Source organism: Chelonia mydas, chromosome 12, assembly GCF_015237465.2.
Source record: "Chelonia mydas isolate rCheMyd1 chromosome 12, rCheMyd1.pri.v2, whole genome shotgun sequence".
Lineage (NCBI taxonomy): Eukaryota > Metazoa > Chordata > Testudines > Cheloniidae > Chelonia > Chelonia mydas.
Genome location: NC_051252.2, coordinates 34040112 through 34112200, shown reverse-complemented (window position 1 = coordinate 34112200; position 72089 = coordinate 34040112). Strand labels below are relative to the sequence as shown.

At 41.2% G+C, this 72089-nt stretch overlaps 1 protein-coding gene across 1 annotated transcript; it reads left to right on the top strand.

Annotated features, from left to right (window-relative positions):
* Positions 1 to 40815: 40815 nt before the first annotated feature.
* On the top strand, positions 40816 to 59295 carry KCNG4 (potassium voltage-gated channel modifier subfamily G member 4). The gene is made up of 2 exons (XM_007059272.3): positions 40816 to 41698; positions 57973 to 59295. Exons 1-2 carry the CDS (start codon positions 40949 to 40951, stop codon positions 58756 to 58758), a joined length of 1536 nt encoding a protein of 511 aa, XP_007059334.2. The 5' UTR covers positions 40816 to 40948; the 3' UTR covers positions 58759 to 59295.
* Positions 59296 to 72089: the final 12794 nt, after the last annotated feature.

Here is a 72089-nt window from a genome sequence, read left to right as displayed (position 1 = left end):
CACCATTTCAGTTCTCAGGAGACTAAACTTTTGTGTCAAATGTGTGAAGCCCCTGCAATGGCAGGGAAGTGGTTAGGTGAAATATGCCCAGGTGATCCTATCAGGCGACCCATGACCCATGCTGCAGAGAAAAGCAAAGACCCCCCAAGGGCCCTGCCAGTGTGACACAGAAGAAAATTCCTTCCAAAGCCCAAATTTGGCCATCAGTTTGACCCTGAGCATGTGAACAAGACACAGCAGCCAGGCACCTAAGAAAGTAGATTCTCTGTACCGCCTCAGAGCACTGGTCCAGCCTGTCCTGTGTCCCATCTCCCGCCAGCGCCCATCTCTGATGCTTCACAGGAGGGTAAGAAATTCCCACAAGATACAACCAATTGTGCATCAGGCAAAAATATTCCTTCCTGTCCCCTGCAGATGCCGGGCTGAAGCCCGGAAGCATGAGACTTGATTACAGTCATTGTTTTAATGCAGAGTGGCGAGTGTTATAAACACATGGAGGACAACGCAGGCCATCCTATTTCCTTATTGATGCGGTAGCCCCAAACTCCAACCACTCAAACTAATCTGCCCCAGCTTTTCCCTTTTCACATCTTCCTCCATCCAGGAAATGAGACCACCAAACATCCTGAGTGCCCGGCTGCTCCAAAGACAACATGAGAACAGTTGATGGCTCCAAGCCAAAAGATGCCCAGAACAATAACAAAATGCATCTCTGCTGTGGTGATGACCCAAGTAGAATCTTTTTTGCTTCCCAATGAGAACTGTACCAAACTGAACTGACAAAATAGAAAACTATCCAATTAAAAAGCACAGCTGGGAGAGAAAAACAAACATAGCTCTAGATCTATTTCTACGCATTCCTGTAGCGAGTGCAAATTGAGAGTCCAGGAACCAAACCTGCTGTATCTGGTATCTGTCATATTAGCCTAAAATCCCATGTGAATCCCCACTAATAAGTCTGCTTCTGATACTAACAGGCTATAGTTCTCAGGGAGGTCATGCCTGCTGATACCTCCATTTTAAAGCAAGATCTTAACAGCTCAGAGCAGAGTGAAACCAAAGGAACCTGAAAATGTGTCACTTTCAAGTCTGACTCTTCAGCCATCTCCTGTTCATGCAGAACTACACAATGATTTGTAGCTACTGCCCTCATGCTGTCTTCTAGCTGAACTACACTAGAGAAGGGACTGCCAAGGGGGAGAGAGAGAAATGAATTTGTGCGCGGTGTATGTGATACAGAAAGGGGAAAAATCACACCACGATGAAAGTCGCAACAAAACCCTGCTGCCATTGTAAATACACCGATCTGTCAGTAGGATAGTAAATGCATGTTAAAAACTTAGAAAGACAAGGTGGGTGAGGTAATATCTTTTATTAGACCAAGTTCTGTTGGTGAAAGAGACAAGCTTACAGAGAAGGTATACATGCAAATGCATGTTATTTGTGGAGCAGCAGCAGCTACAGTATGTCATATAAGTGAAGTTCTGGAATAGCCTTCCAAGGGAAGCAGTGGGGGCAAAAGATCTATCTGGCTTTAAGATTAAACTCGATAAGTTTATGGAGGAGATGGTATGATGGGATAACATGGTTTTGGTAATTAAATATTCATGGTAAATAGGCCTAATGGCCTGTGATGTGATGGGATATTAGATGGGGTGGGATCTGAGTTACACAGGAAAGAATTTTCTGTAGTATCTGGCTGGTGAATCTTGCCCATATGCTCAGGGTTTAGCTGATCGCCATATTTGGGGTTGGGAAGGAATACGTGAGAGGTTTTTCGCAGGAGTGGGTGGGTGAAATTCTGTGGCCTGCGTTGTGCAGGAGGTCAGACTGGATGATCATAATGGTCTCTTCTGACCTTAGTATCTATGAATCTATGAATCTTAGAGCTGTTCACCTTTATCACCCAGTAATAGCGTGGCTAGAGTAGTGACCCTTGTGGACCTCACTGGCATCCTGACGTGGCCATGGGTCTCCCTGGGGGTTGGGAGTGGAGGAAGTCTCTGTCCTCTGTGTCCACTGGGCACTCCTACAGTCTTAACTCCTTTTGGGGTCGGGGGGCTGGAGGGACTTAGACCCCAAATCTTCTCAAGCAAAATGTAAAGTTAACTCACTACTGGGTCAACTGCTGTGCAATAAAATACTATGGACACAATGTAAAATTTTCAAAAGGAACTTTGGGCCAGATTTTCAAAGGTATTTGGGCACCTACAGATAGGTGCCAACTGAGATTTATAACCGGTTACATGCCTAACTCCCACTGATTTTAAATGGGAGTTAGGCAACCATCCTGCTTAGGCACTGCTGAAAATCCCACTAGGTGCCTGTCTATCTGTATCTTTAGGCACCAAAATACTTTTGTAAATCTGACTCTAAATCATTTAGGAATCCCATTGAAAGTCAGGCACTTTTGAAAAATTGACCCAAAGTATAGGGTGACAGAGGAATTGTGATAAGTTTTCTACTAAAGTTTGTTCATTTTTATGCCAAACTCTGTTAGCTTTATTGTTCCCTCTTCCTTCCAACCTACCTGCATCCGGTCTGTCTGTTTCATGCACCTGTTGCATCCTGTTTGTCATTTGATTGTGAGCTCTCTGTCTTTATTTCATGCCTGGGCAGCACCAAGCACCATGAGGCCTGATTCTTTGCTATGGCTTCCAGGCACTACCATAATGCAAATAATAAATAATATAATGATCATGAGACTCGAAAACACAGCAAGTGAAATTCTGGCCCCACTGAAGTCAATGGAGCCAGGATTTCATCCAGCATTTCTGTCACACTTGATTTAATTAATTGTTGATAATGGGACTCTCTTAAAATTCCCCAATTCTGGAGAAAGAGAAATGTGATTAAAGTTTACAGTTATAATTCACAAATTGGATTGATAGAATTATTTTTTTCTATGTATTTTTTTTCCTTGCCAGGAATCTACCACAGATACAGCAGGTCAATAGGAAAGAACAAAAGAAAGCTGCAGTGCTGAGACTATCGAGAGAAACGGCTGTAGTGTGTTGAAACTGAGGCCTGATTTAAGGTTCTCATTTCAGATTAGAAGAAAGTCAAATTACTTCACACATGGTACTTTACCTAAGATTACAAATTAACCACAAGCTTTCCAAAATGAGAAACAAATCAGGAGGAGATTAGTCAAAGGATAAACACTTCTTTCCTTCATTCAGACTAATTTTTGAACACTGACACATTCTCTGCAGTGTCCGCAGCTGAACCAAATACAATGCTGCACAAGGAAAATTAATGCTCCTGAAAGAGATCAGATCTGAAAGCATTAGGAACGGAGGCTCTCTGACCACACTGCAAGTGCAGCAAAGTGATGATGCAAGCCTGACTATACCACTGTTACACCTTAGCCATGGATGAGCTGAGCTGTAGGGGAGAGACTACTTCAGTCATTGGGCCCATTTAATTATGATTTTCTTTACTGAGGCTGCCAGAGTTTATTCTTGTGAGCGGTCCCAACCCCTAGGAATTGCCTGGTCATAAGCAATTCATTTCACTTAGGGCACTGAACTATTGATCAGATGATAATGACTTTTAGTCATTACTGGACTAGATTTGAATGTAACATCTAGATGTGGCCCCGGTTCTGGGTTTGATGTACAAACAAGCTCAGTACAGGACTGTGAACATTCACAGACCTGGGAAGATGTTCCAGTTCCAGCAGACCTCTCAAACTCACTGGGACCTGAGATTCTGAGTTCTAGGAAAACCTCTCGCCCTAACCCTAGCCTTTTCCTTAGAGCTTCTGACAGCATTTCCACATTTGTGCTGCCTCTGTTTGTTGCCATCTCCCCCTGCCCTTCTCTCCATATCTCAAAAGGCTACAGAACCAACACGCCAGGTCCCTGTGACCTCTGCTACCTTGCTGATTACTGCTACCTGCCTCCGATGCTTTCTAACATGGAGATGACTCCAAATCTGCCTCTTCCGCTCCTCCCACTTCGAAAAATAAGCCAATCAGCAGAGAGCAAAGCAACCCCAAAGGAGAAAGCACATTTTACTCTAGTGACGCCAAATGTCAGATCTTGTACCACATTTTTGTTTACAGATGTATCATGCAGCGGATCTCCTGAAGGAATCTTTATTAGCACATCATAGCACACATTCTAAGTGGAATTGCCGGGCCCTCCAAGAAGTCTACTAGGTTTCTCCTAGCACAAGGACCAACTCTATGGGTACCAAATTATTCATTCCTTGCTCAGCAGCATCTGAATGTAGGAACACATAGTAGGTATGCTGGCAGGCAATGCTGCTATTTGAAGGGGGGATATAAGACTATTCACTTTAATAATATTTAGTATTTCACAGCACCTACAGGTGTGCTAGGTACCCCCCTCGGAAAGACACAGTCTCAGTCTCAAAGATAATATACTATAATTCCGGGTATGATGCAGTGAAGGAAGTAAACAAAACAATGGACAGAGGTTATAAGGGTAGTTAAGCTCTGGAATAGGCTTGTAAGGGAGGTTGGGAATACCCATCAATTTACAAACAGGTTGGACAAACGCCTGTCAGGGATGGTCTAGGTTTACTTGGTCCTGCCACAGCGCAGGGGGTTGGAATTGGTGACTTCTCAAGGTCCCGTCCAGCCCTACATTTCTGAGTCATGGAGGAGGAAGGACAGGGGCTACAACAATAAGATTCAGTGGTTATATAGTAAAGGTTTGTGCACACGTAACCCCTGGTCATTGGTGGGTGGGATCAAACCTGGGACTTCTGAAGCTTAGTGGCTGAGCCCCTACTGCATGAGCTAAAAGCCACATGACTCTTAGCTAAAGCTGTAACACACTCATTAATCTCTAATTGGGCAAGGCACCACTAGAGGGGGACAGAGCGCCACACCAAGCAAGCATGGATTACACACATGTAACCCCTTGGGGTTTAGAGAGCATGGCGCTCAAGTTACACATACAGATTACGTGAAAGCAAATTATATATAACTGGGGCTCCTAGGGGCTACTGCAATACAAATGTACACCTAGGAATGTCTTCCTTACCCATTTCCCGTAGGTATCATGGTAGATGTAGTTCCTGAGGAGGGATTTCAATACGGACAGGCTGGCAGCCTCACAAGACCATGTCCAGGAAGTTATTCCATGCATTGGAGGTGGCATGGGGAACTGAAAAACAATGGCTGTGGAAGAAGCAGACAAAATTGCCCTCATTGGCAGAGAAGAGGAGATGGAAAGCGATATAAGAGGAGATTTGGTAAGCAGGTGGGGAGAGAGTTGAGCAGGAGTGTGCTATAATGACACATATTTACAGATTTCCACAGGAGACCGCTTCCTTGCTTTCATGAGCAAAGCACTTTCTTGTACATTTCAAGTCCCCGGATATTCCAGCCCAAGAAAGAGTGAAGTCTGGAAGTCAAACCTACAAATAATATGGCAACATTAAACCAGAAGCAGGGCACTAGTTATCCATGGCTGGAAATGTGGATTTTTAGTTCCAGAGGCCCCAGTGTGTGCAGGCTTCCCGCTTTTCATTAACATTTGGGAGAATTCATGCTGATTCCAACATGATTAGAAGAGGAAACTAGTAAATGTAACTAGGATTATGAGATTATTGTCTGGATTTAGCTGTCCAGAGAATTACTACAACCTTGCATTTTCATGAAATACACAGGCCGGCATTGTGAACTTAGATAACTGAACAGCACAGATGTCACAGCTATAGTATATTGTTCGGGAACATTTTCCCCTAGGTTTGTTTATCATAAAAAACAATATGACTGAGATGATCTAGGGCCCACATGGCCTGGTTCTCGTGAGCTCTGATATGCTTCAATATGGTCATGAGCTTTGTCACTTGCACGTGGTTTTAAGCCCCAAATCCTTGGTGATTTGGAATATAGATGTTTCCGGCTCACAAATCACACTTAACTCATAGAACTGTCTCCAAAAGCCACTGAAGACAGTGCAGTCCTGTTGACTTTGATGCATTTTGTATCACACTCTTAGTCGTTTCATCTTTTCAAACACTAGAAAGCAAATCCAGAAAGGAGAATTTTGCACATACTGTTCCTCTGTGACATAGATCCAATCTTTAATATATTTTATACTGCATTACCATCCCTCCTTTTGCGTGAGTGTGATATGTAAGGGTCTTGTTTCAGTTCTCACCATAGATCAGTCAGTGTCAAGTTCCCAACCTGGTTGCTGTTATTTAAAACCATAATGAACAATTATGACCATACGCTACCTCTTGCTCTCATAATAAGATCAGATGGCTCGCACATATCAGAAATGACACTTGTATAAACACTATATAATTCCTAATTCTAATCCCAGGAAGCACAGTTTCAGCCATACCAAGATGCAACTGCTAATACGAATATCAATTACAGATTCTCCAGGAAGAAACTAGACATCATGAAAAAAAAAAAAAAAAACTTTACGCACATTCTCAGCCATTGCCAGACACCTTTTGTCTTAACTACGTGTTATTAGCACTGGATAACATAGACCACAGAATCTTGATAATAATTAATAATTTGCCCTTTTCTTTTTACAGAGCACTTTACAAATTAGCTCATTAATTAGTAGAGGTAAGAAGTTCATATCTCATTTCTCAACGTAGAGCACAAGGAGTTATGTTCAAACTGTTTCTTAGACAACTGGAATCTTTAGAAAACAAGAAGCATCTTCATTCCATGACACATGACTGAATAACCCTCAGCTAACCCAATCTGGGTTAAATGTGATCAGACTGTATTGCTATATATATCAAACTGGTTACTAGGATTAGCTATTGTGAAGAGAGGATACTGCAAATGGCCTTACCTATTATTTCCTTATACTCATGTAGGGCTTGACTTTGCAAGATGCTGTGTGATTCCCAGATGTGCCTTGCACCCTCTGTCTCCAGGGATTTACCTGAAGGTGTGTCTACACTGCAACTGAAAGTGAGTCTCCCATCCTGGGCAGACAGTCTTGCACTAGCTCAGCTCAAGTTAGCGTGTTGAGGCCCAGGAGACAGCTTGGGCTCTCAAGCCCACCTATCTCCCTGGGTCTGAGCTTGGGTGGCTAGCTTGAGTCGCCACCAGAGCTAAAACGTCCACGCTGCTATTTTTTAGCCCACTAGCCCGGCTCAAGGTAGCATGAGTCTGTCTACTTGGGCTGGGAGCCACACTCCCAGCTGCAGTGTAGACATATGCCACTTTATGCTGCTCACGATGTGGAAATGGACAACTGAGGAGGCTTTCTGTGTACAGGGGGCCTCCCTAGCTAGGGTACAGCTAATATCAGGGATTTTCAGCAGCCCTACTCCCAGCCGCAGTATAGGAGTGTGGTGGGTGTACAAACCCCACACAGGAGAGGACGGGGTTAAGGAGCTGCTCTGGGCCCAAGCAGCTCCACGCCGCAAGACATGCACAGGCTGGAGGAGGAGCTTAACAGGGGTGCAGCATAGTTACTGGAGGGGAGCAGACCAAAGCCCTGCAGAAGGAGCCCTGTGGGAGGCCCAGCTGCCGGGACCCCTGACTATTGCTGGTCTGCCCGACCTGCTGGGGGAACAGGACTCTGGACATCTGCAAGGTTAGAGGCCTCATTTATTTTGTTTACATGTCTTTGCCGTTTCCTCTTGAGTGGGGAGGCTGGTCAGCAGAGATGTAGGGAGGCAGTCGCGTAGCGCTCCAGGGGACAGGACTCCGCTACCTACCTTTGGGCCCTGAATCAGAACCCAGGGGAAACGGTGGGCCTGGGTTCCCCTACTCACCCCCTGTTGGGGCTGGAGGCAAAAAGTCTGATACTAGACACTCAGGACTAGGAAGACCCCATATCTTAGAAAATCCTGACTCTGGGACTTTGGCCAGGTGAAGCCTGAAGCCCCTTGCTGGGCAGCAGAACGTGACATACCCTGGCAGGAGTGGACACAGCTTTTGGCCCAGCTGGAGGGCTGAGCCACAGAAAGGGACAGACCGCTGCAGGACTGGGGCAGCTATCAGCAGGCAAGCGCCTGTCATGCCCTCATCTGACCACTAGGGCGTGCCCATGCGAAGCAGACCCCTTCTCAAGGAGGCAGACAAGGGGCGTGTTGAGGACATGGCCAGGGTACACTGTGGCTAGTCTCTGCTTCTCAATGCCCATGAGGCCTCTGGGAAGCAGAGTGTCATTTACACTGTGCCCTTGTCAGACCCCATAATACAGCAAAGCCAAAGTCACCTTAAAGCCACCTCTGCCTTTCCTTCCATTTCTGCCCCAGGCTGGGCTGCTGAAAATCAGGTGGTATTGGTTTTGCTGAGTGCCTTCAAGGATCAAGGCCTGAGAGCAGTGATTCGTGGGACAAATGTGCCCCTCCAGCTATGCAGCAAGGAGTCTGAAATTCCACTGCTCATTTCTCCCTTCTCCTGAGACTCTTTTGCTCTAGGATAATATATGACCCTTTTTCCGATTTATTTTTCGGCTTTTAATTTCTAAGACAATGAGCTCCTGCTCTCATTGAAGTTGATGGTAAAACTCCCGTTGACTTCCCTGGCATCAGGATCAAGTCTAAAGACCACAAATTCATCCTAAACTGCCCCCCTTCTTAATCTCTAATAAATCCCTTCCATTATGCTGAATTAGATCATGGGAAAGAAAGCATTAATATTCCTGGAGATAAGAAACAAACTTCACTTAGATAAGGCAACTTCTATTCGTTATATCTTCACAAGCAATGATGATGGGTTTATAAGATGCAGGCTTGATTTGTTTTTGCCTATTTACATATTTCAGATAAACTGTGAGAGGCTGGAGATGCAGATTATTAGAGTAATGAGAAAAAGCCTGATGCAACAGAGCCGACGCTGAACATGGACTGAAAAATATTATATAACGATGACACGTTTCCAAAATGCAAGCTCTCTAGATGAAGAGCGGCCTGAATTTGTGCAGATGACCTCACTGCCTGACTTAATTCCCACAGATCCACTGTATTTTATTATTTACAGGGGAAGCACTGAACTAGATTCCTTCCAAATTGCATGCTGAGATAGCGATTAGCTGTAGGAAATGCTGCTGCATGTAAGAGTCTCAATAATTGGGTTTGTGAGCTTTTGTTTGTTTTTTTGTTGGTGACTAGCTGAGATGTGGAACTCATTCTCATCCACCTGCTTCGGGGAATCAAAAAATGTTTAACCTCTGTTTGTCCCGAACTACAGTAATCTGTCACGAGCGAGCACTTGTATAGCAACAGTTCCTTAAATGCTGTTTCCAAATCATAAATACTTACCCTCAAAGTACAGAGAGAAAAGTGCATTTTTGATACTCAAGTATGTGCAGAGATGGTTTGGACAACTGTCAACACGGACTAACAGCCAACCACAGTTAAAGCTGTATCTGTGTAGCTATCCGGTGGCAAACTACCCAGTGCAACAATAATTAAGTCATTGCATGAATCTGCATTTCTAACGTAGTAGGTCTATAGTCAGTCCTAGCATGTGCAGTTAAAGTAATGGTCCATGGGTTCTCTGTATACACGTGGCTGGGCTGCATCTTCACTTTGCCCTTAATTAGAATGGCTCGACAAGAAGTCGGGTATTCTCTCAACCATTAGAATTAGGTAGAAGTGAACAAACAATCTGTAACCATTTCTTTGATTAATGTAACCCTTTTTCCTGTTTGCAAGAACTGATTGCTGCTTTCCTGAATGTGTTTGTTATTCCTAATTGTTTGTCATGTCATTTGTCTGAGTAAATTACAGCCTCTGGATTGTGTGGAAATAAATCACTATGATTATTCATTATGTGAGATTAGTCACATACGACACATGGTATTCTGTTCCCTGACTGAAAATTGTTTCTGTTCCTTGATTGGATGAATAAAACTTCCATTTATCCAGCAACTAGTGAATACCAATGTTCACTCTCAATTATGGGTTTTCCTACAAATAACAGTAGCTCCACAAACAATTGTGCAGAAGAAATGCACGTCTGAATGTGCAGAGATAATGAACAAAGATAAATTAATCCCACCAGTTTGAACCTTGAGTTGGATTTTACAATTATGTTCACCAATACTTTTCTTCCCGTTATTCAGCCAGCTCTTTTACTGAGAGGTTTTCATGTTGAGATCTTTAATTCTGGCCTATGAAATTTAGCCACTGGTTTTACACAGCCCAATTTGCCCAGAAATCTCTGGATAATATGTAGCTCTTTCCTCAGTTACTGTCCCTGGCAGGTAAAAAGACCTACAATCTTTCTATTACTTCTGTAATTTCAATAAACTTTGTAAATCTCTAGACACAAAGGGGAAGAGGCTCAGAGCAAAAGGTAGGAAGATCATATTAATAATTTACATCTGTACCATGTGAGATACATAGAATCATAGAATATCAGGGTTGGAAGGGACCTCAGGAGGTCATCTAGTCCAACCCCCTGCTCAAAGCAGGACCAATCCCCAATTAAATCAAACATAAAATAAATTAAATAAAACATAAATCTCTGAGGGATCAATTCTGTGCCCAGCTATGGCTTAGACATCGCTACACAAAGGAGAAGGATATAAGAGAAGAAGTCATAAATTCAGATGAGAGTAAGCTAGATGGAACATCCCTTTCATCACCACACCCCAATTACTGCTTTTCTCTCCCTTTCAGTGAACTCTGGCCACACAATCAATTTCTGTCTGAACCCTGGAGAAGTCTGAGCATTCCCTGCCTCCCGTGATAAAGGCCTTTTGTGCAGCTGCAGGAGAAAAAAACGGACCAACAGAATGTTGCATGTCTCTAATCTTGCAAATCAGGTCCAATAATCATCTTAGCTGTTCTGCAGATCTATTTTTAATGAATGCTCCCTCTACCCCCACCTGATTTCTGACTCCAGATGTGAAGCTATTGGCTAATACTGTACTTTGCCTAGGATTTTATAATCCAGCTTTAAGTGAGATACTTCTCTTTAGTTCTTACATAACCAAGGGGACCTTCTTTATTTACCCTCTGTGACCAAGTCTTTTCTACGTTCAGGGCATGGAAGCCATATTCAAAACCCATTCACTGTGTATCAACATGTATCCATTGCTAAAATATATTAAATATATATATATATTAAATATATATTAATATATATATTAAATATATATATATAATTACTTTTACTTCCCCTTTTCCTATGGAGTCGATGGTTCAGGCTGTCTGTTGTGTTGAATATTAATATGACTATAGCTGGTCCATCCTCAGGCAGCAATTTCTGAAGGTAACAACACTTTTCCGGAATCATATGCTTTGTGGGAACCAGTTACACAGCTACATCACCATTAAAAGAATCAACATCACAATGAGCTAACAAGAATTCTCTATTCCAAATACAGGGATATAGTACAAAATACAGGATGGGTTAGGGGCCAGAGTTATCTATTTACCTAGGTATATAAATTGTCCCTTCACCATAGTATCTGAGTGCCTCACCCATATTGAAGATTTTATCATCATAATATGCTTCAGAGTTAAGGGAGTACAATTACCTCAGTTTTACAGGTGGAGAACTGAAACATAAAGAGGTTATATGACTTGCCCATGGTCACACGAGATGTTCATATCTGAGCGAGAAACTGAACCAAGATCTCTATGTAAGAGAGATAACCACAACACCATCCTGGGATTAGTTTTTATTAACTTCAAATGATTATTTTTCTAGACTCCATGGTCCTAGCTGGGAGGTTCCTTCCTGTGCTTTATTTGTGTTTTATTTACAATTATTGCATTTTAATTATTGTAAATTACCCAGAAGATACAGCACACACATAGATATGTATATAATACCATAGCCTGGTACTTTCTGATAAATGCTAGCTTCTTAATGGTAACTACAATACAGGCTTTGGTCTTGGCTCAGCTCTAAAATTTGGAGTTTTTTTTTCTTTTAGTCTCCAAGTTGTGGGTTGTTTTTTTTTTTTGGTTGGTTAATTTTGAAAGGTCAATTCAAATGTTATTTGGTTTAATGCCATTGGAACACATGCTGGAACAAACAATAACGAAATGTAGCAGGAGATTATGGATCTGCGATTAGTGTTTGCATATCCTGCCTGGCTCGGGAAGTGCTAAAAGCAGATGCCGTGACACCTCTTGTTATGGTGCTGTCTGAACATGGTCTCACATGCCATCTCCTTTGTCACTGTACAGCAATCCTGAATGGACTGAACCACTACAGTGCTGTAATCTGAATTAAAAAGAGAAATTGTCACAAACATCTGCTGCAGTGCTGTCTTGTTTGTCCTCATCCAATTGCTAGATGGCACTGAGCTCCATCACTCTGCAATGACTTGGAAGTTTCCTCCTCCAGGCCCTTTATAAAGATCCCTAAGAGTAATAATATGTGTAGACTAACTGTGCCTCACAATGGGACTGACACCAGATCATACCAAGGTATTTGAGAATACGGCCCGGGTTACAATAACATGTTCTGAGAGAGAGAGAATCTTAGCAATGGAATCACTCAATAACCAGCACAGCCCCGCTTGTGAAAGAGCACAGAGATGAGAGAGGGTCACACTGGAAGAATAGTGGGGTGTGGCGGTGAGATGAATGATGTTTGGCAGGTGGAACCAGAACAGTTGGGGAGGAAACAGCTCATAAATCTGTGGTATTGTGCAGATGTAAAAGGATGTGTACGTACCTTCTTCAAGCTCTTTATCAAGAAAAAAATGGTAATTTCTAGGATTTTTTAAATGATTATTTAAAGTGAAACTTAACAGAATTAAAGCATATTTTTTCTAGTAAAGAGATACAGTTAACAATACTGTGTCATTGTTTTTATGTAATGTTCATTTTCTAAGGCTGTCTGTCCCAGAGAAGTGTAGAACACTCATCATCAGCATTTTCTGTGTGCTTTGGATTGCATGGTTATAAATGTCACAGATTTGGAGAGGGCATGGTATTTCAAAACTCTGACAGTCACATCGTAACCACTGTTAGAACTCTGAGTTATAGTGTAAATTTGCATTTTAGGGTATAGAAGCTCACAAAAGATCCTTTGTGGTTAGGGGGCAAATGGTTTTGTCCAGGTATGGCTTTAGTAGAGGTGAGTCCAAGCTGAAAAGTTCAAAGCTGGATCTGAATGTCCCCATAGTTTGGGGATATTTGAACACCACCGGGATCAGCTGGTTGCAATACACTAGGCAGTAATTCTTTGGTTGTTTTTGTTGTTTTAAGCAGTTTTCACACACTGTACATTAAACAGAACACATACATACACACGCACAGAGATGTAGGGACATATAATGATTCACTTGCCTTAATGGCCTGGCTTCTGTGTTGATTGTACTGTACGAACCATAATATTAAATCCCATTTGACAAAATTTCAGGTATATAAAGCTAACGACTTTAGGATTTCAACAGATAGTTCTCAGTGTACAATCAGAAGCTTGCTTCTCTCTCAAAAGTTATGTAAGTAACCTGTTAAGTAAAGTTATGTAATTTTAGTGAGATATTGGTCTGCTAGTGTGTAGGAAGAAATAAAATACATGTCAGAAAATCCCAGCATCCATGCAGTTTTACTCACTGAGGAAACCAGTACAATCCTTAGTTTACACAGAGCATGTCAATAAATGTCAGTTATGGACTGACCTATAACAAAGAGCAGTTTGATTGCAATGCCCAGTGCATGCTTGGTTTGTTTGTCTGCTTGGATTTTTGCTTTCTTTCTACCCTCTGTGGACATGGAAGAAGAAAAGGCAGCACACAAAAATAATCTTGAGGATTGATTTAAGGGTGAATGGTCACTGCTCTGCTGAAATAATAAAACAGTAACTGGTTAACCGTGATCAAGAACTGGTTGGGGGCAGGGGGGATTTTTCACGTTAGTTTTTTTAGGGCCAGATTCTCATTTACAGTAAAGCCCCTTTACACCACTCTGGCTGTTACCTTAAGGCCCATTCGCACTGTGAGATCAGTGTAAGAGTGGCTTTGTGTCAATGAGATCCAGGCCTTTCAAACAATAGGAGTTTTCATATCCCAGAACTCAGCTTCCTATTTCACCAGTCTCTCCAAATTCTAACATGCGATGAGGCTTCAGAAGGAAAGGGATAGCATGTAGATATCTAGACAAAGGTACTGGAACAGACTTTTTCTCTACAAAAGTGACTGGCGGTACCCTCGAGACAGGATACCTCTTTCTTCCTTCTGTTATCCAGGAAAGCTACAATGAGGCAGATGTTAGCAGACCTGGGGTGCAACTGACTATTCACTGTAAGGTTCTAGGGTGAAATCTTGGCTCAGTGGCAAAACTCTCATTTACTTAAGTGGGGCTAGGATTTCACCCCAGTGCATTACTTTGCAAGCGTGGAGCTATACCACTTCCCTGTAGACTGTTTGACAGAAAGGTACTATTACCGTTATACAGGATGCAAAATATGGGCCATAAAAGCATGATCCTTCTAAACAAGGAGATAAGAAATTTGGCCATCGTGGTAAAATAGATTGAGTTTATCTGGGTAGGAACTTTTTCTCCTAGTTACATAACAGTCCAGCAAACATTTTGCCACACAGTGTTTCTTAACTACTTACTTGTCACAAGGACTATCGGTCTGTGTCTTTTGTCTTATACTTTGATTGTAAGCTCACTGGAACATGGAACATCTCTTTGTTACTTGTCTGCACAGCGCCAAGCACAAAGGGGTCTTGGTGAATGATCAGGGCTCCTAGGTACAACCTATATATAATACATAATAATAACACTGCAAAGTGATGTGGGGTATGGGGTGAAAAGCACACTGAAGAACAGTCATTGTAAATAAGTGTCAACTATATTGGGAAAAAAAACCCAAGCCATCATCAAATTCAGAGAAAGGATGTGGACATTGACATATTGGGCCCAGTACAATGTCCTGAGAGTCAAAATGGTTGCACAGCAGCTGTTTAGTACTGGACAGGATCAGACCTATCGTTCCTTAAAGAAGCTAAATGAAAATGTTCCCCTCTGGCAACATTTGATATACATGCTCGAACGCACTCTCCTCCCCAAGCCCAGCTCACGTGCTGTTGCACAGTGGTGCAGTTTGGCTGCTCTCTTTCCTCAGTGAACCAGGATGGCCTTAGTAAAATTGCAGCCTTAAGCAAACTTCAGAATGTAGTTGTCTCCCCTGCTCCCTCCGTTTCAGTCAATCTACTTTTTAATGACCTTTTAATTGGGTTATTTTTCATAATGCTATAGCATTATGTTTTCTCTTAGGCAATAACAAATATCTGAACTGGATTTGTCTCCTTTGCACTGGTCCTTCAGCCTCTGTCTTCTCTGATTTCTTCTTCAGTGTTTCTTTCTTTCTACCATATATCTAGGAGGTCTCTTTTCCGCTCGCTTCTGCAATGTCCGTTGCCCCTCATCCTCGTTTCTCTGTCTTTGTCTCTTCCTCCCTCTCAGTCCTTCCCTCTGTTCCTCTCTCTCTTCTGCTGCAGCTAGGAAAGCCTGGCACATATCAGGGACTGGTAGGGTTCTAGATAGAGGAGGAATAAAAGCAGCAGGGGAGTTTGACTGGGGGCTGGCGAGGGCAAGGAGCCAGGAGAAATGAAACATATCTCAAGTAACAGTGCCACTGAGAAACACAACTAAAATTAAGGCTGGGATAATCAAAGGGGCCTATGCGAAGTAAGGGTCCAAATCTCATTGTGATTACATAGGAATTATAAGCCTAACTCCTTTAGACACTTTTGAATTTGGCTCAACGCCTGCAATCCTTGCTCAGGCAAAGGTCCCATTGCTTCCTACTGGGAGTTTTGCTGGTGTGGGCACTGAAGGAAGCATCAGGCTCCATTTCTGCAAATTACAGAAGAATTAATTATGCCAGGCTGATGGATACAGATCAGTTTAGAAAGTAACCCCCAAACTCCTCTTATACCTTCTCTTCTGGTGTGTTTGAAGCAGCTGGCACGGTGCTCGTAGCCACGAGAATAAATGGCGTGGGCCTGACAAAAAGCAGGCGTTTGATTAAATTAAAAAGCAATTTTCCCACTGAGAGAGGTAACAAATTAAATAGGCAGCTGGGATATTAAATAATTAGCCCTTTTATGATGGTATGGCTTGGCATCCCTGGCTTGCTCATTAGGAGCTGAAACCTGCAAGTTACTGAATACTTTAATCCTGATCCAGCAATTGGACCATATTCTGATCTCAGTATGTCCTGAGTAGCTCCCTAGGAGTCACTCCAGATCTACACAATCATGACTGAAACCAGTATTCTGCTCACAGAACGTATAGTCTGAGCTTATTACTTTGCAGCTGTTAATTTTAAACCTGAGGCAATAAAATTACGGTAAATCAGAGAAAAGACTGAACATGAATTTAAAATAAGATGATTTTAGCAATGCCCACAAGAAATTTTCTATTTAAGTGTCATTAAACGTTTCAGGGGGCTATAAACTCTGGGGTAAACATTTGCTTGGAGTAGAAACTTGTTTGAAGAAGCTTTCAGTTCTGGAACAATGTTCTACTTACTACCTTTTCACAAAAATTGATGAGAGACTGTAGAGATGCCCTGCTTCTTCCAAGGGAACCATCTTTGCACGATAAGGCTTCAATTAAAGTTGTTGCTGCTAAAGAAAACCAAAACCAAAGCCCAGAGGCATAAAATTCAACTTGTCTTGCAGAGGAGGGTCTTGGTTACAGCAATTCAGTGTTGTTCAATGGAATTCACTCTTTAGGGCCCTGATTCAACAACATACATGCTTAACTTTAATAGTATTGTCAACCTTTGCAATGTTGGTGCAAGTCTCACGATATTTGGTTCTTTTCTTGACGTTCCAAGTCCTGGAGGCAATTAATTTATGTGAGAATCTCAGTTTTCATTAAAAATAAAAGTGAATTTCTACGCTTTAGGGTTGCAGAGAAAAGCTGAAAACATGACCAGCATGGACCATAAAGGCAAGAAAGAAGCAGGCGAATAAAAGTATTGCCAATTTTTTAAAAAAAAATCTCATGATTTTTAAGTCAATCCCGTGGCTTTGGGTGGTGGTGGTGTTGACTCATATTTTTTAATGTTCCTTGTTGGAAATACTTCTTTAAACACATTTTTAAATCCAAGTGAAGTGAATTGGACTTCAGCATGTGCTTAAAGTGAAGCACATACTTAATTTGCTAAATTAGGGCACAGGGTAGAAAATCTCCATATTGAATTTTAGCGCCCTGGATCTCCAGATCGCTCCATTTTTGTTCTTTCATTGCACCAGAATTCAAAATAGAAAATAACATTTGCAAACCAGAAAGGAATAAAAGCATTAGGTGATTTTTAGTCTTTATTTCAAGCTTTAAAAAGGAGATTGCAAACAACAGGGGATAAAGACTCAATACTACCAAAAATATACATTTTCTCTTTTCATTGGCAGTGTGTTCTACTTACTTAATGGCCATATAAAACCAAGCATTAACCATAAATGTTTTAAGACATTGCAAACATGATGCTGAAAAGCAGTGCCGGGGGTAGCCGTCTTGCCCAGTATATTCATATGGCAGATGTTTAATTTACCAGGAAAACGTGACATACAAGATCAAGGGAGAACCGTGCTAAGTGCTGATGCTGGTTGCTTGCAGTGCCTGTGTATGCTGCCTCAATAATATTTGTGTAGTGAAGCTGCAGACAACAGGGAAAGTGTTATTCATGTTTTAGTAAGAAAGACACTATATAAAAATAGGGAAGGGCTGAATTCTGACACTCTGACATTAGGGTCACATAGATTGGCGCCTCACACTGAGAGAAGTCTCACTGAAATACATCAGAACTACTCACAAAGCAAGGCACTCCTCAGTGTGAGTAAAGGGGGGCAGGATGAGTGCCATACATTCTACTGTGCGCATCGGGTATGGTTCTGAATCGGCATTCTTTTTCCTTCATATTAGACCTGTTTTCCTTCTCCCTTGCTACAAGCTTCTGTAGCTTCCACAGACTCACCACTGATGTATGTTATTATTATTTAACACATAACACATCTCTATTGCTTCTCATCCTCAAGGCACTTTCCAAATATGAATCAATTAATCCGTACAGCCCACCTGTGCTACTATTCTCATTGACCAGATGAAGAACCTGAGGAAAAGTGACAGGGAGTGAATGGCAGGTCCAGACTGAGACTTCTTGGTTCCATACTCAGCCCACTAGATTATGCTGATTTCTCTACACCTGCACCATACTCTTGTCCCAGAGAGTGAGCTGCAAGCTTTGTTCGACTGGCTTTGTCTTGCTCATCTTGTAGGCTTTCTCCCATTGATTTACCTCCAGTAAAATTGGGACATGTGAGAGAGGAATCAGGCCCATAGATTTGTGCATATACAATGAGTTATTTGAACAGGGTTGAATTCTGCTCTTGGTTACACTGATGCATATCCAGAGTAACCACCTTGACTTTGATGGAGTAGCTATAACTTTACACCAGTGTAAATAAGAGCAGAATTTGGCCCACAGCTTTTACCTTTTCACTTGCTTGAAATATAAGAACCAGACTGCCTTGGATGTAGGCTACAAAACGAAACCCCTCTCCTGGATGGATTCAACTGAAAGCTAACATAGAGCTAATGTAATATTTATTACTCTATTAAAGGAGATGGAAGATTCCAGTGAACACTGTAGCACGTGTACATCACACAGCTGATATCAGCATTGTCTTTTTCCTTTTTGTTGACTCCATCTCATTTCTTATTGATGGCCACCCATTCCATATGTTACTGAAATTGGAGTGGCTGAATCTAATACCCCTTACCACAGGCATTGTGTATGTTGAGTAGATGGCCATTCCTATAGCCTTGCATGCACATCTACCTTATGTGCGTGGTGGAAACTGCACTGGAGCGAAAGCTATTGCGATCTTTATCGGGTATCTGATATTTTGCTGGAAGAAGGTCAGGCTACTTCTGGCTGCCATGTGTGCCGCATTTCATCACCTGATATGGGGAGAAAATTGTGAAAAAGAACTTGAAACGGTCACGATCCACCAGACAAGGGAAGGATGAAAGCCACCAGCTTTGACAGGTCAGGCTACAGCTGCATGTTTTGACATATAATAGTTAAGGACATTTCTTTCAGACTTTGGCAGGGAGTGGACTGGGCACATTTTGCTCAGAGCTAGGTTGTATAATTTGCTATGGCAAGAGGAACTGATGTTATAAAAGTTGCAACCAATTAGCAAACAGGAAAAAATACAAAAAAACTTTCTAGCACTCTCTGAACCTAACTGGGTGGGTGAAACATTTGAGCTCCAAGAGCATCTGATGAAATAATATGTGCCAGACAAGGAATCCTCTGCCAGGGTTTTAGTGCATTGGTGCGTATAGTCAAATGCAGGCTTACAGCGAAATTCTGCCCTGACTTTTACCCCATGCCACCCACTGAAATAAAAAGAGAGAAAGACTAGAGGATCAATTCTGTCGTGACTTAGCTTGTCCCCTTCTGCATAGCTAACAGTTTTGAACAGGATAGTTTTGAGGTGTCTGCTCATAGGGCACCTTGCAACTAGGGTTGAATCAGTATATTCTATGACTTCTTACGCATCTCTCCATCTTCATAAGTAATGCTACAAGTACCTCTCCCATACTGCCCAGGACAGTTGCTGGAAGCAGGGGCACTTTCACACATGAGGCAGGGATAATTTCCACACCTGAGGCATTGCATTGTGTATAGAGCTATAAGGACCAGCTAAACTTGCTGCTGCATTGTTTGTGTCTTCTTGTGCATGCTGAGGGAAAAAAACGATTGTAGTCTGCTCTGGTTCTGGCAGACCTGAGCTAATGACCCCACCTCAACTTTTAACCAATAACTTCAGGGTTTAGGAAAGTGGACATACAATCTTCTTACCTGTTTTCTCCTACCACCTGGCCTTTTTAGTCTTAACTTACACCTATTATTATATAGCTCAATAATAGATTGAGTTTCTCCAGCAGATGGTCTTCTATTCTAAATGTTATCCTTTCATTAATATGTACTGTTGGAAGAACCTGATCATTCCAGTGAGAGAGAATCATTTTCTTTACAATCCTCCACAAACATGCTTTCATGGAGCCAGCTCATTCCTTGTTGTGTCAAGAGATTTCATATAGTGTAGTTCTGTGACACAGTAACATTAGAGTGCAATAATATCATCATTTCTATCAGGCACATTAGTCCAGAATCTTTTTAATTAACCTCAAAGGACTATAACATGTGTTCCTAAGTGCTCTGATGTACATCTACACAAATTATTACTCATATTAAACCACGATTTATCATTCCTGCAGGCTTCTACTGTCATTAATTCATAATGACCTTCATTGTGTACATTGTGAACTAGAATCTTTAGCTACATTATAGTTAGAAGTTAACAAATCATTGTATTTCACTTCTAAGCCGGTGGAATCTAAATCTTGCTCTGATGCTCATTTTAAATTATGTTGAATTTTAGTGTTTAAATCTAGAAATCAGCTTTAAATGATTCATTCCTTATGTTGTCTTCCATATAAAATCTTTGGCATTAAATGTCAGTTGGTGTCCGTAAGGCATGGCAGATGAAACTCAAGAGTTCTTTTGTAAATGTTTCCAGAAATATTCATAGCATGCATTCTCAATAGGACCTAAATCAGTAACTTTATAAAGAGCTGAGAGTAATTAGCCATTGGAACAATTCACCAAGGGACCTGGTGGATTCTCCCTCACTGACAATTTTTACATCAAAATTGGATGTTTTTCCAAAAGATCTGCTCTAGGAATTATTTTGGGGAAGTTCTATGGCCTGCACTATGCCGGTGAGACTAGATGATCATGGTAGTCCCTTCTGGCCTTAGAATCAATGAATTATTCACAATCCAGCCTATTTTTGTTTATCACTTTTTGTTACAGAGGTATTGTAGTTATGTCTAGCCTTAATAGCCTTGGTCTATAATACAACCTAGTCCACATAGTACATGCTCAGCATATTATTGGGTTGCTGAAACTGTGTCATAAAGAAACAAAACAAAAAACAAATATAATTCTCCCCTGGGCCTCAATACTGTTCCAAATCAGTGGCAAAACTTCTGTTACTTCAATCATGCAGAATCAGAACCTGGCTGATTATTATTATTTGCATTATTGTAATGCCGAGAAGCCTCAAACAAGCTTGTTGCGTTAGGTGCTGTACAAACACAGGATAAGAGCCAGTTCCTGCGCCAAAGAGTTTGCAATAGAAGATGCCCTGGTATCCTTTAAAATAATAATAAAAAATGTAACGGTGGAGCTGTAAATAATATAATTACACACTACTATTGAATGATTTCCATATTCCCTTTAGGCATAGAGGATTCTGGGAGTGAGCTTTCCCCTCTGGGTAAAAAGCAACCCTATTCCCCTAAGCAAAATCTTGTCAGACAGCGGGGGATGTATAGGATCTACTAAATTAGTGGTATCTGCACCAATGCAGAAATTGATTTAATATGCTGCATTACTTTTTTTAATTTTATTTTTTTAGATAGCTGCTGTCACTCATGTAGATTGTGAGGAATCCACAGGCCTTTGGGACATCCTATGATAAATGAATAGTTACTAGGCCTACCTGCTAGTTATTCCTTTGTGCAACCCTTCCTGATATCAATAACCTAAGACCTAAAATTAGCAGTAGGCTTTACTGTAATGAAAACCTGTGTGTGCGCATGCACAATTTGTGAATTGGCTAAAAGGCTGTTGAACAGGAATCAGGTTTCCTCTTGTTCTGTGCCTTTGAGATACCTCGGTTATGGTATAGGAGGTATAGCTTTCATGCAGGTATTTTATTCTGCTCTGTTACATCCCCGTTATTTTACCATGAGAATCTAAGAAAGAGGAGAAGTAGAAAAGTAAACAGCTAATATTTTAGCACGGAAACAGATCACAGTATTATACAGTATACACTTCGCATCTATCATCATTTTACAGAGATTTATCACTTCTTTCTTTGGTCTTGCATAGGTTCACTATTTTTTCTGAATTTATTAAAAGAAAATACATGGATAGACATAATGAGAATGAATGGCAATTTTTTAACAGGAAGGGTAAGTAACCACTGGAGAAAACTATCAAAGGAAGTGGTGGATTCGCCATTGCTTGAAGCCTTGAAATCAAGAGTAGATGCCTTTCTGGAAGATTTGCTCTAGCCAAACACAAGTTATTGGGTTCAATGCAAGAAAAACTGGCTGAAATTCTATGGCTTGTGTCAGGCAGGAGTGTGCAGTGTTGTTGTAGCTGTGCTGGTCCCAGGAGAGAGACAAGGTAGGTGAGCTAATAGCTTTTATTGGACCAACTTCTGTTGGTGGAAGGTACAAACTTTCGAGCTGCCCAGAGCTCTTCTTCAAGTCTGGGGAAGGAAATCAGAGAGTCTGTCAGACTAGATAGGCTAGTGGTCTCTTCTGGCCTTATATGTGTGTACACACACACACACTTTACCATTGACTTCTCTGGAAGCAAGATTAGGCTTCATATGTAATTCTTAAAAATATAAGGAATTGTTCAAGAATCAAGCAGCATGAACATTCTCTACGGTATTTTGTTATACTTAATGCTGGTGCGTTTTCCCATGCCGTGTATTTACAAATATTTCAGTTCTAGTAAGGCCAAGTATTTTGTAACAAGGAGATGTTAGCTGAACCCTGTTAGCTCTACAGAAGATTGTTAAGAGGCAGGCAGGTGAATGGCATGATACTGTATCAAATTTAGTTGTAACGCTTAGAATGAGTACCTAATCCATGTGATCTCAGAAACTTTGGTAAGAGTTTCCTGTAGCTATATTGAATTGCGAATGAACGCATGAGTATCCGTTGTTCTTTCTGGCCATTGTAAGAAATGCTCTTATATTTAATTACGGCAGAGACCTGACAGCTGGATGTGTCGGACACAGAGCCAGTATTAGCTTCTTCTGCTTATTGAAAACACCACATCCCTGGGGTTCAGAAAATGAATGAAGAGAGGAGCGCCTCCAAAGTACAATAAGAGTTACCAGAAATTAACAAAAAGTAACCTGAAGACAGCTTGCTTTCAGGTAAAGATAGGCCTGAACCAAGTGCTTTTTAATATCTATTGATGTCATCACAGACTGTGTGGAGCTCTCTTAAGTACTTAAAGACTGCCAGAAATTCTGTATTCCTTTTCTCTTTTATTATTTTTTTTCTTTTAAAAAGCTAGGGTAACAAAATGCAAAATACTGGCATTACAGCACCATTAAGGTTGAGAAATGAAGTACCCAAAGTCAAATCGTTCAAAAGTCGAAGGCTTCTAATTATTAATTATTATTATTATTATCTGTACTGTAGTAATGCCTAGAGGCCCCAATTAGAAAGGGTCCGCATTGTTCCCCGCTTATAAAATATAGGTGATGGAGTTATCCAGGTGATAAAATGCAGAGAAATTTGATAAACTGCATTTATCAGTCAGCCTTGACCATTTCACCTACACTTTCCCCACAATTGGGTTGCTGCTGGAACAGCTTCTAACATTCTAAATCTCTGAGCACATCAAAGAGAATGAACCTACTCCCAAAAAGTTTGCTTCTTTCTTCCCAGATCATGGACTCCCAGCTAAAGTAACAACAGCCCGTGGTGCAGCATGGAGAGTGTTGAGGCCTGGAACACTGAGCTGTCAGAAGTCTATCATATTTCAACCCTACATGGCTAGAATTGAAGCTTTAGAAAATTTAGAAAAGGAGATTAGCAAGTTTTCCAGTGGGATACCCAACAGCAGATTTGCTTTTAGCCCTGAGGGTGCTGAGATAGCAGATTATACAACTGAATTTTTATACAGAGGCTATTTTAGACAAACACTTTTAGATTTTAAAACTTTGTTTTATTTCTTCTTTCCTTCAATGGTCTGGAAGTTTCTTTCTGTCTTTAGAGATGGATGGATGCATGTAACAAAAAATATTACTAATAAAATTTTTAGAAACTTTCTAAGCATTTGCAAAATATTATTTTCTGTTAAAAAGTTGTATATGCAGTAGATGATGATGTGACACAGTACAGAGGTGCTACTGGCACTCATTTGTGGGGACCTGCACAATTTCCTTTTGCTTTTACTCTGTGCAAACTCACACCCATAAAATAACATAACTGCCCTGTTCTTGATGGGACTGATCCAAAACGCATTGAAGTCAATGGGAGCCTTTTTACTGATATTAATGGGCTTTGAATTAGGCCATAGATATTTATTTTTAAAACTGTATTTGTTTATATGTACCTATATCTATCTCCCCAACACATACTGTGCATAGATGGATAGATAGAGAGAGAGAGCTAGAGCCAGAGATAGATAGACACAGATATAGCTATTATAAAAATAGTTGCAGACATTAACTCAGACCTGGGTAATGGAGATCACCCCAAATTAAACAGTGTCATCTTATTCTGTAGTTATTAAAATCTAGTGGCCATCTTGCTAAACACATCTGCAAATGCTGAACCCAGTCTTCTACAGCCTAAGAAATATTTCTTAGAAAGAAATTTCTTTTTGTCCATCTCCATTCAAACATAATCCTTAACGACTTGTAGGTGTCCTACACCCTGTTGTATTGGATTCCGCTACGCTCTGTAAGAAGGAAAGAAAAACTAAACAAGCAGATGCATGCTCAGTCTGTTTTACTGGAGCAGGTGAGATTGTAATGCTACTCAAATGGTTATTACACTTGTCACGCTTCAGAGCAACTGCACCTGTATTCCCCCTCCATGGTCTCTCAAGGGCACCCACTCTAGGCTCACCCATCACGTCTTTTGGGAAGAGACCTGTGTCTCTCTCCGTTCTCACTGGGGTTTTTTCAGGCTGCACAGTTCCCTCCCAACACTTGATATTCCCAGCAGGCTAATCTGACTCATCAGGTCAGCATCTGTGCTTTGCTTTCTCTCCAAAGGCTATGAACAGTGTAATTGCCAGCAGCTATAAGTTACCACACAGCTGGGCAATAAAATGGCAGATGAAATTCAATGTTGATAAATGCAAAGTAATGCACATTGGAAAACATGATCCCAACTATATATACAAAATGATGGGGTCTAAATTAGCTGTTACCACTCAAAAGGAGATCGTGGAGTCATTGTGGATAGTTCTTTGACAACATCTCTGCAATGTGTAGCAGTGGTCAAGAAAGCTAACCGAATGTTAGGAAGCATTAGGAAAGGGATAGATAAGAAGATAGTAAATATCATAATGCCCTATATAAATCCATGGTACGCTCACACCTTGAATACTGTGTGCAGTTCTGGTCATTCCATCTAAAAAGAGATATTAGAATTGGAAAATGTACAAAGAAGCATAACAAAAATGATTAGGGGTCTGGTACAGCTTACATATGAGGAGAGATGAAAAAGTCTGAGACTGTTCAGCTTGGAAAAGAGACGACTAAGGGGGGAATACGATAGAAGTCTATAAAATCAAGAATGGTGTGGAGAAAGTGAATAAGGAAGTGTTATTTACCCCTTCACTTAACAAAAGAATCAAGGGTCTCCCAATGAAATTAATAGTCAGCAGGTTTAAAACAAACAAAAGGAAATACTTCTTCACACAACACATAGTCAACCTGTAGTATTTGTTGCCAGGAGATGTGAAGGCCAAAAGTATAACTGGATTCAAAAAAGACATAGTTAAGTTCATAGAGGATACATCAATGGCTATTAGCCAAGATGGTCAAGGACACAACTCCATGCTCTAGCTGTCCCTATGTCTCTGACTGCCAGAGGATGACAGGGGATGGATCACTGCAAAATTGATCTGTTCTGGTCAGTCCCTCTAAAGCAACTGGTCCTGGCCACTGTTGGAAGACAGGATACCGGGCTAGATGGACCCTGTTTGGCCATTCTTATGTTCTGATGAATATTGAAGAGTTGGGAACTGTTACATGCATGGCAGGCATTAGCACAACATGCACATTTCGGCAGGAGGGAGGTGATTTTCAACTTGTACTAAAGGGCAGTCCTTCCAAAAGGGATAAAAGAGCAATTCCTTAATATGAGATACTATCGGATGACTTTTCCCTCTTCTTTAACATGTGACCTATCCATGCGAAAGGGAGAAGGAAGAAGGGAGTTTCATTAAAATATTTCACAGGGGAAAATTCAAATGTTAAAAATCCCTCTATCAAGTTATTGAAAGTTCCAGAATAAGCCTGAGCTTTGGCGAATGAAACATATTCTTCCTAGTTGTTACCTTAAAACATTCCCCCTGGATGTAGGAATGTGTGTGCGTGCATGCATGTGCACAGGAGGATCAGAGGAATATTTCTTCATCTCCCTCCCCCCCAAATGCAAATGTTATTGTGTATTTTAATGTCAGTTTAATATAAGAAGTACAGGGTCACATTATACAGTGACACATTTTCTTTACATACCCAACTAAACATGTTTGTCTCCCTCCCATTGCAAGTTTAATTAACTGTAAAAGGGAAAAAAGAAGTTTTTAAACCTTCACGATCTGCTTGGGGATTTTGCTTATCATTTAATCCCTTCCACTCGCTGTTTCTCATGCTATTTTTCTCTCCCCTCCCACCTCATTTTACACTTTCATTCTGCAAAAAGTCAGCAGCATGAGAAAGCAGGCCCCACTCATGACTTTGGGGATCAAATAAATGAAAGCAGAAGGTTTCAGACAGGCTCTACTTTCTAAGCTCAGTCTAAACCCAGGAAAAGAAAGATGCTGCTGAGTTCGCTCCTCTTATATTTCCTCCGATTAAGGCATTCACTCCAGCTGAGCTCAGCCTCCTTTCACCCAGGGTTGGGTGCTTGGCCATCTTTTCAAAGAAGGCATACACCTGTGATAGACTTTCTGTTCAGGGAGAGAGCATTAACCCTTTCTTTGACAGCCACTACAGCCTACCACTAACCAATATTGTTCCCTCTTATCTATTTCCCTTTATTCTGACCTTATTATTCATTTTGTTTTATTTTCCTTTGATTCTTTCCTTCTGATCTTTTCTTTTATCCTCTTTCTCATTTGTCTCCCAGCTGCTGCTTTCCCTTCATTTCCCCCCATATCTTCTCCTGTACCCGTTTCCAGCTCACTTATCTTTCAATCAAATTCAGTTTCCATTTTCTCTCTGCCTGGCTGCCTCATGCCTTTCCTTGCGGTGTCATCTTCTCCATCTCTCATCTACTTATCTCCCCTCACCACACATGCTGTCAGACACACATGGGGGCTGTCTCTGAAGCTTGATAATGAGAAGCCTTTGAACTGCTTCTTTTCTGAGCACGAGAGCTCAGAAACCTGTCATTTTCAAACTACTTTAGACTCTGTATGGTTTTTTTTGTTTTTCAGCAGTGGTGCATAGTGGTACGTGGACACAGACAATCTGTCCTCCTATCCTGGTTAAACCACTTTTGCCGCCACGGACAGAGGGTACTGTTGCATTCTGGCTCTTTGTCAAACCCAACTGCCCTAAACGTGATATTTCAGACATAAACACCTCAATTCTGGCCTTCGCCATGCTCCCCTATGTTGTCAGGCCTGTAATAATGGAGCCACAAAATCTCTGAAACCCTTGAACATCCCTGGCTTTAGGAGGGCTCCCAGCTGGTGTTGAACTAGCACTAGGCTTCCCCCCCCGGCTTGCATTCTCTGGAAAAGGGGGTGTGGCAACAGTGGATGGCTCCAGGTTTGCAGTGGGGCAACCCAATGAAATGTGTGTTCCAAGGAATGCTCGAATACAGCTAGCAGTTGTGTGGATTCCAAAAGCTTCAGTGGAGCAATAAGATCACGAGCGATGGACACAAATTGAATACGCAGCCAGACCACGTTAAGGACCTAGCTACAGACTGATCCAAGTGGTGCTCAGTCTGCAAAGAGGCTACGTCCCTTTGGGATTTGCCATGATGATGCACAAAAGTGAGCTGAATTTAGCCATCCACAGCTCAGAGTCAGGGCCAAAAACTTTGTAACCTAACGTCAGGTGCTGCAAATGATTTCTACAATATTCATAATTAATTACTGGCACCTTCATCCTTCAAGTACTTCAGTTTAGTTGGACGTAGAACCAAAAGCAGTCTGTCACGCATCACTTTCACCCTGTTCTGCAAAGGTATCTTACCAATAGTTAACCACAGTATTTAACCATTTGGAGATCTTTCTTCGGAAGGCTTGATTTCTCCAGAAATAAAACTATGGAGTCAGATCCCCAGCAGGTGTAGTCCATGAAGTCAATGGACTATGCTGATTTACCATAGGTAAGGGGCTGGCTCACGATATCTAAATTGACTTCTATGTGGTATAACCAAGTCATAAAAGAGCAACAAGAAACCATTCTGTTTAGGACACCGGCTCACATATTGACTGATATATTTGATGGCTACCTGATTTTCTGAATTACATCCTAAACCAAAATATCCCCACCACAACTCTTCAAAAATGGTTTAGGCTACATGTTTGTGCTACAGTAAAACCTTCTAGAAAGCTCAGGTTCTATAACCTGCATGGATCTGGAACCAATCAGCCATAACAAGTATGCAAAAGGCTGGAGCTCATTAAAGTTAAAGCAACTGCTTGGTTCATGTTTTATTTCACAAAGGGCAGTTTGGTTATTAGGATCCATTATGGCCTGCTCTTTGGATACTTATTTGGTCTGCCATTCAGATATGATCTAACGTTTGCTTTGTGATAATCTCCATTTATGCTACATACTATCTGGAGATGTGAGTGTGAATAACCCTCAACTGCCTGAAAACGATTTAAAACAGCAGCACAATGACTACGAAAACCGAAACATAACCCCTGCCATCTAGATATTTATTAAAACCAGAGCAACATAGTCAAGGTGAAAGATACAGATACACAAGCCGACAAAATAAGGATCTAGTTTAACCTTGTTGGTATTACTTTCAAATACAAAATCATGACAGTAAAAAAAGAATAGTTCATTCCTTCCATTTCCAGTCATGTGGACAAGGCTGAATTAACATATAGGTCATACTTGAAAGGGCGTACTCTAACTTTGGGCCTTTGAAAATGGTTTTCTGTGCTTAATTTATTCCCTCGCTTCAGTTCTGTATAATCCTGGTATTTTTCACTATACCTTTCATCTGCTGTCTTTTTATGTCCCAAAACATTTGTAACCTCTACTCTGGCTCATCTTATCGTAATAGCAATGTCTTCTGTTGTTACTTGGTACACTACATGAATAACAACAATAATGCAAGGTTCATGATAAAGCAGCGGTGGGCAAACTATGGCCCGTGGGCCACATCCGGCCTGCAGGACCGTCCTGCCCGGCCCCTGGGCTCCTGGCCGGGGAGGCTAGCCCCTGGCCCCTCCCCTGCTGTTCCCCTTCCCCTGCAGCCACGTGGGCAGCGCTCTGTGCGGCGGGGCTGCACGCTCATGCAGGGCAGAGTGTTTAGCTCCGGCTGGGCGGCGCGGCTCCAGACATTCTGCTCTGAGCGGCATGGTAAGAGGGCCAGGGCCAGGGGTTGGATATGGGGCAGGAGGTCCTGGGGGCAGTCAGGGGACAGGGAACAGGGGGCGGTTGGATAGGGCAGAGGTTTGGGGTGGGCAGGGGACTGGGAACAGGGGGGATTGGATAGGGGATGGGGTTCTGGGGGGCCTGCCGGGGGCGGGGGTCCCTGGAGGGGGAGGGGGCCAGGTGGATAGGGGTCAGGGCAGTCAGGGGATAGGAGCAGGGGGGGTTGGATGGGGCGGGGGTCCCAGGAGGGGGTGGTTAGGGGCGGGGGTCCCAGGAGGGGGCAGTCAGGGACAAGGAGCAGGGGGGCTTGGATGAGTGGGGGATTTTGAGGGGGGCAGTCAGGGTGAGGGAAGTGGGAGTGGTCGGATGGGGGCAGGGGCCAGGCTGTTTGGGGGGCACAGCCTTCCCTACCCAGCCCTCCATACCGTTTCTCACCCCGATGTGGCCCTCAGGCCAAAAAGTTTGCCCACCCCTGTGATAAAGCATTAACGCTAGGGTGAGATTTTCAAAAGTTCCTCTGTGGTTTAGGAGTACACCTCCTGGGATTTGAACTCGTTTGGGGGGCAGGGGGGGGAGGAAATGAAAAATTTTGAAACTTCAAAGTTGTTTCCATTTTGCAGTGGTCAAAACTGACCCAATTTACAATATTTTGATTATTTTACAAAACTTTGTAATCCAGCTTTTTATCAATTGTTTTTATTGCCAGTGCTTTCGAAACCACTATCAAACTAGTTATGGACATTTTTCATGTGTTGAAAAATGGGGTTTCAGGGAATGAAAAACTTAATCATTAGAAATGTTTCAATTTTTTTTTTTTGCAAAAAGTAAAAGTTGTAGAAAAGCCACCAGCTTCACAGCATTTTCCATTTTCCATAGAAGCCCATTTTTCATTTTAAAAAAATTCCTTTTCATTCTAAAACTTTCAGTAAGTTGTACTGACCATACAGATTTTTAAACAATGTACCATGCCCTGAAATAGGCAAAACTCCATTAACTCCAGTGAGAGTTCTGCCTTTGTAAGGACTGAGTAAGACTTCAGGATTTGGGCTGTTGTGAGGGAAAAAAATATGAAGGAATGAAGCAGCATCAGTTCTTGATAACTGTTTCTTGTGGCTGTCTACCGTCTTGGCCTGGGCAGCCTGCTATTTAATGCGCCTCCTCCTGGATCCTCCCACAGAACCACTTTTGGTCCTGACCACATTCTCCACACAGTCAAAGGGCTGTGAATATGTTTTGCATGGATGCCACTTTCCTTTACATAGCAACTTTCTCTCTCTGTGCAGCCCCACTGTGGCATCTTCTTCATATGTGGGAGAGCGCTGGAGAGTACACCTGGGTCTGAGATCACTCATACCGATGTGCAGTTTTTTGTTCTATGGCTTAATTTCTCCTGCCAGAAAACTCTGTTTTGACTAATAAGAAGCAGGCAGGAAATCAGCTTTTACAGATCTGCAGATTGAGATTTGAAAAAGCTGACAGGATAAGTATCTCAAAAACCAGCTCTCACCTTGGCAAGCTGCCACACTTTCAACGCTGAACCCAATTAAAACACTTTGGCATCAGTACTCTGAAAGCAAAGGACACAGCTTTGTTTCACAGCACCCCAAACTCTTACAAATACTATTATTATCAATAATCAAATTAACTATAAAACCCCGCTATTTTCATCCTCTTTTTTCAGTTCTCTCTGAAACATGTTTACTCATTTGACCTTGGCAGCTGAACTCACTTATTTTATGGTTTACTAAAGTACCAGTCAAGATGGACCAAGCCCTTTACAGACAGCTCTTGAACTGATTGGCTTAAAGTCATCCCTGGTGTGCAGTGTAGTTATGCAAGGTTTGAATTTGGACCTGTCTCTCATCCCGGAGAGTGTTGTACCAATTCATAAACCAGAACCTAGTTAAAAAGCTAATCATATTTTTTTTTACTGAAATGTTTTTCAGTGGAAAATGGCTTTTTGAAGAAACACATTTTTGTAAAAGAAAAAAATTCTGTTTTTGTAAAACATGTTTAGGTTTTTGACAAAAAGAACCTGGAAACATGAAAACCAAAAATGTATCACTTTTCAGCAACCCAAAACCATACATTTAAAACCTTGTTGCCAAGACCCAAACAAGTTTCAGTTTTCAATGTATTGGTTTTTCAACAATCGTCCAAAAATTATGAAGAAGTTTTTTGCCAAAACCATTTTCATTGATTTTTTCCTCTGGAAAAAAAAATCCTCATAAAATCTATCTAGATTCCATTCCCACATAAGAAGCAGTCTTCTCAAATCCCAATCCCACTGGAAAATTTTGACATGTGGACAGAAATATTTCTAGAGAGTTAGGACGTGGGTCAACACTTCAGTCAGCTTCCAGATTCTGGTGAGGTTCTAATTGCTGCATACCATGTACTATATTCCACGAAGATAAATACACAGAAACATTTGCAAAACTTCATGTTACCCCACAAGCTCATAAAAGGTAGGGGATTTCTCCTCATTTTAGAAGGCCACTGTACTAGGGTAAGAAGCAGCATGGAAAAGGGGACGGTCTAGTCATTAGGGTGCTAGTTTGGGCCTTAGGAGACCAGGGTTAAATCCCCTAACCTACCATAGACTTCTTACGTGAATTTGAACAGGCTGCTTAGTCTCTCTCTGCCTCAGTTCCCCATCTGTAAAGTGGGGAAGATAGCACTGACCTACCTCACAGAGGTGTTGTGAGGAAAATACGTTAAAAAAATGTATTTTTCAACAAAGGTACTCAACTCCACTGTCAATTTCTTCTCCTAGCTGGGCCCCACAGGGCCCCAAACTTTCACTATCCACTCTGGCTGAAAAGGGAATCCATACTATCCCAATTTATGGCATCTTGTGTTGTTCCCTCCGAGCCAGGGTCCTTTGATATTCATAATCCTTACACAAGTTTAAATACATCCTATTGGAAGATGCACGCCCCCACACAAAGTGCTGCTATTCATTTATTCTTCTTTTTAGCCTTCCCAAAAGACACTTGAAGTCAGAGCAAATCCCCAGTGTAGACAAAGGCTACAACTGAATAATTTAAGTGAGAGAGATTCCAGCACTTCCCTTCCAAAGTCTAATAGAACTTTTTGGTAGGATATTTTTCTTGTCCAGTCTAAACCTTCAAATTGTCAATTTCTGCCAAGTATTCCACCCTGAACCACTCTGAAGAATTCTTCACTTTCCTTAACGTTGACACCCTTTAATATCTAGAGACAGTTTTCATATAACCCATAAACAATCTTCTAGCTGTTATTCTTTTTGCCCCTTTTTATCAGTCAGTACTTCCAAGTCCTTAGTCAACTTTGTCAATCTCCCCTGGAACCACCTCCATATTTTTAATATTTTTTTTGAGCTATGAAAATCCAAAGTGGGACATAGAAATGGAACAAACCCAACTCTACATAAAGAAAATCCATGACATTATGCGTACACCTACCAGTATATTCTGATTTGTTGGTTGTGTGTGCGTGCGGGCGGTAGTTTTTTTCTCTCTTGTTTGATGCTGCCATATTACATTACAAGCTCTTTCAGCATTACTGCTTTCTAGACACCTCTCTTCCGTTATACACCTCTCCCGCCCTATCATATAGCCTTGTTTCCTTCAGATTATTCCGCCTACACACCAGACTGTAATAGCTTTCCAGGTTCAATCTAATTTCATTAAAGCCTGCCATTTTCTTTAATCTTACTAAGTCCATTTATGGTTCTCTCTTTACCCTCCTGGGCACTTCCCTGGGCTTTAGTATTCATTAAAATGCCTTTTTAGTATTTGAGACATCCGCTGTTATTCAAGTGCATGGGGTATTCTTCTACCCCACAAAAGTCAGACCTTTTCAAAATCAGTGTGATGACTGTTCTAAGATCAAAAAGAAATCAAACAGTGTTTGAATGAGCATGTTTTCCCTTAGGTATGACATCACTGGTAGATGGTGATACCTTCTGACTTTACAGGGCAGGAGGTAAAGGTACAGGTTGAGACTAGAGGGAACGGTTTGCAAGAATGGACCAGCTCTTCTGCTGTGGCTGAGGACTGCGCAGTAGAGGGGCGTAGACTCGTAGAGATGGACCTTGCGCTACCCCAATATATCTTAGAGCAACCTGAAGGCTCCTGCATGTTATGCCAGTATCAACAGCGCCATTTTGCTTGCTCCCAGGGACCATTTTCCAGCTCTTTCAGTAGGCCTGCTCTCAGTGTGACTGCATAGGTGTAACTGAGGGACAAAATGTAGGCCACACAATTGATTTTCATAATATCCAAGGTAATAATTAATATTAATGAATAATGTTGTCAACAAATTTTGCCTCTTATTCTGCTCATGAACGGCCAGATTTTCCAGACTGAGGATCAGTAATTTCCATTGTTTTCAATGAGAACTGTTGAGTCCTACTGAGAAACTGGTCCCAGCTGGATAGTCATTATTCATTATTTAAAATTCTTCATCTGTTCTTATCCCGTAGCTTATTTAAATAGTTTTGTTGTCCACTGTTCAAAACTAAAGCTGTTTAGGTGGGACATAAAGGTTACTTGGTATGTTCCAGTTGAATGTCACTCTTAGAATTCCATTGTGAATACTCATGATTGGTCATTTGACATTTGTTTTCCTTGAATACAGTCAATTATTCACTTAAAATTCGCTGTTTTGGAGAACAAACCTACCTGTTAACTCATTTTCTGGAAGATCCATGGAAAATGAGCACATAAAAGGTGCAAATAAAACTGAAGCAAATTCCCTGTTCTGTTCTAGCCTTCTTGCCCCACATATAGTGAAAATATTGGGGAAAAGAGAGAGAGAATATATAGATTTGGTCCATACAGCATACCATTGACCCAGTGCTACAGATATTTGCATAAGTGAGTAACATTATGCGTGTGAATAATCCACTGACTTCAATGGAGTCATGGCTGCCAAGAATTTGACCTGATCAGTTCATTCATCCAATCCAAAAAAGAAAATAAACAGTTTTCACAAAAGACAGTGAGTGACAAGAATAAAATACAACTAAGATGTGACTCAATATTTTAAAATGTCAGCTGTCTAGTGGTTTAAATGGGGTGTCTTGTCATACTGTGTAACAAAGCAGCAGTACACATTGCCTAATCTACCACTGGATAATTCTAGGTTTATACTGGCGTAATTCTAATGGACTCCATGGAGCTACAATGGTGTCAAACTGGAGTAATGCAGTAGCTGGCCAAAGTGTATTCAATTTAATTATGCATACAAAATAGGCATTTATCAAGAAAAAATATTTCTGTTGTGTAGTAAAAACGAATCCTGGGGAGAGACATCATAGCATGAAGCTAATACTGCTGAATTGAATCAAATGTTGGTGTAAATCCTAAAAGTTTACTTGGAAATTTATGTCATAATTAAGCTTGGAAAGAAAACTAAGCTCTCTACCTATGTCCGAATATTAAGATGGGGATCTGAAAGCACACTGAATTTCCACGTAACAAGGCTATCTAAATTCAATTAATGCTGCAACTGTTAACCAACTGGAAACACAATGGAAAGATTTAAATTCATTCTCAATTGTTAAAATGCTCCTTTGGACTCTGCGTCTTATTTATTCTGCAAATGGAATTGAGAATCATTTTATTTATCTCAGGAATTCATGTGGTATGAGCAACAAGAACCAGAAGGCAGGATGAATACATTTATGGACAAGCTGAGCTAGAGAGAAGAATTCTTAGTAGACAAAGGACCAGATCTGCAGCTGGTGTAAATGAGCACAACACTATTGTCTTCAGTGGAATTACACCTATGGGCCCAAGATCTTTTCTAAACCAATGAAGAAAGATTACAGGTGGATTATTTTTTGCTGTGTGTGCTGGTTTTTCTTTTTTCAGAATGGGGTTTGTGGGTGCTTACATTTTTGCTCTTACTGTGCATTTATATTTCTCTATATAATTAATTTCATTCACACTTTTATTTTCTCTCACTTTGGAAGCATGAGTTGCCTCTGCTGGCTATAGATGCCAGGGAAAGCGTTATCTTCATATTAGATTTAAACATTACAAAGCGGCTGGGAGGGAGGGGAAGACTGACAATAGCGCCATTATGAAATTACATGGCTGCTCATTGCAGAAGGATTGGAAGCCTCAAAAGAATGTAAATTTTCAGAATGTAAAATCTATGTTCCATGAGACTGTCTGTTATAAACAAGTAACATTAGCAATGAATGATAAATAATCTGGCCCTGATTCCAGCAGCTTGGTGCTGCTCTGGCAGTGCAACAAATCCAGAAACTGGAGTGTGGCCAACTAGCAACTCCCAGGACACCTTTTGCCTATATCTTATGTAGGGACATGCCTGGAGAAGAGAGAATATTCCAAATGGATCGAACAAATTTTACAAGCTAGAATGGTAAATGCATACAGCAATGATGCTCAGAAGATTATGGTCTCTGCGTGAACCTGGAAAATGGCCATGCACCGCCTGGAAAGTTGAATCCTTTGAGGAACATGGGACTTTACTGTGTGCTCAGAAAACAAAATACACCAAGAAATACCAGAGCCCCTGTTCCTACTGAACTGGGAAGGCAGAAATTTTGAATCAATATGGGATCCTGGCATAACTGGAAGTGAAGGTAAAGGAAAAGAAAATGATCATTAAATCTTCGCAATGAAGAAGACTCAAATGGAGTCAACGTCCACTGTTTCTCCTCATATTCTGCAGACTCTATATACTGATAAAAAAACTTAATGAGCAACGATGTTAATTGCTTCAATGTCGAACTATGCAAATCCAGAAAATCTGTGTCGCCACTGCAATTAGATATGGCCAATTGTTCCTTAAAAAGCCACTGCCAGACTCACGTATGTTCCAGTTTGTTTGGCCACTGGAAAAGACCCACACATAACCAGACTCACCCACCACCTGGGTGGATTCATGTTGGATATGCATAGTTGAATTGCCATTTCTAACGTTATATACCTGCTCCTTTGGAAGTCAGTGGGAGTTTTGCCATTGATTTTCACGGAACCAGGATTGAAACTTTTACTTAGGTTCACACATGGCTAGATTGAGTCTTTAGCCTTGGTTCTGAGTAAAGGGAAATATGCAACTGCTTTGCCCCAGGAGCAGAGTCATACTTCCTCACCTGCTCCACTCTTACTCAGGAAAGGGGGAATTTTGAGAATTACACCCCTCAAAAGGAGGCAGCTAACATCCCAAGTCTGGTCAGCAAATAGATGGGGAAACCACCTCTCTCCAGACATTTACTCCCAGGTGATGTATCTGGAGAGCAAGGACTGGGCTTCACCCCATTCTTAAGAAGCACATGGGCCAAACAAGAGTACATGAGTCCTTACTCACTCCTATTCCCCTGCTCGGCTGAGTAAGCGACGGGGACCATTTAGCCCATTATGAGCATTATTACTTATAGTCCGGTGCAACTCAGCCAGCTTGTGTCACATTAACAATTATTGCACGTGGCAGCATTTGGGCCTTTTAGAGTTTTCGTTATTTGTTTTCCCTCTGCAGAAAACAGAAAGACACCTACAATTACCCAGAGAGTTCTTCCTGCTTTCGTCCTCAGGGTGTCCTCACTATTAATCATAGGATGGCTGGGTACAAAGGAGACGCACTAGGCATCCATAAAAGCAAGTTACAGTAGAATAGCAAAAACATCCATGAACAAAAGAAAGGGAGATAGGGACATCGTCATCACTTAGCAGGTAAAAATAATCAGGAGGCTGGGGCTGAATTTATGGTAGCAGAAAGATAACAGGAGTTGATATGACTGAGGGGGTGGGTAATAAAGGAAGGAGGGATGAGAAGAATTAGAGAGACTGCAAGAGAAATCGAACGAGAGGGAGGAAAAGGGAGAGAGGGATAGCGAGTCTCAAACTGAGTGAGTGAGGGAAATTTACAGTGAAAGAAAATTACCTGGGAACCATCTAGAGTGAGCTTGAAAAAAGACCGGTAACTAAAAGACAAGGAAAGGTAACAGAAGTGCAACTACAAGAAGAGAGAGATGAATTGGGTAGAGGGGACACAGTGACGTGTGCTTAAAAGCACAAAATAGGAGAAACAGAAAGCAAGAATTGGATACAGTGGAAGGATGGTCTGAGGGTTAAGAGTGGGATGCAGGAGATCTGGTTCAATTCCTGGCCCCATCCCAGACTTCCATGTGTGACCTTGGGAAAGCTATTTAGGGCTTGTCTAAGTGAACAGTTAGTGCATGGCAAGTGCACTAGCATGACATGCACTCTCTTATGTGGATTCTGCTACCGTGCACTAAAAATTCCCTAGTGTACTTTGATCTACTCTGCTTTGAAATGGGAGTAGGTCAGTGTGCACGAGGGAACTGTCAGTGCGTGATACCACGATCCACATGGACAGTTAGTGCACAGCATGCTAGTGTGCTGTAGATTTATTCCCCAGCTTGTCATCGCTGTCTAGACAAGCCCTGAGTCTCTCTGTGCCCCAGTCCCTATCTGCAAAATGGGGATAATGATATTTCCACCTTGTCTATGTAGACTGTGAACTCTTCAGGGCTGTCTAATACTAATACTACTTAGCACAAGGGGCCCTGATTTCAGCTGGGGGCGCTACTATAAAACAAATAATAAGATTCCTAATACCAGGGATGAGGCATTAAATAGTCATAAACACACATTTTTTGGTGAACACTGATAAAATTTTATTATTCATCGTAGTGCAATTTTGTGCATTGCTGTTGGACACATTCTTGTCTCAATACACTTCAGAAACGTTACCTTTAAATATACCTGACCGGGGGGAAGGGGGGGGGCGGGCGCAGAGGTAACTCGGTGATGCTGATTGATTTGCCATTTTATGAAATAATTTATCCAAAGTTAATTAGAATAGGATTGTTTTTTCTTTGCACAGAAATCCATGGGAATGGCTGATATGAAGAGTAAACAGCTACATTTATTAATGTGCTAGGATTTAGTGATTTTGAGCTACATTCCCAGGGGTCTGTTGACTAAAGGCATCTATCTCGTCTTCTCAGTAGATGGCATAATTAGCACCTGTGTGTAAACTCCAGTGCGGGAACTTGATAAGAAGTTCATCATCTGGGCACCACGTGGGCCAAAGGAGATGTGCCAAAGTGTCCAATTAGAACTAGTTGCCTTCCTATCCTAAACGGTGCCCGAGCATAACTGTACATTGATCAACAGCTGCACCATTCTGCTTCAAAGGGGCTGCAATTCGGTGGTAGGTGATTCCTCCAAAAGTTAAGTGTGGAAGTGGGGTGAAATGAGCCAAGGGAGCAAAGGCCCAGATCCTCAAAGATATTTAGGCTTGATTTCAATGGAAGGTAGGAGCCACCATACCTTTGAGGATCTGGGCCAAAGTGCACAGTACATTGACTGTGTGAATGAGAGAGGCACTCAGACCAAAACCCAAAGAGCCAATGAAATCCAAACTCTGAGGAACACTTTTGCAAATAGCCCTTATCCATGCAATGGGCCAAAGGAAACCTTTGGGTCTGAACACCCTGTGTTAAAATCCAGCTCTGGATCTGAGCTCTGACTTTGGACAACCCAGGTACTATACATCCTAAGGCTGTTGCCTGGGCAGAGTTAGCTCACCATTTGGGAGCACGAGCCTTTGGGGATCTGCTGATCAGCTCATTGATCCTGCTGTGGCACGGTGAGTGGAATACTGATCTAATCCATGCCTCCTTTCTAACACTCCCATCATTCAACCCCAAGTCCCAGTAGCATTGCAGCCACCAGGTATATCCAATCCCCCTTGATCAAATGTGGAAGAAAGGGAGAGAAGGAATATATGGACTATCCTCCTGCCTCAACTGCTTGTGTAATAAAAAGATGAGAATACCCTCCCTGCCCTGGGGCGGGGGGGGGGGGGGGGGGGGCTGAGAGTCTTCTGGGCAGCTCTGTGGGAAATGGAAGGTTCCGACCCCACTCCCTGGTCTCAGGGGGCAGGTGGGTAGGGAGACCCACTGTGCCGGGGAATGTCTTCTCCCAGCAACCAGGAGGGAGGTGGGATACATCCTCCCAGCAACCAAGCAACTTACCTTTCCCCATAAAATCCCATTAGTCAGTCCCTATTTCAGAAGATGGCCAGTGGTGCTGTGAATGGAAGCTGCTCCCAAAGTACTCAGCTGGTGTCTCCAAAGCAAACAACTCTATGAAGATTCATATAGGTAGCAGGTGTTAATGGGGACAGGGGTTGTTTTATTAACTCTGTTTGCCAGAATTTATTTATTACTGCACATGATTACAGGGGATGCCTCTTTCACTGCAGACTGCTACTGAGTTGCTGCTGCTGCCTGCTGGATGGATGGATGCTGGAGAGATTATTTCTAAGCCCTTCCTCCTTCTCCCTCCCTGCTCTTTCAGGACCACACTGACAATCCCCAAGGGAAGCAGAGGACAGATGGGGAAGAGGGCAGGCTCCACCAGCTCTCCCTCAGTTGATTTCACCATGTCGCCCCAGGAGTCCAGATAAGGAGCTGCCTCCTGAGTCTCTGATAGCCTATGAGGATGCCCTTTTGCAAAGGGACTGCTGGTCAATATATGGATATATTCCTTCCACAGGGGACAGAGTGAGAGAGAGGGGAGGGACTGAGATTTACTGGGTGCAATAGAGATTCTCCATGTAATCACTACTCTTAAAATATGCCCAAGTCTCTCTGCTAACTGGTACCAGAGGAAAGTCTTCAGTTTGCAGCATGTGTGCAGGGGAGCAGGATACCCGGAAGCAGCCTGTGTCAGGGTGGTAAGTAACTTTGGGGAAGTTGCTTTGGGATTTTTATTGTTGTGGTGGGTTCAGGCGATTAGTTGCTAATGATTGTTACAGATCAAGGACAAAAAGAGGGTTTTGTTCTTTATTAGGAGACTATAAATCAGCCCATAAACTGGGATAATATTTTGCTCTCTGGGATTGTGCATACTCCAAAGTTTTCTCTGGCTGGGCAAATTTTACTTATGTCCTCTCAGTAATTTGCAATGAACAGCGGTGGATAAATAAGGCTACTCATAATTTATATAACCCTTTCTATCTTCAAAAGTACTTTACAAATGCCCAGGAGAGGTTGGTAAGGAGGGAGCATAGTGAAAAGGAGAAGGCGGAATTTCAATCTGTGTACATTTCAAGCTAAAACAATTTAGAAGAACCATGCATCCAGCTGATGATGGGTAATTGACCAGTCTAACTTTAGTAACTATTAAGCAGCTTCCTTTAGCTGGTACATATTTAAGTGTTTATAGAAATAGCAGAGGCATGAGACAAGCAAGTGCTAGCAAATACAAAGACATGCTTGTGACGAAAACGAGCTCCAAATGGAAGAGACCGATCTGTTCACTTTATGACTTGCAGTCATCCAGTGTGCTGCAATAATAATGAACAAGGCTTCATTTTTTCTGTGTGTGTGTATGTGTGTGTGTGTTACCAGAAAATTAATGACAGGGGATTCACAGGCTGCAGATTTCAAAAAGAGGCGCAGTATGACTTATATACACACGCGCTTTGTGAATGTCTTGGGGAAGTAGCCTGTGATGCCTTTTAACTCATAATAACCTTTACTATGTTTCTCTCCTCTACCCCCATCTTTAGGTTGAAGAGTTAACCCTGCTCTGGTGCCATTTCGGATGTCCCAGTGAGAGCTCTCAGAAATGCCTATTGTCTCGGGAGGCAGCAACCAGGACTATAGTAATGTTAGCTTCGGTTCTTGTAGTTCCTTGAGCCATCTATTCCCTATCTCTGTTGACACCCCTTCTGTCAAAGGGGTCCACTATCAAAGGGCCAGCAGGATTTACCACCCTGATCAGCTCTGTACTGTTGATGTGAAGAGGGAGATCATAATAAATGTTGGAGGAATCAAATACCTACTGCCTTGGAGCACTTTAGACGAATTCCCACTGACCCGGCTAAGCAAGCTAAAGTTTTGCAGCAGCTACGATGAAATTATTCAGCTGTGTGATGATTATGATGAAGACACCCATGAGTTCTTCTTCGACCGGAATCCCAAAGCTTTTGGGATGATCGTCAGCTTTCTAGCAGCAGGGAAGCTGATGCTCTTCCGAGACATGTGTGCCTTGTCATTCCAGGAGGAGCTGAGATACTGGGGAATTGAGGAATCCAACTTGGAGAAATGCTGCTTCCGAAAACTGTTTCAAAAACTGCAGGAGCTGGCAGAGATGCACAAGGAGGAAGAGATGCAAATGAGCAAGGAGACCACATGTGTCCTGGTTGAGGAAACACAATTTGGACAATTTATGAACAAACTCAGGGATATGGTCGAAAATCCCCAGTCAGGACTCCCAGGAAAAGTCTTTGCTTGTCTCTCCATCCTCTTTGTGGCCACCACAGCTATAAGCCTTTGTGTTAGCACAATGCCGGACTTAAGAGCCGAAGAAGACAGGGTAAGTAAGTCCCCTTTCAACTAGTATTACAACCCTCTATAAACCTACTACAGTGTTACAAGAAACAAACCTGTCATTGTTAAACATGCATCACAAAAAGATATAAAACAATCCTCAGAGAAAATCCTCAGGAAACAATATCAAAATTTGTCTGTGTATATTATTTATTATAAATAGAAATAACTCCTGAAACTGACTTTGTATCAGTTTCAAAGTCATATTCAGTCACAAAGAATTAAACAAAGTTTTGTAGTGCTTGCCAGCCAGAGATATAGAAAAGGCTTTCTGAATGGAATCAAAGAATTAAGATCATACAGTTAGCAAATATGCATGCAATTAGCAAATACCGAGTATTCAACATTGTAACACAGCATTCCCCCCACCTTACCCACAGCTTAGGAAAGCATTGTTAACAAAAGTTATTTTATTTGCTGCTAGCAGGAGTCTCACACTCAGTCATAGCAGAGTTTCATCTACCACATGCTTTATCCTACCATAGGATCACTCTGGTTATCAGCAATATTTCAATCGGACTTAGTGAAAGAAATATTTTCCCCTGGCATCTTTATTTTTAAAAATAGCAAGTTGTCTTCTGTTGTGATAACTAGATCAACTCTGATGTAGTTATTATTTTAGGAGACTTGAAATAATTTTTCCAGAACAATATTGTGTTACATTTTGTACAATGATAACACAGTATGATATACAAACAAACAAACAAACAACCAACACCACAGAAGTGGAGTTTCAAAGTTTGCCTCCAAAATGGATGCACAAGTTTTGTGTCTGTAGTACCCTGCATTTGGCACACACAAAAATTGCAGAAACACTATTAAAGTGTGGCTGAAATTTTAACCTATTAAGTACATATAAACCCTCTCCAAACACATCTCCCAAAATAATTCAGGGCAAATAAAATCAAACTTATATCATATGCGGGAGAAACTTTCAATGTTTTAAAGATCTGTCATTCTAATAAGAAAAGAAATGGAGATGAGAATGTAATGTGATTTTAGGTATAATAACATCCAAACTACCAGTGAATTCTTCCGCATGCTGTATTCCACAAATTGATTCTGAAAGTAACGTGACACTTTTCAAAATACTGACACCAAGATTAAATGAAACAAGCCACATTCATTTTTTCCCCACTGATTCCATAGATAAGTTTATCAGTTTATTGTGCATGGCTTAATTAAACCATTTTCACATTTATTGCACAATATGCTGTGTCATTTTATTGTCAAAGTAGTAATTCAGGAAGGCACAGAATGCAATCACATCAAAGATATGTCATGATATTTGATGTCTTTCAATAAGGCTAAGGATTGCACAGAAGACTGGGATTTAAAAAGATCATTTCCTGTTCTATATAACCTTGAATTTCTACTTACATTTATATAAAAAGTTTGAATCCCTTCAGTAATATCTCTGAGTATCTAAGAGCCTCCCAAAGCTATTGCATTTTGAAGTCAAAATTGTTAAGATGTTTCAGTGCCTTTTCCAAGATGCAGCTTAAACACAGAGCATGTTTTTATGGCTATAAGCAAAATGAACACAAAGACTTCTATGGGAAATATTGCTTCCTATTAACTTTGTTCCTAAAAAAGAGCATGATGCATATTTTATCTCAAATTTAAAACATAAAACAAGAGAACTCTTGTCTAAGTATTTTTAAAGAAATATAAAAAACACATAATTGGTGTATCAGATCTCAACTCGGTCTAATTTGCTGCATTTTTAAAAATTAACCCTATCTTTAGAAGGCAAGAATTTTGAGCAGAGGGGTACAAATGTAGCTGGTAGTAATATGTAGTAGCCTTTCTGCAGCCAGAGTGTTCTATAAAATAGAGCTGTGTTAATGAGCATAGGTTTTTTTATATATAGTCAGGTTTTTAATGTGTAGACACTTTAAAAAGTTGGGATTAAGACATAAATAATATAGAATCATAGAATTCTATCCATTCATAGATGCTGCAGTATTTGAGAAAGAGTCTGCAGGGGAAGTGGGAGTAATGGGGTGAAGTTGAGCAAAGGATAAAGTTAGGGCTGGTCTACACTGGGAACTTACATTGGTAGAACTGTGTCTCTTAGGGGTTTGAAATATCCACACCTTGAAAGATTTAGCTATACCAACATAATCCTCGGTGTAGACAGCGCTAGGTCAATGGAAGAATTCTTCTCATCAACCTAGCTACAGCCTCTCAGAGAGGTGGATTACCTACTCTGATGGGAGAACGTCTCCTGTCAGTGTAAATAGTGCCTACATTCAAGCACTACAGCATTTCCCGTCTCAATATCAGAATCTATTAGACTGTGTAATAGCATTCTAGGGACCATGTACAAAGTTATAATAATCCCATTGTTTGACTCAATTTAAACCAAGATTGGCAAAGCACTTGAGAATGTATGGTGGTGAACTGACCTGGCTTGTGGAGGGACAGACTACAGGATCTAATAAGTATTTTCCTTCTGTCATTTCTATGAGGCTGTGAACTGACCCTATATGCCTAAAGCGCTGCAGCACCGAAGGTCTCCTTTCTGGGGGGCCTCAGAACAGTGTCTTATCTAGAGCTTGGCAAGTAACTCATAGCAAGTAATGTAGTCAAGAAATGTAGCTTCTTGGTTGTCGCTGTGACTCATCCACCCACAATTTACAATTTTCTTGAATGTATTTGTTATTCAAAAGTATTCCCCGCATGACTTCGGTAAAGGGTGCCTAGTGGGGGTATGTTCACCAGCAGCTTCAGATGAGCATTCAGAATGTGAAATTCTTGCTGCTCGGACTAGACACAAAGGTCATGTGATTTGCTTCTTTCCACTGACTACATGAGTGCAGCTCTTTGAATCAGGTTTCCGGTCTTGACCAGCAGCAACGTTCAGATCCAGATCTGAATTCAAAACAGTCCAAAGTTGAGGGCTGTTCAGTTCTGGGGTTTTGGCTTGGACCCACATCTGACCAGAACTTTGCTGAAAGGTATTGTAAGGGTCAATTCCCCCATGTCAGTAACCCAGGAAGGAGGGTGTATTGCTTCCAAGATAGCAATAAGAAAGATTTTACCTCTGTTGCCACATGTACCTCTCCAGGCTCCTTTCAGCATCCCAACCACACTCCATAGTGTCAGAATGGGCTGCTCTCCAGTGCCTGAAGAAGGAAGAAAGCAAAAAGAGAAGGGAGAATAATACAAGGTGAGCTTGACTTCTGTCGGAGGGTTTGGCTGTCTCGGCACTGCATGCTCTGCAGTAACATTCCCTTCTCGCTCCAGCTAAGCATCCCAGAAACGGGCTGCCTGGGCAAGCAGAAGAAGAACAAACAGAACAACTTGCCACCAAAGGGAAAGCGAAAACTCGGGCTCTGCTGAGAGATGTGGCACTCAGCCAAGTAACAAGCATCTGCATCAGGGAAGCCCAGCTGCCATAGTAACAGGAGAGAGGGAAGGAAGGAAGGTGGCCATTTCTACAGAAATGTAGCAATAGGGAGGGGAGGACTGTCGTCAAGGCACAGATCCCACTTAAAGACAAATGAGGAAGAGAAAATTAGGAGTTTGTGTTTCCTGTAACCCCCTTCTGAGGCATGGCCAAAATGAAGACCCTGATTCATTCTGTGTTAGGGCTTGCCCACAAGAACAATAAATGCCATGTAAATTCCCATGGGTATTTCAAGCAATACTTAGACACCCAGTTATAAGCACCTTGGAAATATGAAAGACACAGAGAGAAGGACATACAATTTGTATATACTTTATGTAACCCACTGGTTAGTGTTATGAGTCCCCCAGTGTACCCAGACCACAAAGGATATGAGTCTGTTAGAGCCCCCCAGTAGAGAGAACTGAATCTTTAGTTCAAGAAGTAGAGACACAAGCTTATTGCTCTAGACTCGAGGTTCCTGGCTTAATCCATGGTTTATTGGGCAAGATGGTAGCTGTCACAATTGGTCTTAATTTATAATCAGAAGAAAGAGTATAAAATGGCCCAAGGACAAATTGGATCATTTGTGCAAACAGTTAATACAAGTGCACATGCAGTTATGGAAAAGGCACTCATAGACATGCAAATATCTGTATTTTTATATGCACTTTGATCATGCAGGCTTCTGGAAATTTGTCCCATAATGTCATCTATGAGTGTACAAAATGAAATAATCCCAACAGAGGTGCACAGATGTAGATGTGGCACTTCCTTACGAGAGTTGGGAAGAAAGAGAATTGTGCTGCAGATAAGTAGATGATGTAGAGCAGGCAGACACAAGCCATAAAATACAGATTCAAAATTTCCCAAGTGAGCAGTGGCTGTTCAGATAAAGGGGGTTAGCTCAATCCATTATAGACAAGTAAAGGGTTCTGCTCCAGGGTTATAATTCAAACCCAAAGACCTGAGAGACAGAAAAGTCACCATAATGGTCATTGCACAGTTTTCAGCAGGCTGCGGAGATAAAGAGTGTAGCTAATCCAAAGATAAAAGAGGTGACCAGAATGGAATCCAACCACTATAGAAGTGCTTGATTAGGGAAAGGATCTGCTTTGAACTGGACACCAGTGGAAGTTTCTTTTGAAGAGTCGGGGGAGATGTGGGATGATTAAGCAGAAAAGATGCAGCAAAGCCTTTTCCTCAGAAAAGAAAACTAAAGTTAACAAAAGCAGGCAACACAGCCCCCAAACATAGGCTCCATCCTGGATGTGGAGTCCAAGCTTTCTCAAGGTAGTCTGCCTTTTCCCAAGTTGTGCAGCATAAAGACCCCCAAACCAGAGGGCAAATAAAAAGAGCCTCCAAACCATTATTTGGTAAAATCTAATGATTTTGAAACCTATCAAGTATTTTGGGGCCCTGGTTTGTGATATTTGAATGCTGTATGAATCATACTGAAAATGTCCCTAGAATCTAGAGGAAACTATAGAGAAAAAAACATCTTGAGCAGTTGAAGGATTTTTACCACACAGGTGAAAAGACAATTTATTGACCTTATTGGGAAGGGAAAGAAGAAAATCAAAGACCAACTATTTGTATTGTCAGGGTTAATAACTCCACTACTCAGTCTCTTGCCTATAAACGCACTATACCTTCTTACACTGAAATAGCCCAGGCTACTCAGGCCAGTAGTACAGGTCCAATATTCAGGAGGAACAATTATTAGTTTGCCTTACACTAGGCCAGTCTTGGCTATTTCCCAACAGTATTACAGTAGTCCCTTGACTTCTCACTCGACTCTGGTGGATCACACAGCTGTTATTAGCACCCAATCAGTTCAAATTCTGTATGCTATCACATGCATTCTATTTGGATAAACATGCTTTCTAGGGGACCTTTTTTGTGTTTTTGAAGTTTGCAGATACCTACAGTAGGACCAAATCCAGTTCACTTTACTCACACAAGTAGTCTGAGTAATTTCAACAGGAATAACTGTGTAATGGCTACCTCCTTTGGAGTGATAGGCATCTCCTCTTGCATGTTAGACCTTTCCAAAAACAGAGGTCAATAGTAGCCAGCACAAACTCTAATTTTATGACAATAATGCCTCTGTGTAACAAACTCCTTAATCTTACACCTGTGAAATTCCTTCTCCATTATGATATATTGTTTTGGAAAGTTCTCAATCCATTGATTTCAGTGAAGTTAATTCCAGATTTAGCCTGGTGTACCTGAGATCAGAATCCGGCCTTTCATTGCTAATGAGATTTTACAGTTCTATCTCAGGCATGCTAAAGATACTGCTTAGACTATGGATGGATTTTGAAATTGTGCATGGAATGTTAACATCCTCTTTTAGCAGTATTATTTTAACTTACAGTGTTATCTGGAAGTCTCGACCATGTTTAGGGGTCCCATTGGTCTGTGCACTGCACAAACATATAATAAGAGACAACCACTACCCTGAAGAACTGACGATCTAAGTAGACAAGAAATAGGAGGAGAAATGGTGGGGAGAAAGTGACTTGTCCCAGGTCAAACAGCAATCACATAAGCCCCACTCCAGGCCTCTATCCACTTGACTATGCTGCTTCTCATGTTTAAAAAGTGAGTTCCACTAAGCTTGCTCCTTGAAATACAATAATTCCTGCATAGTGACCTCCCATCCTTCATATTCTGGGCCCAGAAACAGAAGGGCCAACTTTCAGCTGGTGTAAGTCAGATTCACTCCTTCAAGTCATGATCTTTCTTAGGTACTTATATGCCCCCCAACCATCATAGTGTCTGAGCACTGAAAATTTTTAACATATTTATTCTTATACTCTGCCAGCTATGGGCAGTGCTATCACAGTTCCATTGAACAGCTGCGGGACTCTGTGTTTCCATGCATAAGTGACTTGCCCAAGTTTATGCAGCAAGTCTGTAGCAAAACAGGTCTGTCAAGACTTTTACTCAGGACTCAAGATTATGAATTAGTTAATATAACATAATAAAGATCATGAATAGAATAATATAGAAACACAATAATATAATAAAGATTATAAATTAATTAATATAAAATAATAAAGTATTACTTTTCCATTTTAATGTTTTGTTCCCAATAAAAGGCACAGCATACTGTGTACATATGCAAACATAATATCTCGATTTATTGGCTAATGCCCATGTTACTACAAACCCAATATTAACACTATTATTATTTATTATCTATACTACCTGAGCGCATTGGAGCCTTGTTAAAGGACCTGAAGCCTGTACTAGTTTTAACAGTAGTTTTCAGATGTCCGGATTATTTTTTTTCAAGCTGAATTGGGTGGGAGATCGCTGTGTGACTAGAGTACACAATGTTTTTAACAGCTAGCGGTCCTGCAAATAGGTTATAGTCTTTCTTTCCACAGGCATTCAACCTTTTCATTTCACTGCATCCATAACAGGGAGTTTTCAAGTTCTCCCAGAGTGTCGTTTGATTTAACGGGGCGTAGTTTAATTATTCAAACAGCGGCAGCAATGCCGGCATGGTGACTCAGCAGTACCTGCGGCAGTGCAGTCAGATTCCTGCTGCTCCAGATCAGAAACAGAATCAGAATGGTGCATATGCTGAATCTCCAAATTCTGATTTTCTAGTCAAAAGGTCTCAGTTCTCTCCTGCATCTGAGCTCTGCTTAGCACATGGAGAAGGGGGGGAAAGGGCCTGGTTATGGCTCTCTGATTCTGCAATGGCCCAATCCAAATTATAGAGCAATTTAGGGGCTGCTATAATATATGCCATTGATGTATGTTCCCTGAAGGATTGGCAGAAGCAGGCCACAGTCCTGGTCCATCTCTTCCCACACACAACACACCTCCTTCCTCTGACATGTCCCCTATACACAGGTTGCTGGAACACCTGGTGCAGGAGCTGATTTTCCCAGCTTTACCCTACTGGAGAAGTTTCACTCCACCTGGGGAATACTTTGCTGTCAAGTTATGGCCAGAATCCAGCCCTTTGTGCTGTCTGAGAGGTGACGAGGCTGGATGGTGATGCTGAATCTGGCCCAAGAAGCAAGTTGCCTGGGGAAATGAGGTGGCAAGTTCCTATGGTTGCTTACGAGAGATACTTCTGAATCCTCTAAATACAGGCCTGAATAATTTCCATCTGAGTGGACCACAGTGCTGTGCAAATGAACCCTGCTAGAATAATGATCAATCTGTGCAAGCAGGCAGAAGGCAGGTTCTATTCTACTATAACTCGAATAGCCTACAGCAACAACGCTGTCTGCTCCCATCTGTCGGTGTCTTAGCGGACACTGACCTCAATCCATGTAATTGCGTGTAAGGCTGAAGGGAGGAAATGGGCAGTAATAGGCCACATTTGAATCTGCCAAACAAAATCTGCATGTGCCAAGATAAGTTTAGCAGATGTTTGAGTAGTGACCTTGCTTCACCACACTGCAGTGCTGTGTTGATCTGTTGCCGGGGACCATATTCCAGCAGCCCATGTTAAGAGCACATGCCGCAAAGCAAAGCCAACCATTTTCTAATACACTCATCCAGGCAGACCCCCTTATCCTTCAGTATGAGTTTGAATTTGGGCTACTGTAAACAGTCAAACACAAACTCTTCTGGGTTCACTCACACTGATTTTGTGCTATTTCAAAGCACATGTGGTTGGATTATGGTATTCTGCAGGATACTAATGAATCTTGTGCCTACCGCATTTCACAAAATGCGAAGCCCTATAACTCTGACTGTGGAATACTAATAACCCCGTTAACTGAGGAGGGACAGGTCTGATACCTACATCATCTGTGTGGGTTGTGTGAGTTCTGGGTTCAGTTCCTGACTTTGCCACTGACTTGCTGTGTGATGATGAGCAAGTCGTATCCCTGTCTGTAATACTGGAATAACAATATTTTCCACACTGGGTGTTCTGATTAATTCATTCTTTGTAAAGCACTCGAGGCTCCTTGGTTTCCAAAATAACAATATTGTTAATCTTCTTTGTAGGTCACAGTTTCAAAGCCTTGATTAAGCTACTTGTATACATTTGGCTAATGCAGGATTTGAATCTCCAATATATGGCTTGGAAATAGGGTCACCGAGGACTATATTCTAGCAGCTCATGTTAAGAGCACATGCTCTTTCAACCGGAATGTCCAGTCAAAAAGGGAACCTGGCAGTGTCCAGTCAGCACCAGTGATGGCCATACCATAAGGTGAACTGAGGCGGCCGCCTCAGGTGCCAGACTGAGTGTGTGTTGGGGGTGGGGAGTGCCATTAGGATCCAGAGTTTCAAAATTTTGGCCCAAGTGACGGAGATTGGGGGCGTCATTTGAGCTCCCCGCCTCAGGTCCCAAAATATTGTGGGCCGGCCCTGGTCAGCACAATAAAAATCTGGTTACCTGCAGTAACCGGCCTCCACCATCAGGGGGTGGGAAAGAGCAGCAGTTGCTGCTGGCGCCTGGAGGAGCATTCAGCAACGGCTCCAGTGGAGAGAGGTACCGGCGACACCCCTGTCCTGCTCCGAGCGCGGCTTTCCCTCCCCCGCCCCGCTCCACTCAACCTTCTTCCACCCCTGGAGCGCATCTCTCCCTGTCCCTTCCTGCCCCACTCACCCCTCCACACCTAGAGCCCTGCTCAACTGGCAGGGGGAGGATGGTGGAGACAGCAACAAGCGACTGTGGGGGGCAGGAAAGGGGACAGGGGCAGGACCTCAGGGGAAGAGGCAGAGCAGTGGGCGGGGGGAGGTTCTGGCGCTCAGTGTCTGGTTTTCACAAATGAGAAAGTTGGCCACCCTACTTGGAAAATATTATTTTCTGTAATGGTGGACAGGCTGTTGAAATAACCCACACACCAGCATATGCTACCAAAATACTCTACAAGTAATAGTATATCCTGGCCCATGTGATATCTGAAAATATACACCTGGTCAGGTGTTCATTGCTTAAACCACCTAAAGCCACTGTCCTCAACATGAACAAGGCTGATGAGATAAAACAAGGAGGGAGGAAGGATAAATAATAGTGATTTGCTCTTCTTGTACTTCAGAAAATCAGAAATTTGTCTTGTTTATTTTGTCTTGCAAGTGGCTCATTTCACCCCACTTCATTCAGCATGAAAACTATTAGTGATTACCAGGATCGCTTCTGTAAATCTGCCTCTGATTTGAGGCTCTTCACTCAGTTGAAGTCCATTATCAATATTCATTTCTATCCTGGCGTGGTATGGTCTTCTTAAGTTAGCTGACATGGTGGTGCACTCTATGTCATTTGAACAGACAAGGTGAATTGTAACTACAGTTGCAGTAAAACCACTCACCAGAGGAGCAAAGTTTTCCTATAGCAATTGAACTCTACACACTATTCCCTCACAGAAAAACCTGATTGCACCAATTAAGTTTTCATAAGGCGTGAACACAATTGAAAGACAGAATATCACACCACTGATGCAACACAAACTGCTCCAAGCTCGTTACTAAAAAGAAGAGCAGTGTTCAAAATTAGATCAGTGTACGTCACACTAAAGAGGTCATGTGTCCGAAGGCTGGACCAGCATGGAATAGTCAGAGAAAAGAACTTGTGCAAGTGAATATAAAAATACTGTCAGCAACCCTTCTAACTAATTAAAGCCTCAGTAAAGAATCAAAGAAACATAGACAAAGAGATCATCATAGGACTTTTAGAGACCATCAGGAGTTCTTAGCGCATCTCCTCCAACTTAAAGTGTCCAAGACTAAGTAATATAGTAATAGATTGTCATACACTTTGCTGGTCCTTCTCTTGTATAACATCATGCAGCTCTTTCCCTGTGGTGGAAGGTCATAACAAAATTGAAGAAGTCTTCAATCAAGTTTTATAGACATGGGAAAAATTCAGCCACTTATGTAATGTACCTGGATGTTCAGAAAGGCTTTGACCAGGTCCCTCACCAAAGGCTCTTTTGCAAACTAAGCTGTCATGGGAAAGAGGGAAGTTCCTCTCATGGATCTGTAGCTGGTTAAAAGGAAGGAACAAAAGGGTAGGATTGGATAGTCAGTTTTCACAATAGCGAGAGGTGAATAGCGGAGTCTCCCAAGGCTCTGTACTGGGACCTGTGCTGTACAACATATTCATAAATGATCTGGAAAAGGGGATGAACAGTGAGGTGGCGAAATTTGCAGATGAAACAAAATTACTCAGTGGAGTTAAGTCCAAAGCTGACTGTGAAGAGCTACAAAAGTAATCTCACTAAACTGGGTGACAAAATGGCAGATGGAATTTGATGTTCATAAGTGCAAAGTTGTGCACACTGGAAAAATAATCCCAACTACACATCCATAATTATGGGATCTAAATTAGCTGTTACTACTCAAGAAAGAGATTTTACAGTCATCATGGATTGTTCTCTGAAAACATCTGCTCAATGTGTAGTAGCAGTTAAAAAAGTTAACAAAATGTTAGGAACTATGAGGAAAAGAACAGATAAAACAGAAAATATCATAATGCCACTGTATAAATCCATGGTACACCCACACCATGAATACTGCATGCAGTTCTGGCTGCCCCATCTCAAAAAAGATATATTGGAAAGATATATTGCAGATAAGGGCAACAAAATGATTAGGGGTATAGAAATACTTCCATACAAGCAGAGATTAAAAAGACTGGAAATGGTCAACTTAAAAAAGAGACGACTAAGGGGGATATGATAAAAGTCTATAAAATCATGAATGGTGTGGAGAAAGTGAATAAGGAAGTATTACCCCTTTACATAACAGAAGAAACAAGGGTCACCCAATGAAATTAATAGGTAGCAAGTTTAAAACAAACAAAAGGAAGTACTTCTTCACACAACTCATAATCAACCTGTAGAACTCGTTGCCAGGGGATGCTGTGAAGGACAAAAGTATAACTGGGTTCAGAAAAAGAATTAGACAAGTTCATGGAAGATAGGTCCATCAATGGTTATTAGCCAAGATGGTCAGGGATGCAACCATACTCAGAGTGTCTCTAAACCTCCACCTGCCAGAATCTGGGACTCGGACAACAGGGGATGGCTCACCTGTTTTGTTCATTCCCTTTCAAGAATCTGGCACCGGTGACTGTCAGACGACGGAATACCGGGCTAGATGGACCATTGGGTTGACCCAGTATGGCCATTCTTGTGTTCTTAAGAAAAGTTCTGAATAAAAATGTAGGCCGATGGATAAAACCACGAGCCTGGAAAGAAAAATACTGCTCTCAACAGCAGCAGAGTTTCAGTTTCTTTTCTCAGGCCACTCAACTACTCAGAAGAGGGAGCCCCAATTGCTAAAGACCTTTCCAGTTTCCCAACAGTTTCTCCAACACCCCTTTCTCCTCACCTTCCTAGCCCCACCCCGAACACCCAAGTGAAAGGCAAGGGTCTGGGTTAACCCCTTAGGTACTGGGCTTGTGAAACATCTTTCTACCTTATCACAAAACAAAGAAATTGATGGCCATGATAAATAACGTAACAAGTGAAATCCTCTACTCTTTAACATAAAGAAACTTTGCAAGGAATGACTATTTCATGTGGAATTAGGAAGCTGCTCCTCGATACATTACATGCACACACACTCTGCTGCACAAATTCTTGTCATACTGGTCAGACCAGTGGTCAATTTAGTCCACTAGCTCATCGTCAATCAGGCGAGTACCTGATGCTTCAGAGGAATGTGTAAGAAGCCCTGCAGTGGGCAGTTATGGAATAACCTGCCCATAGAAAAAAATTCTTCCTAGTCCCCATTAGTTAGAGTTTGGTTTATGCTCTGAAGCAGGAGAGTTTATAACTCTTCCAAAACTCCTGTTTATTATTTTAGTATTTTCTGTTATAACTCTCTCTCCTTATCTATGGGAATGTTCATTAACCGTACATATTGGAAGTATATTTTTTAACTTTCTTTCAACAGTGCCCTACAAAGCACTGGAGAAACTAGGAATTTATCATCATTTCCCTTGTCCCGTGCTACCAGACAACTGACATTTTACTTAATCTACACTACAGGAGACTTATATCTGCGCACATGTTATCATTTCATAGTGCAGGACCATTGGGATGTGCCATTTTCCATACTCTCTTGGTAACAATCATAAGCAGAATATGAGATGCTTTGAGAAAGTCACTGGGAGGAGCTGAAATTGGCTTTGATACTTAATTCCTATTTTTTTCCTCTGACATTTGCTGCTTTAGAGTTTTGATGTTAGTCTTGTTTTAATGAGAAGCTCAGGAATAGGACTGTCATCTACTGAACCCTAGAAAGATTGATGGTAGGGGGGAATATTATATCCAAAACATAATATATATAGGCTAATATATAAAAATAGTCCTAATATATAAAACACACATATGGAGACCCTGGGTGAAATTATTTTCCCACTGAAGTCAATGGGAGCGTTCTTATTGACTTCAATAGGGCCAGGGTTTCATCCTGTGTTTCTAGATAGCCAACTAGACAGATTTTATTTTCAGGAAGCATATAATGTGTATGTATTTTAATATTTTTTGAGCATTTGCTTAGAGGTTGGGTTTTTTTTTGCAGATATACTATATAAATTGGCTAAATAAGTAAACAATAAATCTTTTATTTCAATAGACTGTTTGAAGCAGGGAAAGGCGTGCTTTCAACACAGTGATGGAGAGTGTGGAATTATTATTTTATATTATTTGTCTTTTTTTTTTGTTCTACTCAAGAGAAAGTTTTATGTCCGATAAGTCTCAGATAAGTCGTGGCAGAAATAAAAAAAGCAGAGTAAGATTTCCTAGTATGTACAAGTAGAAGGTTATTTCCCACTGAAATTGGTAATAGTGCGTTTGGGAAGCTGATCATTCAGCTTTCAAAGGAAGAAAGCAGACGTAAGTTATCTACCTCTGGCTGGCTGGCGGGGGGAGGGGGGACTGGGGGAGAGAGAAGAGGGTAACAAAAGGTGTGGGGTGAAATAAACTAATCAGTTCTGAAGAAATTGTACCTGAAAATTTCACCAGGAGGCAGCTTAGACCGTTTTGTTTTATGGCTAAAATTCTTGGCAAAAAGACTTCTTTTCCTGTGGTTTCCTGGTAGAGGAGACTCATGAAGGCTGAGGGGCCTGACAGAGAGATGTGGAATCTCAAAACAAGCACCCTGTTGGAAGGCTTTATTGTATCTTAGGTAATATTCCTCCATTTGGCACACAAGCCCAAATGTACAAAGCTAAATGAAGTAGCTGATGTACTTGTAATTCAGCCCAGATAGCAAAAATTTTAAATCACGCCTGAAAATAATGAATAATTCACAAGTCATTAGAGTGACCACAGGCAGACAAAGTACAGGCTGTGCTGAAAGAATAATTTCCATCTTGGAGAAAGAGAACTCTGCATACTGTGACTGCTGATTATGAGCAATTACATCAAGCTAAGTCAGCAAACTCTCCATACATAATGCGCAGCCCATTGAAGTCCATGGCACTGACTTCAATAAGGCTAAAATCTGATCCCCTATGAATAAAACAAAGGGTGCAGATTCCTCATTATCTTTTGAGGTGCTTGCTTTCAAGACTAAATCTTGAAGCTAGAGATAAAACCCAAACTGCTTATTCTAGAGCCAAGCATCAGGACACCTCCTTCAAGGGCAATCTCCGAGCAGGCAGCTCAGGGGAGGAAAGTTCTGTGATCTTATTCTCACTAAGTTTCCTCCAAACTCAAACCACATGGTGAGCTCTTAAGCTTGGAATCACTGTCCCACTCTGGCCAGACTGTGTCCCAAAGTCACAGGTTCACATGCTACACGTCCCCTGAGAGTGTTCTGGGATTGGGCTCCGTTCCTCCCCTTTCTCACTGGCCCACAAAAGAATCATGGCCACTGTGCTACCCATTAGACAGGTACAGCTCATGATCCTCTCTGTAGATGGTCCTCCTACCTCTCCATGATCTTTTAGGGGTGTTACCAAGGAACTATGTTTGAGCATAGAGCATGCAATTGTGGCTGGCCCTTGTGCAGCAGGTGCAAAGGAAAATAAGATTCTTTGGACTTTCTCCATGCCTTTCTGCACCCACAAAAGGGCAGCCACAATCTAGCCCTGAGCAGCAGATATTTCAGTCTAATTTTCAAGCCTCTTAACAACATTAGCTGAAATTATTGCTCCCTAGCATCCCCTTGCTACTCCCCTGGGTCCGTAATTACAGCCTCCCTGGCAATCTAATTAGTGTAATCCCAGCATGAAATTTCAACTGATGATGACAACAGTATTTTACTAACCCATTACTCCTGTTCTCATATAGAAAACCATCCTGGATTTATGGGGAAAGAATAGAATTCTTATCCCCCCAAGGACTGCACAGCTAATGCATTTGAGATGCCTTCATTTTGAATATCTATTCAGTAACGAAAAATGTATGGGCCCTGCTTCAAAACCCATTGCTGACTTGACTGGGATTTGCATCAGGCCTATAATGCATCAAAGCATGTGTTCCTTAACAGTTATAGCATCCTGGTGTGGAAATATTATGCAATTCCCTTTGTCTTTTGAGTCTTTGTCACAATGGTGGTTTTCCAGAGGTTTATTCACAATATTTAAATGAACATTTCAGTTTTAGTCAAACATCAAGAGCAGGTTTCATATTAATTTACTATCCCAAGGTGTAGGATTTTAATGTGTTAATCTATGGGACAGGTGGACCATATTTTAAGGCAAGAGCAAATGATGGGTACTATGGAGCATTCGGGAGAGAGAGAGAGCAATATGGACCCAGATCCTCAAAGATATTTAGGCATCTAACTCCCATGGAAATATCTTTGAGGATCTGAGTCATGCTGATTATTATCCAGTTTAGTGTCAATTTGCTATGGCCCAGTGAATTCTTCTAATTACATAGACAATGGTGGACCTGAAGGTAATGGAACTATGCTGATTTACACCAGCTGAGGCTCTGACGCACTGTGACCACTGGATGGTTTTCTGATCATCCGGACTTTGCCAGAAGACCCAGTGTTTGGCTCTCTTATCACTGAGGTGAAGTGCCCAGTGTGGTTTCTCATGTACGTGGCATTTTCTAAAGTTTATCCAATTCCTAAGTGACTGAGGGGATGGGGGAGGCAAGTTGTGTTTGACTCTTGCCTTCAGGTTGAACAAATAACATTTTTAGGCTCAGCCGGGGACAAGGGAAATAGTGAATCCATCACAGCCCATGGCAGTTGACGTTTGCATAACTGTCTTGATGTAGCGGCTCAGAAGATAGCACTGGTATCATGTGACCTCAACCCTAGAACAGAAATCTCCATTGGTATGTTGCACCTGCTGGATGAGTGTTTTTTAAAATTTAATCTTCCTTTTGATTTGAATGTTTATAGCATACTTGCAGACACTGAAAGAAAAGATGTGGTTCATACTAGGGCACAACTAGGGGCAAGGTCTAAATGACCTAGTAAGTCTTCTACATCCCTGAACTATTTCCCTTCGTTACATCAAATTATCTAGTTCTGTGCAGTCACCACAGATTGAATAGCACTTTACACACAGAGCAGAAAGAGAACCAGAACATCAATAAAATAATCCCTCACTTAGGGTTAAATTTACTTCTGTTCAGACTTATGCACCATTTAAGTCTCAATTAATTTCTATTTTCAGGGCTTAAGTGGGATTTAAATAGTCCATTTGCCTTGTGCTGGGCCTTTGCACAAAGATAAATTTCATCCATTCAGACTCATAAGAATAATACAATTAAAACAACACCAGTTCACTTGAATAGCTTTTTAACAGAATGTAACATGGCTGCTATAGAAGTAGCTATTTGCTGCGTTTGTTTCCCCCCAATACCAGTACGCTCATGAAGATGCACATTTCTTCTTCTTTAATGATTTCTGATGTCAGTTCAGAGATTGCTCATTTATTTGACCTTCTGTTTGTTTTGTGCCAGGGTGAATGTTCTCAGAAGTGCTATTACATCTTTGTCATCGAGACCATCTGTGTGGCTTGGTTCTCGCTGGAGCTCTGCCTCCGATTCATTCAGGCGAAGAGCAAGTGTCACTTCTTCAAAGGCCCCCTAAATATCATTGATTTCTTGGCTATTTCACCCTATTATGTTTCCCTCATAGTGGTAGATGACGAGCCAAGTGAGGAGGCCGAGAGGCCGAGCAGCAACTCATATTTGGAGAAGATTGGACTGGTGCTACGAGTCTTACGTGCCTTGAAGATCTTGTATGTAATGCGCCTTGCCAGGCACTCCTTAGGCCTGCAGACTTTGGGGCTCACGGTTCGAAGGTGCACCCGAGAATTTGGCCTGCTTTTGCTCTTCTTGTGTGTGGCTGTCACCCTGTTTTCTCCCCTGGTCTACCTGGCTGAGAATGAATCTGGGAAGGTCCTTGAATTTACAAGCATTCCTGCCTCATACTGGTGGGCTATCATCTCAATGACCACTGTGGGATATGGAGATATGGTACCAAGAAGTGTCCCAGGCCAGATGGTGGCTCTGAGTAGCATCCTCAGTGGGATTCTAATTATGGCTTTCCCAGCAACCTCGATATTCCACACTTTCTCCCATTCCTATTCAGAGTTGAGAAAACAACATGAAAGATTACAGTCCCGGCTAAACAGGATAAAAAGCACCAATCACTCCGGTGAATCTGATACCTTCAATGAGACAGACAGTTTGATTTCAGAGGTGCCAATGTCACCGATTAAGTACATTTACAGAGGAAACTAAGGCTTGCTGCAAAATGTCTTTAAGTACATGAATAAAGCAAAGCAACAACATGTGACTTATCATGTGCAATGCAATTGCTGAAATGGGTATAATAAATTGACCAAGCCAAATGGAGTCTGACAATACATCACTATGGACTTAGTCTTACATCACTTTGACTAAGGAAGTCAAAGGTCAGGGGTTATTCAATAAGAGATATTTATTAAGCACTACCATTCTCTTCTTATTGATAAAACTAATGATAAAGTCCAAATTTGTCTATATCATAAAAAATATCCAGCTGAATCTCTAACACTGAATGAGTAGCAAGCAGAATTTTGCTGGCCTAAATAACAATTGTTCTTTTGTTTGCCTTTGAGTTTCCAGTGTTCTTTGCAATTAACACCTGGAGCCAAGCATTAGAATGGATTCTTGTAGGGCTACACATCATTGCCCTTTTTACAATGCTCATCAATTGGTATATAAAAGAGTCCTTGATATCAATACATATCTATGTCCAAAGGCACCAACAAGCTAAAATAAAAGTTTTTAAAGCTCGTTCTGCAGTTACATGATCTATCTATAAGTAAAGAATTGCACTGCTACTGTAAATGATTTACATAATCCCATAAAAGACTTTGGTTAAAATGCAATTTCAATCTGCCATCTGTAAACATTTCACACTAGATACAAAAAGTTTTCAGGCTTTTTTCTTACATGTACTCGACTCAGATAATGACGAAAGAATTAAAAAAGCTTAGTGACTAAAAGAGAGGAATCAATGTTATCCTGTTTATTGGAGGGTGATGGTGTGCCACCATGTAAGAAAGGTTAAAAATAAATCTGGCAGACACGATAGCACTCTGATATTGATGCCCTTTGAATATTTAGAAACAGTGAAATGAATTATTTAGGATGGGACAATGGGTGTAGATAGGAATGAGGGGATTAAACAGAAAAGGGTTTGGTTGAACATCAGGAAACATTTCCAGAAAGGTATTTGGTTTGGTTTCCTACAGAAAATTGTGGACACGTCACTTGGGACATTTAGATCCAGACAGGTCAAGGCACTAGACATATGTAATAAGCCTCAATGTTACCTCATGGGATAATCTAGATGGCCTAGACAGTTTTTTGCAATTCTAACTTCTTAGATGCTCTGAATTAAATTAATTGGGACCTAATTTAAAGTGTGGGGCCTAACTTTATGAACTAACGCCTGAGTTCAGCATGGTACTTACATGTAGGGCTTGTCTACACAATGAGTTAGTACTCAGCAAGCTGGGGCATAAATTTACAGCACGCTAGCATGCCTCACACTAACTGTCCACGTAGGCCCTAAAAGTTCCCTTGTGTGTTTGACCTTTTGCTGTTGCACAAAGCGCACGAGGGAACTTTTGGTGCATGGTAGCAGTGTCCACATGGCCAGCACACCCTGGCTTGCTGTGCACTAACTTGTCCTATAGACATTCCCATAGGCTTCAATGGGACTAGTCTCTTACCTAAAGTTAAGTATATATTTAAGTACCTTACTGAATCAAAGCCTAAATTAATTAAGTTTCAGACCTGACTGGCAGTCTAAATTACTGTGTTTTTTAAAATCTTACTAAAGTCCCATGAAAGTGAATATTATGGTCCAAATTTTCAAACGGCTGTGTTATATATGCACCACTGCAAAGCTCCAATCTCACGCCGTACTTTGCAGGACAAAGCCCCAGTGCATTCACATTCATTGTAAACATATAATTGTTCAGGAAATTGCACATGCAATCACCTTATTTGCACATACAAACGTGCAAATACAGTGTTATGTGACTGCAATGGGTGTTTACACATTCTGTGTGGCTCATCCTTCATATGGATATTTGAGAACTTGGGCCTGTATTTATCCTAACTGCCTCATTGTTTATAAATAGTAAACCACAACCAGGATTATTTATCATTGCAATGAGCTGAGAGAGGGATACATGACTTGGAATTATGTCCTGTATTGTCCGGCGTTTGACCCTGTGACCTAAAACAAAGAAAACTCAGCAGGTCAGAGATCTGATGCTCCAACATAATCAGGGCATGAAGATACTGTATTTGAGGCATTTAAACTTATTTCACACACTGAACCAAATTCTGCCCTATTTTATACCTCTATCCACCTGATTTCTATCTGTAACTAAGCTAACCCATATTGTCCTACCTGCCAGCAAGTCTTTAAAGCACTGGTCCCCAAACTGCGAGGGGCATGCAGCAGAGCCTGGGCCAGCATCCCCTGCTCCGGCCACAGTTTCGCTCTGCCCCCTGCCCAGCTCTGTCCTCATTCCCTCTCCACTTCCAGGCCAGCTCCGCTTCTAACACCAGCTGTTCTTCCATCCCCAGTTCAGCCCCCAGCTCTGCCTTCAGCCCAAGCTCCTCTGCTGAGCCAACTGTGCAATAAAGGAGGGGGACGCAGACAGATTCCATTATTGGTAAGGGGGGGGCCTGACAGGAAAAGTTTGGGCACCGTTGCTTTAGAGTATATACCTCTGTGAAATACACATTTACATTAAAGCATTGGTATTCTCTGGAAACATATATAATTAGTCAATGCCATTGATTTTCTTTCTTAAATTAGTAGTTTTTATCGGTTTAAAAATTATTTCAACATGATCAAGTGCATAACCAGCCCAGCAAAATTATTCTAAAAAAATTAAATAACCAGGTAAGTGCATGGCCTTTTTGTTGATGTCAAGTGTCATATCGGTTTAATTTCTGATGCGTCCTTTGTCAAGGGGCTATATCATGCTCAGTCAAAGGTCCCAATGAGCTAAGCCTCAATTCAGCACTTAAGCACACAGGTAAGTCCTACTGAAGTCAATGAAGTATACATCTGTTGAACAGAAGTAGGGATTACTCACATGATTCCGCTGAAGCGTGTGTTTCCATGCTAGGGCCTTAAGATACATTTCTATCTCTAATTGATCTCATCCTATAGCTTGGTCTGGGCTGCACTGGCTTCCATTGAAATTGGTCTTCATGATTCACTGTGTTAGTAGAAAGAAAAAAAAATGTGTTGAAAGGAACATTTAGTGCCTGTATAATTCAGTCTAGTAATGAATTCAGTACAGGCAGTTACAATTAACGGATATTGTTGCTGCCAAGTACATATCATTTCATAACCAGACTTATGAATAGTTGAGGTACCTGACGTGCAGCTGCTCTTAGTTTCAGCTCTGTTTTTTCCCCTCAGCTAAACCTCAGAAACAGCAATCAGCACCACTGAGAAATACGGTCTATTATCAAGGTAGGGACCATAATTTTAGCTCTTACTGATAGCATCACATTCCTTTTAAAGCACAGGCCCTCTCTCTGTCTCTGGGGTCAACCTGCTGCTGGGTCATAGTTGGGTCACAGGGTTCCCCTTCCAACTCCCGCTCATGCTTCCATGTTTGGGGAGACTGGTAGAGACCTCATCCTGCAAGCCAGCTATTGATTCCACACATGGCGGGCAACACCACAGAGACTAGTCTGGCTCCTGCTTCAGATTTGCTGCCACAGCAACTGCTGAAAGAGGAAGCGAAATGGTTGGAGACCATGGTGACCAAGCGAAATGGTTGGAGAGTACAATGTAGGGGCTTCAGTGAGAAATTGACGCAATCTGAAGGATCCCTCAAGATATTAATTAGAGATGGATCAAAACAAGGATCATAGACCCTCACCTGCTTTTGAACTTTGCTGGAGTTTGGATTTGGAATCCCTGAACAAAACCCACACACTAGTGTACTGGTTCCAGGTCAGACCTCCAGGATCTTATTTTTCTATTTCATTGCAGCTGCCCCAGAAATCTCACCAGACCAGTGCTTCATTCTCCTAGTGCGAATACAAATTACAGCTGTTTGAAAGCCACCATTTTATTTTCCTTTCAAAAATTTGCAGGGGAATGTTTGCCAGTGTGGGTTTGCACTTCGAATTTCAGTGTGTGCTTATATTTGCATCAAAAATATAAATTTCCACATGTTTTCAGTGCAAAGACCATTTTATCTTGGCAACAGCCTGTTTTTCTCGAAAACATCCATTTTCATTGAGAAAAAGGGAACCATTCTGCTATGGGTCCTGCTTAGAGAACTTGCATATAAATGGTCTCATAAATAAATAAAAGTGTTTTGAATTTTATTATAAATATTTTTCCACCTTAAATTAATGCATATAGAGCAGTGTTGCCTAGCGGATCGAGGGCATCACCTTTGTGCCTCAGTTTCTCCATCTATAAAATGCAGCTAATGAGACTGATCTTTGTAAATCACTTTGCAAGTTATTGATAAAAACTATATCTATTTAAGAGCTAGGATTATGATTTTTATATTTTATTTTATTGTATGTATTGTTATTATCATAACATCATTAGCAAAACTCCCACGGACGTCACTGGTGGAGGATTTTGTTAGCTTAGTTTTTTGTTGGGTGTCATGGAATCTGCTACAGCTTAACAGCTATCTTCATTGTACAGCCTGAGGTTTGTATCCCACACACTAGCATTCATATATAATTAAGGATACAGGGTTTAATATTTAACTCAGATAAATTCATCAGTGCGATTAGTGTGATAGTCTGATGAATTCTGTTACAATTTACTCCTGAATGTACTGCATAATTTAATCATGAATCAGACAGCAAAGTGAAGCAATTTAGGTGCACTCAGTATTGTTATTTCAAACTTTATTAATGAAGGGAGAATTATACATTTCTGCTGAATAAAATTGACTAAGCACCCTCAACTAAATCTTATTCATAATGAATTGTGCATAATGAATTCTGATTATTATGCAGTAAATTATTTTAAAGCTTGATACTAACCTTTAAATACAGATGAGACATAAGAATATTCATGAAAATGAAAATGAAAACAAGTTCTCTAATCGGCTGAGAGAAAGTTTTAGTCTCCTAACACTAGTGATTTTTCTTAATCACTCATTAAAATAAAACAAAGAGTGAAGATTTACTGTGTAATATTCATTTTCTAATCAGTCATAGAAGGTGAAAGGCCAGATAATTCAGCCCAGCTCCCTGCTGATGCATGATTGTTCCTTATGCTACGTAAGCTACTGTTCTGTCCAATCTAGTTTCAAATATCTCAAATGACAGGGCTTCCACTATTTCCCTGAGAAGATTATTGCACAAGCTTAATACCAGAATCACAGAAGTTACAGATGGAAAAGACCTATTAAATCTAATAATATATGAATAATACTGAACATTTTTAACATACACACTGTTATCTTTTCTGGCCTCTCTTTTGAGAGAGTCAAGTGGGTTTTCCCTGTAAGCAAAGCACAAAAACTAGGTAAAATAATACTCTTTGTTTCTGGCAGGTAACATTTATCTATCTTGATTTCTACTATTTCATTGTATGTAAGTGTTCACCACATAGTGGACAAAATTTCCAGCTTATGGGTGCTGTTCATTTGTTCTATTCATTTTTTGCAGTGTTAGGATTGGTCTCCTAAATTACATAGCATTTTTTTTCTGGGTGGCTGAAACTTTTTAATCAGCAGAACAAAGAATGAAGAACAAAGAATGATTTGTAAACGGACTTGTTTGTCCATAGGCACCTGTGTATGTAAGCAGAGAGGAGTATTGGTAGGAAGAACAATGCTTCCCTAAATTGCAAACAAATGTATTTTTTCACAAATAGTGATTTTTTAAGATGTACAAACATCATCAAACAAAAATATTCACTCAAATTTTGAATGGCTGTTTGCAAAATCTGACCAAGCCCTATTCATAAGACATCATCCATGGGATTCTGAAAATACATATGCATTTAGGAAGGCATCTATGAGGAAGCAGATTTCTCTAGATTCGGTCACTCTGGTGTTATATATGAAAAGTTTTATTTGGGTCTCTTCATTAATGCAGTCTCGCTATGAAAACACAACCTTCTTTCAGCTGGCCATTGTACAGGATCCTTTATACATGTACTGCTGATGTCTCCCATGGCCAATGTAGTATGACTTGGTGAAAAATGAATGAGATCTAGTGGCCTCTTGGAGGAGGATTTGTGGCTGAGAGAATAACTAGCAAAAATTCATACTCAACATCTAAGTGAACAGAGATTCTACGTAGCTAACATAAGCCCTGAAATGTTGGGAAGTCTCCCCAAAAGTATCTGAACTTTTGTGGTTCCTTTTTCTGTGATCACCACCCCATCCCCTTTTGCAAGTGCTAACATTCTACTCCCAACGGACCCCAGCTCCCAGGAGCTTGTTCTATCTTTGGTTCTAAAGGTGAGTTATGTGCCCAGCAGCTGTTGTAGTTTCTCTGCTCAGTTCCAATGCCTGGTCTACATGAAAAATCTCTCACATGCAGTGCATTGTGGGGCTTCCTCTTTTATGAATGAGATTTCCATTCGGACTGACACCAGGGACCAAGAGATTGGTACAGTAACGGGGACCTGGAACATCAGCACCATGGGAGGAAAGCCTATGAAGCATCTTAGCCAAACTTTAAAGTAGAGTTGGGGGCCAGCTTGGGGACAGGCTGAATAGTCAGGCTGGATTTTATTTTTTCTTGATTTGATCACCCGTGAAAATACCAAATGGCCTGCAATAAGGAAATGCATGTGTTCAATAGGAAATGGTTGGAACAGACCCTTTGAATAATTTTTTAGAAAGTTATAATCTGTTCTATCACCATTAATAAATTCCATAACTACGTAATGAAATGTAATCAAGCAGACACAGCACCTATTGGTATTTGAAATTTTAAATCTTTAATACAAGGTCCACTGCTTCATACCTGGCAATTTTACTTTTTTTTTTTTTTTTTAAATAGACTTTACTGCAGTGATACTCAGACTGAGGCTTAGGAGCCGCAAGTGGCTCTTTAATGTGTCTCCTGAAGCTCTTTGTAGCACATGATATTAAAACATTGTGATTTAATTATTAACCAATCTAAGTTATTAACCAATCAGGATGTTTTTACTATGTTATTAACCAATTGTAGAATACTTGGTCAGTCATTTTGCTGGCAGAATTATATATTATAAGTAGTAAATGAAACAATGAATTCATACTACTGTGGCTCTTTTGGGTAAGTTTGGCTCCTGAACCACAGAGGTCTGAGCATCACCGCTCTAGTACTTAATGTAGTTGGCCAGAGTTCTGTATATGTAGGCAACAAAGTAATATCTTTCAAATATTCTTGCTCAGTAGTTCTAGGGTTCAGCTATGTACCAGTTACTGTTCGATATTAGGCACAAATCACTGGTTATTATCTTGAGTGTTTCCATGACCTTTATTATCACCAGCTGTCATCATACTGACTTTTATCAACAAGAACAAATTAGGTGTAAAGTCTTCTTCTTAAAATTAAAGTGACTCATATACACCTGAAAGGTTGCAATATATATCTATTTCTAGCCCATCAGTGGGACCTGATTCTCCATTTCCTCATGCCATTTACATCAGTGCAAAGTGGAAGTAAAGTGTTTCCAAATTGGAGTAGTTGCATTTTATCCCCACCTTGCACAGCTGAAAATGATGACACAAGCTGTAAGACAGTGGAGAGTGTGCTCTCATGGTATCTCCATGCCAGTACAGTAACTTTTCAGATCACACTAATTACCGGCATCATATTATCACAAATGACATGAAATTTTATTATAACAAAAACTTTGCTGAGGTTTTCATAGCTTGTCTTTTAGTCAGCCTAATGTTTCTGTCCCTTTTACCCACAAAGATGGACAAGAATTAGACCAGATAAATTCTAAATTCTGTGTCTCCAGAGTTCATTTTTTTGCCTGCTTGCACATGGATCCGTATGAGGAAATGCCAGTTTTCCAGAAGACGTGCTATCTCAATAAAGGATATTTTTCCCCATTCCCAGACTTGTGGATGTAGTGCAATAAACACTGACGATTACTTGACTCCATTAATGGATGGAAAAAGCCAATAAAACATATGGTAAGCCTTTTGTTTCTGTTAATCATCAGGCAGGCGGACTGCCAGATAGGCAAATCTGTTAAGATTTTTTAATTACAAATTTCACTTGCAAATTACTTCTTTCTTAAAGTATCTTCTTTACAGGAACACAGCAGATAAACAATATGGTACAAAGAACTATATTTTTCAATGGGCTAGATTCTAAGCTGATGTAAAGAGGCCTAGTTCCACTGAAGCAGTGTTGTAGAAGGAACAGATAGGTCCTTACCGAAGGGAGGAAACTACTTTTCAGATCTGAGTCTCTGCAGTAATCAGTAAAAATGAGATGAGAAACAGAATTCGACTCTGTTTTAAAAACTCTGAGCCTGAATATACAGGAACACCATACAGAAAAACTCCCATTACTACAATAAGAATTTTGTCTGTGGTCAGGCACGAGGATTGTGAGACCAGCTCCTGTATACAGTTGGTGTTTTAAGTTCTGTTGATTTGTTCAGGTATGAAGAGGTTACTAATAAAAGGCTCTAGTTTACAGGTAGATCGGGTTGAATAAGGAAAAAAGTATGATTCACTAAAAGAATCTCAAATTAAATTTGCTGCTAAACTTGGGGCCATATAATGCATTATTTTATTTGTACAACTACCTATATTCACCAAAGTATTTGTGATTTTCAGCTGTTTTACTCATTTGAACCAGAAGCAGATTATTCACTGTTCGTTCTTTGCCATTCATTATTCTCCTGTTAAGAACTTTCAGATGTCCATCCAGAAAGCAGAAATATACTATATGACAAACCACACATGCCCAAAAGTGAATAAATAACTAGTCAAGGTATATGGCGAGTGAACTGTCAATAATTTGGAAAGTATTTCCCCCCCCCAACTATTTTTCAAATACTTACAGATACTAGATATTCACTGAAATCAGGAATGGTTCCTGAATGATTCATAGACTACAAAAAGACCTAAATTCATTAAATTTTTGCTTTGACAAATGCTATTTGGCCAGATCCATTTAAAAGCTTTATAATAACTGATAAATCTGCTCATTTTGTAGGAGGTGTTTGCAAACCAACAGAATTTAGTACAGTAGTTTTGAAAGTTAATATAGATAATTTCACCAGCTCAATAAGATAAGCGTTTTTTTTAAAAAAACAAAACAAAGCAAAACAACTTATTTCATATTAGAAGAGGATACTTACAGGAAATTGTAGGCGGAGATTTATGCAACAAGGGAATCTGAGATTGTGAAATATCCTGTCTGAAAGAGTACAGAATTCTGAATTGCATTTCTGAATAGGATTGTTACTAAGAGTCCACTGCAGAGAGCTGTGGTGGGGCAAAATCTGTGGTGTAAAATTGCAGATGGGACATCACCAGAGCAAGACACCTCCTTTGAGGTCACACTAGAAAGTACAAAAGGTAAAATGAGTTTTAAATGATCACCGTTGGGGACAAAGCATATCCGTGGGGTTGGCACTTTCTGGTCTTTAATCACGCTGTTTGTTGAAACAACAACAAATTAAGGCCCTGATCCTGCAAGGTCCTGAACACTTTCTTTAAACTGCTAAGAGCCTTTTGCACTCATGGAAGTGCAGAGAGGCTGAGCCGCCCAGCACACTGCAAAAGCTTGAGAAATCTGCTGAAGGTTAAGGTACAGCAGCTTAGTTTTATGCTCTTCTTCATCTAGAACTCTGGCACAGATTTACGCAGGCTTTCTCAGGAAAACACTGGTCCTAAAAAGGATTGTTTTAAGGTAGATAGTTTCATGCTGCCTGCGGGATGCCAAAAGATGGAGAATCGGAGCCAGATGCTCAGCTGGTGTAAATCAGCATAGCTTTATTGAAATCAATGATCCTTTCCCAGTTTACACCAGTTGAGGAGAACACTTTAAGGCCCAGATCCTCAAAGGTATTAATGGGAGTTAGGCACCTATATACTTCTGGGGTCTGGGCCTAAATGTTCTTCTTTCTGCTGCAGCAATCTCCCTTCCGCCCCTGTCATTCAGCACGCTGCATTAAGCCTATTGTGTTATTCAGAGGTGTAAAACAGAGTATTGTAAAGAAAGACAGAAAAAGATTATTCATCCTTTTTACCACCAGCACATAAGAATGGTGGGAAGAGCAATCCACCAGATTGGCTTGACCGAGACACTTTACCCTTCAGCATTTTTGCTGTCATGAACTGCAGGCCCCCAGAAACATGCAAGTCAAATATAGACCCCTGTATATTTCCATCCTTAACTGCACTCTGCCATTGCAAGCACCTTTCCCCCACAACCCTCTGAAGCATATACGACCCATTCTCTGAAATGGCCACAACTGTAAGGCCATCTGCTAGCAGGGATCCTGGTCTCAGTTTTTGAAAGGCAGGGATCGTAATAGGACATTCAAATCCCATATTAGATCTGTATTAAGTACAGGAGTACTTGTGGCAGCTTAGAGACTAACAAATTTATTTGAGCATAAGCTTTCATGGGCTACAGCCCACTTCATCGGATGCATGCAGTGGAAAATACAGTAGGACGATTTTATATACACAGAGAACATGAAACAATGGGTGTCTCATGTTCAGATCTGTATTGTGGCTGATCCCATGTGGGATGCAAGAGTGGGCAATGGTGTTGCATGGTGGTAGAAGAACATACAAGAAATCTCCCCTTATCCTTGTACAGAAGCCAATTACAAGGGAACCATTGTTCTGTGCTAGTTCTGATGTTACTCTCTCCAGAGGGAGAGGGGAGAGGCTAGGTTAAGGGGGATATATATTGGACAGGTAGAAGTGAGAGGTGGGAATGTCAGTACCTGCAGCTGTCCATTAGAAACCGGCTGTGTGCCTGCTATATTCTAGTTTGCCTGGGTCAGGAGAGGATATATTTTAATTAGAGCTCCGGGGAGCTGTTGAACAAGCTCCTCTAGGGCCTGATCATTTAGAAAAGCCAGCGTAATCACAGTTGTTTACTTGCTAAGAGCTGGATAAAAAAGCAGCTCTGAGAGTTGCCATTATTTATTTATGTGATTCTCTCATTTTATTCAGAGAGTGAGAGCAATCAGCAAAGAAAGTCTCCGGAAACAAAACAAGCCCACAGAAGCATTCATTTTTCCTAAGTGATTTCTCTGTTGAATAATCAAGCTTCTACTAGGTTTGGAAGCTTTTCTTTTTCAAGAGAGCTTATTAGCCAAGTGGCTTCTTCCAGGCTCTCACTGGAACGCAGATCACCAAGACTGTCTAAGAGTTTAACAGGAGTTTCCAATTGTATCCACTGCATGCTCTTTGTAATCAGAGACCTCACAATATTCATTTAGTTAATGAAAACACAAGACTATTTAATTTCAGCAATATTCAAGCATGCACTCTTTTGTGGGTGTGTTTTAATTAGTGGTAGAGGATACTGTTCCTAACATATTAAAGGAACTGCATTCATATAATCAAGGGAAAAGCAGAGAGAAGAGCTAACCCAGGGCATGATCCTGCTAATACATATGTGACACGTATGTGGGACGTCTCACTGAACTGTGTTTGCCTGACTAGAGCCTTCGATGGAATGGGGAGGCAGTGTGGCCTAGTGGAGAGAGCACTAGAAGACTCAAGAGACTTAGGTTCTATTCCCAGCTTTGCCACTGGTCTCCTGGGTGGCCTTAGGTGAGTCACTTCCCCTCACTGTGCCTCAGTTTCCCCATCTTTAAAATGGGGATAACGGTACCTCCTTTGTAAAGCACTCAGATATAATGCCTAGCACAACAGTACCCTCAGCTCAATTGGGGTCTCAAAGTTCTACTGCAATGCAAATAATGATACTAAGTGGGGATATCGTGAAGGAAAATACTCTTGTGTTGTAGCACTGTTTTCTTACAGGGGATTGCAAGAGGAGTTCTTATTCTCTGTAGCGTATGAATTACCAGACTGGATCTTACCAAGATCCATCTGTCTGTGACAGATTCTTCAGGTGCAAGAAATCCTGTAGCAGGCAGTGATGCAATATTCTGCCCATGAAATATTTTATTCTAGCCCCATATGAAAGGCCCAATTATAATTGACATCTAGGGCTCCTGTTATGCAAATACAGTTTAAAGGGACTAATCTTCTCTTTTTTCTTCCCTTCTCTCTTTATTTCAGTGACACTGAAGCATCTCCCCTACCCTGATAGTGGAGACTCACCATCAAAATCTCGGGTCAGGAGGCACTTTTGAAACCAGCTTCCCGTAAGCCCCCACTGTATTTGCTGGGCTGCTTAAAAAAGGTCTTTTTACTGCTGCTTTAGCAGTACTTGTTACTTGTTACTACTACCGCCTAGTGCCATGTGTGCTACACAGGGAAGGATGATTGAACAGATAACCCCTGCACTGGAGGAGAGATGTTACTAGCATTAACAGCTGTCTAGGAAAAATGGAATTTACAGCTTTGATTGGTTCATACTGGATTAAGATAAAATATAAAATAAATATTTTTTTCATTGCTCTGAATAGAATGACCATTTATAACATGGACAACTTGCATTAGGCAGGGTGATATGTGACAATGTTGAATGCTGTGGTGATATAAGGAAACCTTGGGATCCTTCTGTGTCTGTTCCCATTCTTTGGTTTATGGTAGCCAGCTGTACCCTACAATACATTTAACCTCCAAGCTGTTGCCTTATGACTGAAGTAAGCTAGCAGTCAGTAGGTCTAAATCAGATTCTTTCTTCAAAGAAAAGCAAGAGAACTCCCACCATCCTGATATTCTTGTCCTCCCTCTAGTGCGCTCATATATGAATTGCATTTACATACTTCTGTGCTACTCAGTTAACATTAGAAACAAAATAAGGACTTGTGAAGCCCTTTTTCAAGGCTGGCTAAACTTGCTATTCCTGTACTTGGAGGTTTATTCAACATACTCACTACTTTTTGCATACAGACAGCTCATTTGAGTTCCTCCGATTCCTTCCTCGGCTTCTTTTTGCCCCTTTTGTATGAGAAACATAACACCTTTATACCATCTGCTCTCTGCATCACCTACAGATTTTTCTGTATACTTGTCTCCATAAGTTACCCTTCTAGCTCCTTTTCTCTGAGCAATCCAGAGCACGCTGCTCGCCATAGTCCAACACCACACATCGCAGAGCCAGAAGAATGAACCCTCAAAACGCTCACATGCCAAACTAACAGGTACTCATGTAATGTATAACTTGTAATTAGGATGGATACGCTGTTGCTTTCCTTCCTAACTACAGGTGTCAATCGCCAGCTTCTAGACTTACATGGCTGCCCCTTCCTTTAAGCTGCTCTGAAGTGTGGAGAACCACAAACACATTAAAAGCTGCATTGGGTCATTTGGCCTGACAGCGGAGACTTTGAAAAGCTGAGAGTACATTTCAGTCTGGTTTATCATAGGGGCAGGAATATTCACAACTTTAACAGTCCCAGAAGAACTGTAAGGGGTCAGCGTGGGCTCTTCAGCCAC

Excerpts from the sequence above, each read along its gene's own strand:
- KCNG4 (XM_007059272.3), top strand. The coding sequence starts at position 40,949 with ATGCCTATTGTCTCGGGAGGCAGCAACCAGGACTATAGTAATGTTAGC. Across the intron at positions 41,699-57,972 it reads TAAGAGCCGAAGAAGACAGG|GGTGAATGTTCTCAGAAGTG; the intron begins GTAAGTAAGTCC and ends GTTTTGTGCCAG.